This window comes from Phaseolus vulgaris, chromosome 8 (assembly GCF_051622355.1).
Source record: "Phaseolus vulgaris cultivar YP4 chromosome 8, ASM5162235v1, whole genome shotgun sequence".
Lineage (NCBI taxonomy): Eukaryota > Viridiplantae > Streptophyta > Magnoliopsida > Fabales > Fabaceae > Phaseolus > Phaseolus vulgaris.
The window spans coordinates 14999861-15071949 of NC_143505.1; the positions used below are offsets into that span (position 1 = coordinate 14999861).

General features: G+C 30.0%; 3 protein-coding genes across 3 annotated transcripts in view; 2 read left to right on the top strand and 1 right to left on the bottom strand.

The window, feature by feature from the left end:
- The first annotated feature begins 1074 nt into the window (after positions 1-1074).
- LOC137824551 (uncharacterized) lies at positions 1075-2328 on the top strand. Its single transcript, XM_068630216.2, has one exon. It carries the CDS (start codon positions 1075-1077, stop codon positions 2326-2328), a length of 1254 nt encoding a protein of 417 aa, XP_068486317.1.
- Positions 2329-23033: 20705 nt separating this feature from the next.
- LOC137823437 (putative serine/threonine-protein kinase PBL11) lies at positions 23034-26853 on the top strand. Its single transcript, XM_068628575.1, has 7 exons — positions 23034-23294; positions 23427-23491; positions 24123-24445; positions 24667-24802; positions 24964-25106; positions 25207-25330; positions 26088-26853. The coding sequence occupies exons 2-7, from the start codon at positions 23440-23442 to the stop codon at positions 26540-26542; spliced, it is 1233 nt and encodes a 410-aa protein (XP_068484676.1). The 5' UTR covers positions 23034-23294; positions 23427-23439; the 3' UTR covers positions 26543-26853.
- Positions 26854-69403: 42550 nt separating this feature from the next.
- LOC137825553 (expansin-A4) overlaps positions 69404-72089 on the bottom strand; it is a 3268-nt gene continuing 582 nt past the window's right edge. Inside the window, exons 2-3 of the mRNA XM_068631245.1 lie at positions 71450-71768; positions 69404-70130 (exon numbers count right to left, since the gene is read on the bottom strand). Of these exons, the coding sequence (XP_068487346.1) occupies positions 69821-70130; positions 71450-71768 (629 nt within the window). The 3' untranslated portion in view covers positions 69404-69820. The remainder of the gene's footprint in view (positions 70131-71449; positions 71769-72089) is intronic.

Sequence of the window (72089 nt, forward strand, 5' to 3'; positions counted from 1 at the left end):
ATAATATTTTTCTCTAAAGATGAAAATTTTAATTTTTAATTATTCTATAATTTTTATTTTATATTTTCACTTGCACTTTAGTACATTTAATTGTCCACTTTCTCAAATTTTAAATATAATAAATTTCTTTAATAGATATGGAATTAGATAAAAAGTATAAATTTTAAAAATAAAAAATAAATAATTTTATAATAATAATAAAAGTTGATGAGTTATATTATTGTTTTTAAGTTGAGGAGTTAAATAGTTCTTTTTTGGATTGCGAAATTATACAATTATAAATAATATAACTATTTTCATTAAAATTATATAATTAAAAATGAAAAAAGTAGAAAAAATTACAACTGTTGTGTAACCGTACGTATAAGGAAAACAAAATAATATGTATTTGAATAAAAAAAGTCAGTAAAATAAAGCCAAAAAGTTATTTTTTAAAAAAAAATCTTTTAAATTTTGTAAACTTATCAAAACACTTTTTCATCCGATAAAAAAACAATATTTTCCTGATGAAATTTTTAATTATTCTATAATTTTTATTATATGTTTTCATTTACATTTTAGCATATGTAATTGTGCACTTTCTCTAATTGTTAATATAATAAATTTTTTTAATAAGAATGAAATTAGATAAAAGTTGAATGGAAATTATTGATAGAACACAACTTTTATATGAAAAAGGAGTTCTTGATTTTATTGAATTTGTATTTACTAATCTTGAGGAAGGAAGGCTAAGACGTTGTCTGTCCAAGAAGTGCAACAATAATATCTTTCAGTGTAAACGAATCATATATTAGCACTTGATCATAAATGGGATACGAAGAGACTATATTATATGGGATCTTCATGGAGAAAGAGCGAAGGAAGACACCAAATATAATAACAAGCAAAATTATAATGATGAGATTCATAGTATGTTACATGATATTGGGAGTTCTATTAATGTTGAAGACACCAAATAAAGCAAGAAAACAAGATATACGACAAGTCCAAAGTATAATACAATGAATGAAAAAACATCTAAGTTCTATAAACTACTAGAGGATGTTGAACAATAATTATATAAATAAAAAGATAATGAGAACATCAGCGGGCATAACCAAGGAGGGTTGGTGGAGGCGGGAGAGGGAGGAACATCGGAGAAGAGAGGACCAATACAAACACAAGAAGTCATTGGAAAAGAACTCATCAACGTTCTTCTTCTCTAACTTTCCTGATAGTCATGGGGAGTACGAAATGTTTAGGATTTTCCAAAAATGGGCAAGAGTGAGAGAAGTGTTCATCTCTAGGCGTCCAAACAGGTGGGGAAGACGTTTCGGATTCGTGAGATTTTACCCTGTTCCGAACGAACTACAGTTAGAACAACAGCTAGACCAAATCCGTATTGGAAACCTTAAGTTATTTGTAAACCTCCCTAAATATAGGAGAGCTGAGGCCATACAGAAGAACGTAGGGCATAGAAAAGATAATAGCATGGCAAAGTCAGCTTCGGCTAGACTGACGGAGAAGGAGGTGTGGCGAGAAAAAACAGGCCATGTTGTTCGAAAGGGTAACAACTCAAACGACACGTACGCTGAGGTAGTCCGCAAAACCCTCCAAGGCACCTGGAAAGGCCCTATTTTTGAAACTACGCCAAATGCTCCGGCATGGCTGTCCTATAGTGCTGTAGGATGGATGTCCCCTGATCTCACTTTTGAGTCGCTGCGTGAAGAGTTCATCAAAGGAGGTATGAGTAGGATCAAACTGCGTTATATGGGAGACAACTTAGTTCTCTTAACCCCCAGAGAATGTGAAAGGATGGATGAAATCATTAAGCTGAACAATGAATGGTTCGTTTCCATCTTTGAGGATATTGAGCCCTGGTCCGAGTCATACGTAGCAGGGCATAAAATTGTCTGGGTTAGATGCTACGGGTTGCCGCTAACCCTGTGGAACAAAGATTGCTTCACAAAAGTGGTTGGTGAAGTAGCATCGTTGGTAGATATTGATGCATCTACTCGGTCGTGGGAAAACCTGGAGTTTGCACGCTTGCAGCTGCGTTTGATCAAGTCTGGTACAACGGAGTTGACGAAGGGGTTCAAAATCAATGGGCGAGTCTATAATATCTCCATTGTAGAGGAGAGGCCTAGTCAAGGGAAAGGAGAATGCCTATGTCCAGAGTATCACCTTTCATCCTCGGATAGTATATCGTCATCAGAAACTATAGTGGAGGAAACGTTCTTTTCTGGCATATCCGGTGGTGACGGAGATGATGCCGATGTCGGCGTCAAGAGGTGGAGTGGGATACCCGAGGAGGAAGGGAAACAATACTCCCATTCCTTGGTAGAATAAAAAAGGAAGCTTTTTGAGAAAAAAGCGCAGAGTGATTTGGGATGTCAGAGTAAAGGTGGATTTTCATTCCTAAATGAAGTAAAACGTGTGCAAGGTGTGTCTGAGGGAGGGGCAGGTAGGTCTGTAACAAAGCAGGTCAACGATGCATGCAAACACATACAACAATCGCTAGCTAACCTAGTTGAAGGGATCCAATTTTTTTAATGCAATCTCTCTTGGGCCTACGGAGGCGGAGGCCCAAATAGGAAGAAGGGGTGCGCTCAGAAAAGAAGGAAGCTTGGATGGGCCAGAGGGAGGGTGTAAGAAGGGGGGTGAAACCGAAGACAGAGGCAGGGAGGGATCGACAGCATCGCCGTCGCCTCCGGTCACCATTATTCGCTCGAAGAAGGAAGATAATTATGTCCACCATGGAGCGACGATAGCGCAAGGGAGCGACACTGGTATCCACCCCTGCCATGCGACTCGCCAGTACAGTGCAGGAGCGGGCTCCTCCATGGGAAGTTCAGACTCCCACCACAGTGGTAGCACTTGTTCCCGTAAGGAGGGGATCAAGGAAGGGTTCGAGGAAGGTGCGGAGAAGAGTATGCCTGGTGCGGATGAGAAGGAGGAGACTGGCAAAATTCCTCTGGAAGTTCGGAGGTTGTGGGAGCTAAGGCAAACGGAAGCGTCAACCGCCCATCCAAAGTGGAGATCAAAAGGTGGAGTTGGGAACCTACACCATGGAGTAACTTCCTCTTCTAGGTTAAGCAAATGCTCTTTTGCGGAATCTGTTAATGATATTGTGCAGTGTAACAATCGTTTGAAGCTTGAAGATGATACAGCTGAATCCGTTAGAATATGGGAGTTTGGTCAAAATTTGGGGATGGAGTGCTTAGGAGATGAAGGAAGTGTGGCTGGAGAATTGGGGCATATGGAGATTAGGGACAACGAAGTTAACAAGGTGTCTCGGGGGGGGGGAGGAGAAAAGGTGTTCCATGATTGTGGTCAACCTCAATATCAGAGGTTTGGGGGGGGGGGACGAAAAAACGTTATCTGAACCATCTGGTGGTAAAGGAAGGTGCCGAATTCATGTGTTTGCAGGAGACTAAATCGTCCTCACTAACAGATGCCAAATGTTTCTCTTTGTGGGGCAACAACAACATTGGCTGGGTTCATTACGAGGGGCTCAATGGGGCAGGTAGCCTAGTAACAATGTGGCGTAAAACAGCTTTCTCCTATGATAATCACGTTGTGGGAGCGGGCTATATTGCGGTCATGGGTCAACATCTCAAAACAGGCAGCCAGTGTGTCGTGGTGAACATTTACGCCCCGTGTAGTTTAAATGCTAAGGTTGGCCTATGGGAAGTGTTGACAACACTCAAACAACAACACCAAAATCAAGCTTGGGTTTTCTGTGGAGATTTTAATGCTGTGAGAAGGGAGGACGAAAGAAAAGGTTTAAGAGGTTACTCAAGCCAAAAGAAGGAGATCGAAGACTTTAATCACTTTATTGAAAATAATGGGTTATTGGACATTCCCGCTGTGGGTAAGAAGTACACATGGTTCAAAACCAATGGCACAGCTAAGAGCAAACTAGACAGATGTATGGTGTCAGATGAATGGCTCCAAATTTGGCCCGCGTCTAAGCAATATGTACAACCGAGAACGGTCTCGGATCATTGTGCCCTAGTGCTGAAGGCGTGGGAAAAAGACTGGGACCCCAAACTGTTCAGATCCTTTGACGTGTGGCTTATGGAGCCGGATTTCAAGCTGATGGTAAAGAGTAAATGGGATTCATATCACGTGCAAGGTGATAGTATGTCCATCCTCAAAGACAAAATGAAGTTACTGAAGGCTGACCTCAAAGTGTGGAACAGAAATACCTTTGGCTACTTGGAAACTAGCAAGAAACGAATTGTATCGGCAATTGAGGAGCTTGATGCCAAGGATGAAAATGACGCCTTGGACGGCATTGGCAATTTGAGGAGGATGGAACTGTTTAGCCAACTGGGGTTGGTTGACAAGAAGTTGGACTCTATATATAGACAAAAAGCAAGAGTGAACTGGTCCAAATATGGGGACACCAACTCAAAGTTTTTTCACTCTGCAATTAGATGGAGAAGATTAAAAAATGAGGTTAAAGGCGTTGAGATTGACTCGCAGTGGTGTGAGGAGCCGGAGGTCGTTCGTAGGGAAGCAAAACTTTTGTTTGAGAACAGATTTAAGGCCACAAAAGACTATGGTGTTACCTTAGGATCGGTGGAGTTCAAGTCTTTGTCTATGGAGGTTAGTAGGAAAATGATAACTGACTTCACCGAGGAAGAGGTAAGGGATGCCGTATGGCAATGTGGAGGTTCAAAGAGTCCGGGTCCGGACATATTCAACTTCAATTTCATCAAGAAATGTTGGGACGTCTTAAAAACGGATCTTATGGAAGCTGTGAAATTTTTTCAGGCTACGGGGTCTTTTCCCAAGGGTTGTAATGCATCCTTCATTGCCCTTGTCCCTAAGGTAAGAGACCCATCGTCGCTTGAAAATTTCAGACCCATATCTCTTGTTGGAGCCATATACAAGGTTATTACAAAGGTCCTGTCAATTCGGATGAAGGAAGTAATGTCTATGGTCATTGATGATAGCCAGTCTGCCTTCCTTAGCGACATAGGTCTTTTGGATAGTGTGGTTATGGCTAATGAAGTTCTTGAGGAGTGTAGGAGGACCCGGAGGAGAGGTGTTTGTTTTAAGGTGGACTTCGAAAAGGCGTATGATTCTGTCAGGTGGAGCTTCCTGTTTGACATGTTACGAAGGCTGGGATTCCATGAAAAGTGGATTATGTGGGTTAAAGGGTGCCTGGTCTCGTCTTCAGTGTCTGTTTTGGTTAACGGAAGTCCTACAGAGGAGTTTAAACCATCTAGGGGTTTAAGACAGGGAGACCCTCTAGCCCCTTTTCTGTTTCTAGTGGTGGCGGAAGGGCTGGCAGGGATTGTGCGCAAAGCGTTGAGTATGAGGGAGCTTACAGGGATAAAGGTAGGAAGGAACAACACTGAGTGTTGTTTACTACAGTTTGCAGATGACACACTCTTTCTCTGCCAAGACTCCTTCAATAATATCTTCGCTATTAAAGCCATTCTTCGTTGCTTTGAAATTGCTTCAGGTTTGAAAGTCAACTTTCACAAATCAAAGCTGGTTGGAATAAGTATTGACAGCTATGTCCTGAACACCTATGCGAAAACGCTTAACTGCCATATTATGCAACTTCCTTTTCAATACTTGGGGGTAGAAGTTGGTGGTAATCCAAGAAAAAAACAGTTTTGGGAGTCGGTGGTGAAAAAACTAGAAGTTAGACTCAGTTCCTGGAAAGGCAGATCCTTATCTATGGCAGGCCGCATTTGCTTGCTGAAATCGGTATTCACCACCATCCCGCTCTTCTATCTATCCATCTATAAAGCGCCAGTAGCAGTTTGTAACAGAATTACAAGTATACAAAGAAGATTCCTCTGGGATTGGGGGAGAGAGAATAAACCCATCTCTTGGGTAAGCTGGGACAACATTTGCAAGCCTCCTGTAGAAGGCGGGTTGGGGATCAAAGAGATTAGGAGGTTTAACTCAGCTTTATTGGCTAAATGGAAATGGCGACTTGTGAATCACGAGGAAGGAAAATGGAAAGACATCCTTAAGTCCATATATGCTTTAGAACCAGGTGGTAGACAAGTTGGACTGAAATATCAATCCTGGTGGTGGAGGGACTTAGCCAAAGTGTGTGGTGAAGGTGAGGAGGAAGGATGGTTCCAGAAAGCAGTTCGATGGAAAGTAGGTGTCGGGGGGTAAAGCTAGATTCTGGGAAGACGTGTGGCTACAGGACAGCAACCTTAAATCCCTGTATCCAAGACTATACACTATGTCGCTGGACCAAGGTAAGACGGTGAGGGAGCTAGGAGGATGGGAGGAAGATAGGTGGCGATGGAGGTTAAGTTGGAGGAGGGACAAATTTGAATGGGAAGGGAATATGGAGAATGAGCTAATTTCATCGCTGTCTTTGGGAAGATTATACCAGGATGCCCAAGATTATCTTTTCTGGAAGGAAGATTCAAAAGGAATGTTCTCGGTGAAATCAGCATACTCCCTTCTAGCTCAGCATCAAACTCATGAAGTTATGGATAATGTTTTTGGCCTCTTATGGCAGTCGAAGGCCACGCCAAAAACACTTGTCACTGCTTGGAGAATCCTTCTTGACAGACTTCCTACCAATGATAACCTTATAAGGAGAGGGATACAGGTGAATTCGCCATTATGTGCTCTGTGTGGTTTGTCAGACGAATCATCTCAACATGTCTTCCTTGAGTGTGCACAGGGACAACGAGTATGGTCTCGTTGCTATCGTTGGATCGGCATTTTGGGGGCCAATAACAAGGACATAAGGAGTCACTTCGTAAACTTCTCTTTAGTCCACCTATCCAGTACACAAAACCAGGTATGGAGAGGATTATGGGCGGCAATTGTTAGAAGCATTTGGGAACAACGTAATCAGGTAGTCTTTAGAGGAGGGATCCCCGATGCGGACGAAGTTTTTCAAAATGCTCAGCTATGGTCATGGTTGTGGTTAAAACACAAGACAACTGGATTCACATATGCGTTCTCAGATTGGCTTCTGAATCCCAATCACTGTCTCTCCGCAGTTATCTGACAGGTTTAAGCTGTTATACGGCTTGTGGTGTCTGTGGTATTTGTGTTTCTGGTGCTATATATAGGTGGTATTGGTTTGCTGTTGAATGTAATAATGAGCTTGCTCTGTATGGCTCCAGTTGATCTCAGGAAGGAACACCAGTAATCGAATGTGTGAGAGGATGGCAGTGTATGTGGTTCGAAACATAGTAGGTCAAGGTGTGGTGGCGCTGACGCTGGAGTCCCTAACACAAGAATTAGAAAGAGGATTAGTGAGGCTGAGGTGGTTCAATCTATGTAAAACTGTGAATAATCTTAAGTCTGAAGTTGGAGAAGCTCTCAGCGGGCGGCATGAATGTTGTCTCGGTCTGCTGCAGTTGGTTAGGTGTGTCGGACCTAAGAGAATTTGAGAACTTTTATTGCCTTCTTCAGGTAAGGTTGAGTAATGGGATGGTGCTGTCAGATCACTTTTTCTTAGGTGAAGGGAGCTGGAATGTTGTTCTATTCAAACTGAATTCAGCACCTTGTTGTTTACCTCACCTGGAGCTGCTGTTGAATCAAAACCGAACCATTGTGGTGGTCCACTGCCACTGAAACCATGCCTAAGTAAAAAGTAGGCAAAGGGCTTTGTATGCAGTTGGGGGTGGGGAGAACGTTGATGCAGATGCAGGGGTGTTATCCAAGTCAACCCTTAACTACATGCTAATGAAGGACAAGTGAAGGGTGATGGGTCTATTGTGGATCATAGTGCAACTTGTTCAGCAAGGAAAACGAGAAAAGATTGGAGTGAAGACTGGAGGTACAATTATAAAGGTATTATGCCATAAAGGAGAAAGGAAGGAAGAAGAGGATGTTGGAGTAAGATAGGTAGCAGAAGGAGCCCAAACTTGTCTAGTAGTTGATGGGTGCTAAGGTGAAGGTGTGGCTGCTGTTAAAAGGCTGGGGTAGCTTTTGGTTCGGCAAATAAAGGGCCAATACAATAGACTTTATGGCATCGCTGCTGGTTTTTGGATGAAGCTGCTGCACCTTTTGTCTGTGTTTGTGTTTTTTTGGTTTCTGCTTTTCCTTTAAGTGTTTTTCTTTTTTCTGCTTTTGAGAATAGTGTCTTGTATACGGGTTGGGATACCCCTGAAGTATCCCGTTAATTTAATTTATTTATTGTTGATAAAAAAAAAATATCCTGGTTGAGGAAACTTCTCCAAGTTATCATTTATCGTTCAACTATTGAATATCAAATGTCTTTTTGGTTTGAGTGCAAAAGCAATTGATGCCATACCTACTTTATTAACAAAAATAAAGTTCTAGAATCGTACTTTGAGACTTGGAAAATTATTCGTGAACTTGGGCATGATTACACAAAAGTAGATGCTTGTGTGATTCATTGCATTCTTTATCGAGGTGACTATTTGAAATCAATTTCTTGTCCAACCTCAAAATTTGCTCGATATAAAGATTTGTCAGTGGAGAACATCATTGGGCAGATAAAGGAGGGTGTTTCTATACATAGTTTTATCTCAAACTTCTGCAGGCACACTGCTTTTGTCTCTCAAGTTGAACCAAATTCAATTGAAGAAGCTCTTAAAGATGAAAAATGGGTGGATGCAATGCATGAAGAGCTGAATCAGTTTGTTAGGAATGATGCGTGGTTTCTTGTTCCCAAGACAGATGAAATGAACATCATTGGATCTAAATGGGTCTTCAGAAACAAGTTAGATGAGGCTGGTGTGATTACTAGAAACAAGGCAAGGCTAGTTGCCAAATGTTACAATCAAGAAGAAGGAATTGATTATGGTGAAACCTTTGCTCCTGTTGCAACATTAGAAGTTGTAAGGCTGTTGTTGGCTTTTGCTTGTATGAGTGGATTCAAACTATTTCAAATGGACGTGAAGAGTGCTTTTCTCAATGGAATTATCAATGAAGAAGTTTATGCTGAGATACCATCGGGCTTTGAAAATCATTAACATCCCAATCGTGTTTTTAAGTTGAAAAAGGCACTGTATGGGCTTAAGCAAACTCCAAGGTAGTGGTATGAGAGGCTTAGTAACTTTCTTTTATCTCATGGCTATGAGAGAGGGATGATTGACAAAACTTTTTTCATCAAGAAAGCAAATTCTGAAATTATTTTAGTCTAAATCTATGTTGATGATATCATTTTTGGTGTTACCAAAGATAGTTTATGTGAGGAGTTTGTAGCTGCCATGCAAGGTGAGTTTGAAATGTCCATGATGGAAGAACTTTCATTCTTTCTTGGACTGCAGGTTAAGCAATCAAAGGATGAAATTTTCCTATGCCAATCAAATTATTGCAAAGAAATCCTCAAGAATTTTGAGATGGAAAGTTGCAAAGAAGCTAACACACCTATGCCTTCAAGCTGCTACATGGATGCAGATGTTGCTGGAAAAAGGGGTAGATCAAACAAAATATAGAGGTTTAATCGGTTCTTTAGTCTATCTCACAACAAGTAGACCGGATATCATGTTTGTCGTGTGTCTTTGTGCAAGGTATCAAGCAAATCCAAAGGAATCTCACCTCAAGGCTGCAAAAAGAATCCTCAAATATCTCAAAGTAACAACCAATGTTGGTTTATGGTATCCTTCTTACTCTCCTATACACTTAATTGGATATTCAGATTATGATTTTGCAGGGTGTAAGCTGGACCGAAAAAGCATGAAGTCTATTTGTGAAGACAAATAGGCGGAGAATATGGTTTTTGTGTTGTCCTACAAACTGTTATAAATATGCTATTATCTCTGTTTTAAGTTTCTACTGCATTATTGGTTTGTATGGAGCTGTTTTTTGGTTATTTTTGGCTGGTTTTTCTGCTTTTTGATTTATGCAGAAAACTAGTTGATGTATGATCATAACCTGCTATAAGAGATGCTCTGGATTGCATAGTTTTTTGTTTTGCAGGTGCTGGTTCAGATTCAATCAAGATCAACACAAGCAACCGGGGATTTGTCTTCATCAAAGAGGGGGAGATTGTTGATCAAGAGTGATCAAGTGCTTTGAAGAATCCAAATCCAAGTGTTTGATGAAAGGCTGGTGTTGTTGTTGTTTCTGGGTGGGATCTGGGTAGAATAGAATGTGATCCACTCCTTTGTTGAATCTAAAACTGATGTGACTTAAAACCTTTTTGAAATCAAGTGTTTTTCCAACTAAGTGAAAAACAACATGTTGTTTTGTCGAATCAACCGGTTGTTTTACTCTTAGGAGTTTTGAAAACGTTGAAAATTGTTTTAGTTTAGTTGACTTATCTGTCAAACCAAACAATCGGTTGTTTCGTGATTTCAACCGATTGTTTCTTTGAAAATCCTAATAGAATTCAGTTTTGAATGGTGAATCTGATTTAAATGTTTTTTCAACTGAATATGCTCCTTCATTAATTGCTTTGACCAATATTTGGAAAATATAAATGGTTTGTTTATGTTTTCAAACAGGCAAGAGAAACAGTTTTGAAAAGTTTTTTAAGATTTGAACATTCACATCAAGCTTTGGTTTTTCAAAGAGAGTGGAATAGGATTGCAATTGTACTGATTTCAGATTGTACTGTGAACAAGTGTAATCCTTTCTAAACCTACTGTATTTCTGGTGTTGTGTTGCCAAGGAGTGTTGTGTGTTCTTGAGGTGGTCAAGATCAATACTCTTTGTGTGTTTTGCCAAAGGTAGTGTGTTTCTTGAAGGGTTCAAGGTCACTACTTTGGTGGTTTGTGTTTTGTAATCTGGTTTGATTGCTTAGTGGATTACCCAGTGGTATTTTGGGGACTGCATGTAGCTCTTGGCTTAAGAGTGAATCAGTATAAATTATTGGTGTATCTCTCTCTTACTCTGAACTCATTTAATTTATGTTTTAAGCTTTGCTGATATAAACAACCGATTTTTTTGAAGAAACAACCGATTGTTTTTTTGTTGCTTTGTTGTTTTATTGCTTAAATTCTTGGCAAACTTGACTTCTGTTCTGGATTCACACAAAGAATTTTGTTAAACCTGAAAAGTTTTCAAAAACCTCTCTTAAACAATTCACCCCCTCTTGTTTAAGGCCATATATTCTAACAACAATAATTGTATTTGACATCTAATACTGCTAAAGAAATGAGGTGGCACAAAGATAGGCCTTTTGGGTAAGATAGGAAAATGAGACATTCGACTGATTCTATAGCTTGAAAGATTTTTGACTCACAATATCCATCTTTTACGACAAATTCACGTAATGTTAGACTTGGTCTAGCAAGTGATGCTTTTAATCCATTTAGAAATATGAGTACTACATATAGTGTGTGGCTAGTAGTTTTAATTCCTTACAATTTGCCACCTTGGATGTGCATAAGATCCTTATTTCATAATGTCAACACTTATTCCAGGTCTTAGAGCTCCAGGAAATGACATTGATGTCTATTTACAACCTTTGATTGATGAATTGAAAGAACTATGGGAGAACAGTGTAGAGATATATGATGCATCAATGAAAGAAACGTTTCAATCATATGCATCTATTTTGTGGACTATTAATGATTTTCCTGCATATGAAAATCTATCATGATGGAGTACCAAAGGAAAGTTAACATGTCCTTGTTGTAACGAGGATACATGGTCCTTTAAGTTTACCAAATGAAAAAAAAAATGTTATATGGGAAGTCGTCAATTTTTGCCACTTGATCATTCTTGAAGACATAATGTCAAAGCCTTCAATGGTACTAAAGAAAATCGTTTGGCTCATAAACAATTATCTGAAGATGATATAGTGCAACAATATCAACAATTTGATCAGATTAGTGGTATTATTTGTTTATCCTTTAAACATTGAGTTATAGGTTTAAATATGAGCATTATTATTTCTATCTTATTTATTTTAAATTTAAACATTAATAGTGTAGTTGTCTTGTAATCTTTCTTCATACATTAACTAATTATTTCATTTACATATTTTTTTACTAGTATCTATATATTCGTATTTTTATTAATGATAAGTATATGCATGCGACATTTGGTAAGTTTGTTAGGAAAAGAAAGCGAAGAAACATTCAAGTATCTAAGAATTGGAAGAAAAAAAGCATTTTCTTTGAGTTGTCTTACTAAAGATGTCTAAAATTACGTCACAATCTAGATGTTATGCATATTAAAAAAAATGTTTGTGACAACATAGTAGGAACATTATTGGATATTGAAAAAAAAAAGACAAAAGACAACATCAACTCTTTATTTGATCTTTGCCCATATGGGTATATGTTCAGAGCAGCATTCAACCATGATCGAAGAAGGAAAATACACATTTCCATATGCATGTTATACCATGCCATCTCAATAAAAACATGTATTTTGTGAATTTCTATTTCATTTAAAGGTTTCAGACGATTATTCATCCAATATTTCTCGATGTATAGATGTCCAAGGGGGAAAAATATATGGGGTGAAATGTCATGATTGTCATGTATTTCTACATCGTTTTCTCCCTCTTTCAATTCGTGGTGTTCTTCAAAAGGAAGTTTGTGAGGCCCTAATTGAACTTAGTTCTTTTTTAGAGAGTTATGCTCTAAAACATTAAGTCTAGACACTTTACATTTGCTAGAAAAAAGTATAGTTTTGACCTTGCGTAAGTTGGAGAAAATATTCCCTCCTTCATTTTATGACATAATGGTCCATTTATCCATTCACTTGGTAGATGAGGCAAAGATTGGTGGTCCAGTGCAATATCGTTGGATGTATCCAATTGAAAGATACCTTCGTAGACTCAAATCATATGTAAGAAATAAGGCTCGCCCAGAAGGATGTATTGCTGAAGCTTATAATGCACAAGAATATATGCACTTTTGTTCGAGATATTTGGATGGAGTTGAGACAAGATTAAATAGATATGGAAGAAATTATGAAGGTGATGTACAATAGTTAAATAAATAAAAGTTTAAAATTTTTCTGCAAGTCGAAAAATCATTGCATGCAAAAAAAATATGTTGAGTTAAATGTAGTAGAACGAGAACAAGCAATAAATTATGTTCTCCAAAATTGCAATAAAGTCTCACCTTTTATTGAGTAAGTTATTTTCTTAAATTACACATTTATATTATTGTGATTATATATAATTTATTATAATTGTGTATTTTATGATCAGATTGCAGAAACTAGAATTGGAGAAAGCAAATTCACAAAATGTGGAACAAAGACATCAAAATGAATTTTTTCAATGGTTTAAAACATATGTAAGAATTAACTAAATCAGTTTGAAATTATATATATTAAGCATATTTATCTTATTATTTTTTCAACAGGTTTCACTTTTGAAAAGAGGAGACGGCAGAAGAATAAATGAGTCATTATTTCACTTGGCATGTGGTCAAGATTCACGTTTTTTTTATGTACAAGTTATTTGATAAATGGTTGAAGGTTTAATGTAAAGGATTGAGATACGTACTTGAAATCACAAAATAGTTAGTTAGAGGTGATGAGAACATAGGTAATTTAGATTACTTTTAGTGTCTTGACAAATATTATTGAACTAAGTTACTCTGGTGGAAATAATGTTGTTTAATTTAAATGTGATTGATGGGTTTTGTATTCCAAGGAGAAAGGATATAAAGAAGACAAATGTGGATTTATTCTTATTAATACTAAACATAAATTGAAGACTAATGAGCCATATGTCTTAACTAGTCAAGCTCAACAAGTGAATTATGTTAAAGGCACCAAAGATCCTAATTAGCTAGTAGTAGTGCAAACAAAGCCTCGAGATTGGTATGATATGCTAGATGAAGCTATAAATGAAGTGTGTCAAGAAAACGAAGATATTGGCTCAATTTCATTTGCATCTAACGCGTCAGATAATGAGCATGAGTTTTCATTGAATAGAAATGCTAAGGTCAATCCATAACTACTGGAAATCCAATGATGCCTATGGAAGTTATTGATGATGACAATGAAGAAAGTGATGATGCAAGTATCGATGTAACAGATGATGAAGAAAACAATGTTATTGATGAAGATGATAATGATGATAATTGATGTTTTTATATCATTTTGTAAAATAAACTTTGTTACTAGTTATGTTTATTCTTTTTAATGATAAATATTTAAATGAATCATATATATATATATATATATATGAGAGAGAATAATTTAGACGATTTAAATTTTATATGCTAAATTTAAATTTGAAGTGAATTTCATAATAAAAAGTATAAATGTATAAAAGCATGAATATATGAATAAAAGTATCAAAATAAGTATTGCAATTGTAAAGTGGCACAATGAAAATAAAATTGTTTCTTGAATAAAGGATCATGTTCAAATTTCAAGTAAAAAAAATAATGTTTTTTTTAACAATTACCAATGAAATATTAATAATGAAAATTAATATTATATGATCCTCGTTACTTTAGAAGCATTAAAAAAAATATTAATTATATTCTAATAAAAAAATAAAAAATTTATCATATGATATTTTATATTAATGAATAATTATTTGTGACATGCATATTTTGTCATTTTTAATAAGACAACTTTGACAAATTAAAGATAGTGGCAATTAATATATAAACACTGACAAATTAAAATATACTCACAACTAATTTTTGAAATTTTATATATATATATATATATATATATATCACTATTAATTACATTATCACAAAATAAAAATAAGGTTTACTTATAAAAAGGAAGATCATAAATTCAAATATAAAATAATATAAATTTCTAAAGTGGTATAGTATAATGAGAGTATTAAAGTTACCTTTTTACCTCATTAAAGAGTCCTAAGTTCAAACCTAAAGTAGAACAATTATATTTTACTACTAATATAACACTACAAGAAAATCATGAAATAGAAACCAATTTTAGAAACAAAAAACAATTAGTTGCTATAGTAACTAAATTAGAGACCATTTTAGAGACTAAATTTTTTTTGGTTTCTAAATTAGTTTTTATTATTGTTAAATGGTTTCTAAATTGGTATCTAATTAACAACTAAGGTTTTTGCTACCAAATTTAGAATTTAAATAATTGGTAGTTAAAACTTTCGTAGCTAATTAAAATTTAGAGACTATTTAACAATAATATAAACTAATTTAGAAACCAATTTTTTTTAGTTTATAAAATGGTCTCTAATTTAGTTACTATTGCAACTAATTATTTTGGTTGTAACAACGTGCTTTTTTTTTTAAACCAACTGAAACATTCTTCCCACCACAGTACCATTTTTCTTCTTTCTCTCTCTCTCTCCATATTCTCTTCTCTCCCTCTCTCCTAATTTTCTCTCTCAAACTTCTTCTATTTTAGAATCTGATCATACCACGCTGTAGCTGAGGAGTTAAGGAACATTTCTACCCGATTAGATTTTTAAACAGAGTAAGTTGATTTTTACTCTAAATATCCTTTGTTCTCTGTTTTTCCTTAGGATTTAATCATCAATCTTGGTGGGGTCAGTTGAGAAGTTTAATCCTCTCAACTTATTCTATTATACACTGAATTTTTGTTCTGTTTGGATAACTTGCATTAGGCCCGTAAATCTTGAAGCTTATCCAGACTGTGGGAAATAAAATTCTAGAAGTTGCTTGGAAAGCAAGCAATTAAGGTAATGGAAGCTAAATTTAATTTTTAATAGAACCTTAGGCTAGAAGATCTGGATATGGAAGGGACGTGGTCCCAATATTCAATTTCTCTTGCAGGGATGTTGTGTGTTGATATATATATATATTGATTTGTTTGTTTATATATTATTTAAATTTGTGAAAATATTGGGTTTTGATGATTTAGTATTAAAGTGTTATTTTTTTATGTCAAATAGACTTTTGAATATTGTGGATCACTTTTTGAATGATATTGTATGACGGAATGGTATGGAATTGAATGCATACATTTGGGATAATGTATGGACTGATGTTTGCTGTGTATTAAGTATTGATGCCTATATGGTAACAGAGATCTTCGAGCTTCACTAATGATCTAAGTCACATAGACTAAGATATCAGGTGGTGAGAAGCTGATGGGGGAGTTCATGCACACCGTGACATATGAGATGCACGGCTTGGATTGTATTGAACTTACCCTGATCCTTTCTGTTGGATTCGCTGGTAATCTTTGGATCAGGTGTTAGTCTCTGGTAGGACTTACTTAATACGGGTCTTCCGGAAGACGTTGTTTGTTGAATATTCTGGATGTGTAGATCCATGTGAGATCTATGTGATTGTTTATTGTTGAGATTTGAAGAAATTTGAATAATTTGAAAAATTGATCATGTAATTTGGTTTTCTCTTTTGATTTAATTGTGTATATTATAAAATTCTATTTTCACTAGCTTACCCTTGCTTTTCTTACTGTGTTTGAATTGCGATGAATGTTCTATGTACACGAGCAGATGACCATACAGGTGCAGGAGAGCTTTAGAGGTTTCAGAGTCCTATTTTGAGTTGTGGATATGTAAATATTTGTATTTCTATAAATCCTAATCATGTATTAGGAATGTTTTGAAAAACTCCAAGTTTGTATAGAAACTGGTAGAACTTTTATTGTAATAGTTATATGTAAATTATGGGGTGTTACATTGGTCTCTAAAATTGGTTTCTATTTGATGATTTTCTTGTAGTGTAGATTTATCTAATTATAATTTTGTTTTATTAAATATATAAAAATAAATTTATGACATATTTTAACAAACTAATAATTAATAGTTTGTAATTCATAATAAATAATTGTTAATTTTTATAAATATTTAATAACTTTTATATTAACTATATTTTTATTTTAAGAAAAATAATTTTAGTATATCACTTTTTAGTAATTATTTATGTGTTTTTAATTTTTTAATATACTTATTGTGATATTTTTTTTAATTTTTTTATTATTATAAACAATATTAGTGACATAGAAAAAAATAGTTATAAATAATATAAATAATGACAAATTTTATTTTTATTACTAACTATTTCACTAAAACTAATTTTTCTAGAAGTGTTTGTATGCTTTAGTTTTCGAAGTTGTAAAAGTCTTGGTCTTCTCAGCACAATCTGTTGACTTTTGGGTCTCTTTTCTTCCATCATAGTTTTGATTAGGTTTACTGTTTTCTTCTATAAAAAATAAAAATGATAAAGATAAAAATTAATTCTCTTAAAATGATTTTTATTGTAATTTGACTTCTATTCAGTGTATTTATATTTATCTATCATTTATTTCTTTCACTCACTATATATATATATATATATATATATATATATATATATATATATATGATACTCAAGGTGTCTCTAAATGATTATCAGCTTATTAGTAAATACTTTAGAATATGTTGGATAATTATTTTTATAAGTTTGTTTTAAAAGAAAATATAAAAATAGAATTGATTTTTATATTTAAATTTATGTATAAACTAATCTTAATTTATGATTGTTTTTTTAAAGAGTTTTTGAATAAGCATGCACATACTTACAAGTGTGTCATACTTGTTGTACTACTCTCTTTATTTTCTGACACATATCATACAAAGAAAATATTTTTATTTGTGAAACATGATACCTTGATGATGATGATGAGTGATTATCAATTTCTTTGAAGTCGTGGAGAAGTTGCTGCCAAATTTCACACTATTTTGAATCTTCATTTTCATTTTTTATTCTTGCTCTTTTCTCTTACTTGTTGTTCATCAATTGTTCAGTTGACTTGAACAATATCTATATGCAATGAAACTTCTCAATGCTTAAAATTTCTAATTCTCCAAATTTATTTTATTCTCTGAAAAAGTGTTGTTTGTTTGAAATATTTTATTCCAACACCAAAATTATTCAATAACTTGCACAACTTATTTCTAATAAATAATTAATATTAAGTTTAAATTTTTCTTTAGTTTGTTAATTAATCTTTTAATACAACATGATAAAATTTCTTATAAATTTTTTTGTGGTATTTTTTTAGTTTTAGAATTTTTTTATTTTGTATTTCATTCCTATGTTTACATTAGTTTTTTTTATAAAATTTGATAGATGACTTTTAGTTAAAAACATTTTATATCATCATACTTCTTCATATAGTCGAATATAAACATTACTAGGTTTATATGATGTAGTGATTATATTTAAGTATATATATTCTTATGTTATTTTAAGAAAAAATTTGTTATAATATCCATCACTTATCTCATTTTATATAGTACAATATAAATCATACAATGTTAAATTTTATAACAAGAAAACATAAGAAAATTATCAACAATTAATGTTGGTAGGTGGTCGATCCAATAATTAATATCAAAGGTTTGATAAGGTGTTACAAGTTCAATTCTCAATGTGACAATGTTAATGTTAATCTGCATTATTTATCTCTATTTAAAGTCGAATTATAAAACAAGTTACCCTAATTCGTGATCTATTTCATACTTGTTGTGCAACTACTCATTTCATATTACTCCAATTTCAAGATGTCACATTTCTATTCATCACAATTAAAAGAATATGATTGACATAAGATCAATTCATCCGCAAAGATTATATGTAGGTCCTTCAAAGACAGACGTCTCAAACTCACTTAGAATTTGAGTTCATCGGAAATAACAACCACCTACCGTGTGTGTGTATATATATATATATATATATATATATATATATATATATATAAAATAATACACTAAAAAAATGTTGGTGTACAACTATTAGCTGAAAAGACCGCTTTAAAACTTGCAACCAAACACTTACACTGATTAAATTTATTTTCCTAAAATAAACATGTGTTCAATATCAACTTCACATAATATAGAAATAATCATCCCAAAACATATATATAAAAAAAAGTATACTCTACTTTTAGAATTAAGATAGAAAATAATCTTGATTTAGTCATCAGTGTGCACCCTCATCACTTTATCAAGACTCTTTTCATTCTTAATACTTTAATCTTTATTCATAAAGACCAGTTTGACTCAAACACAAAATATTTCAAGCAACAACTTTGTTAAGCATCCTATTGGAAACTTTTAACTAAGTCTTGACGCTAGACTTAAACAAAAATCTACATTCAAGAGAAACACAATAAACTCACTACCCTCAGGTTATCCTAAGATGAACCGCTTCGATAACATTAAATGTAACACCTTGAAAATACATCTAACTATTACAATATTTCTATACAAACTTAAATTTTTCAAAATATTTCTATTACAAGATTATGACTTATAGAAATATAAATATTAACAATATAAAGTTCAAAACAACATCCCAAAGCCCTCCAGACACTCCGACACCTGTATGATCATCTGCTCGTGTACGTAGTCCAGTCATCACAGTTCACAACACAACAATAAAAGCAAGGGTAAGCTAATGAAAAGAAATTTTATAACATATTAACATATTTAATTCATACAAAAAGAACCAATCAAACTAATTATTTATAAACATTTCTTTTAAATATTCTCCTATAAAATTTCAATATTAATTTCATCATTCATATAGACCACACATGGATCTATTTTCAATCACAATCATTGAATTTCATTTCAATCCCACTTCGTCTTTTGGAAGACCCGTATTAAGTAAGTTCTACCAGAGACTAACATCTGATCCAAAAATTACCAGTGAATCCAATAGAAAGGATCAGGGTAAGTTCAATACAACCCAAGTCGTGTATCTCATATGTCACGGTGTTCATGAACTCCTCCATCAGCTTTTCATCACCTGATATCTTAGTCTATGTGACTTAGATCATTACTGAAGCTCGGAGATCTTTGTTACCACATAGGCATCAATACTAAATACATAAAGAAACATCAGTCCATACATTATCCCAACTATATGAATTCAATTCCATACTATTTTCATCATACAATGTCATTCAAAACGCGATCCACAACATTCAAAAGTCTATTTATCATAAAAAAAACAACACTTAAATACTAAACCATCAAAATCTAATATTTTTACAAGTTTAAATAATATATAAACAAACACACAATATATAAATGTATATCCAGATCCAGATCCCCTCTAAATGTAGATCTTTTAGCCTAGGGTGCTATTAAAAATTAAAGTTAGCTTCCCTTACCTGTAATTTCTTATCCCAAGGAAATTCCGATTCAAGCAGGGGAATCACTCTAAAATCTAGGGACCTAAAGCAAGTTATCTAAACATTACCAAATTTTAGGATAAACTTAATCAAGTTGAGAGAAACACTTTTACCAATTGGCTTCACTAGTATTGATGACTAAGTCATAGAGAAAAACAGAGAATAAAGAAACTTTAGAATAAAAATGAACTTAAATGTACCTTGACTCCTTAGTTACAACATGGCGTAATTAGATTTCGAAACAAATGAGGTAGGAGAGAGAAAATAAAGAAAAAAAGAGAGGAAAAAAGAAGTGAGAGAGAAAAAAATGAAAGGAAAGACTTTTATACAATAAAATAGAAAAAAAAAATTTCAAGTAGTTTTCTTTTTTTTGTTATTTTTTTAAGTTATCACTCTATATCAATAGGTAAAAATAAATATTTTCAGACATGAAATATTTCACAGTAAAAAAAATTATAACCACCAAAGTACATTTAAAAAAATTTTGAAAGAAAAAATAAAATAAAAATTTATTAAAGACTAAAATATTTAATCATCTTATATTTATTTGTTTATTTATAAATATAGTCTTCTTTTGTTTCTGAATGTACTACTTCTACAAGAACTACTACTAGTAATAATAATCTTCCTTGGAACATTGAATGACGTTAATTAATTCAGTTACAAAATAAATATTATAATAGTGTAAATACACACATGTGTTCCGAAATTAGTAAGAATACACATTATTAGATTGCAGTCAACTACCAATTTCTAAACTGCAGAATTATTTGCCAAGATTCTTGCTAATCTTTGTCACAAATCTTACAATTCTTTTTTAATCATTTCAATCTTCACTCAACATTCATCTTTCCATCAACATCATCATAATTCAATCATCATCAATTTTCCAAGATCAAATCTCTCACCAAATTACTTTTCTAAATTACTCACTTTTTCTTCTTCTTTCTATTCTATTTAACTACCATAATTGGATAATTATTACTCTTCCATTATCAAAGCATAAATCGTGACGAAATCGTTTTCAAAATCTGTAACTCTCTACTACAGAAATGTAATGAAGAAAAGAGATAGTACTTGTAAAATATATTCTATCACTCAAATTAATAATTTTTTGTTACATTAAGTTAATGATATTTATAATAGTTCGAAATGGTTTAACTTTAAACTCCTTGAATTATGACTAAAACTTTATAAGTTAATCTATATTATTATTAAATACAAATTATATTTTTTAAAATAGTTATTATAAATAATATTTTATAAATTAAAAATGATTGGTATTTAAAGTAATTTTTATTTTATAAAAAACTATAAATTAATTTTTAAATCGTATTAATTTTAGAATTTGAAGTAATTAGTAGCTAAACTTACTTTTGATAACTAGTTAATTACTAATTTATAAAGTAGTTTATAATTTTTTTATTAATAATAGAAATTATTTTAAATATTAATAATTTTTTTAGTTTATAAAATAATATCTAATTTAGTTAATATAGTAATTAATTATATTTTGTTTATATAGTTTTATGTAGTGATTTTTTTTAATATTTAATTATTTAATTTATTATATATTAAGTATTATGTAAAAAGTTTGAAAACTTAGAATTGATGAAAAAGATATAAAATATAAGATGAGTCAAATTAGGTATTTATAAGAAGAGTAAAAAGATAGAATAAATACAAACCATGGGCTGTCATTTTGATATGCATACTACTAACCTAAACTTTCTTTAATAGTTTCTTATTATCATTTAAGTTAAAATATGAAAACAGATATCATATTCATACAATTAACTTAAGATTTCTTTAATAGTTTTTATTGTCATACATACAAGTCGAAAAATAAAAGGAAGATATTTTTAGCAAAAAGATGGATATTTAAATAGAAGTAAACTATATTTTTATTGTAAAATAAGAAGTATTCTGATAATTTTTCAAAATAAAATATAATATGAATACTAGAAAAAACATACGCTTGCACTGGTGAATTCACATTTTTTATTTTATTATTTATATATAATTATATTTAATATTAAAAATTAAATAAAAAAGTTATATATATTTATTATGTATTTATTAAAATTTAAAAGTAAACAATATATTTTATTAAAATTAAATTCATAATTAAATATACAAATAAAAATAATATTTTAATAACTTTAGTGTCATTAATAGTTTAGTGTCACTATTAATTAACATTCTAACAAATACAAATATAAGAAACATCATATCTATAATAATAATCTATTTCAAAGAGTTAATGAAAAAAATAAGAAAAATGTTTAAAATAACAAAAAAACTTCTTATTGTATATTTTTTAAATAATAAAATAAAATATTTGTATAAAAATAAAATAAAAAAAGTAAATATATGCAGCAAAAAACTATTATAAAGAGAATCTCTTTATATAAGTATAAATATTATGATAAATTGTATTTTAAATAGCGTTGGAAATAATGGATAGTATTTTAAATAACATTGAATATAGAAAATGGAAATCTTATATTACCATATAATTAAGACAAACATATCAAATAAGTAATAATCTAATAATTGTAAAATACGTAATAATCTAATAATTGTTAAATACGTAATAATCTAATAATTGTAAAATAAGTGTACAGAAATCATTAAATAACAGTGGGGACAAAGTCTCATAAGAAGACAAGAATCCTTGACTGACAAAAACGTGATGATGGTGTAAAATTAAAAACCTTTTTTTTTCTTTGACGGAAGTGGAAAATTAAACTTCAAACTAGAAAACTTAAACGATAATTACAAACTATTTCATCATAATCATCATAGTTTCACATCAGATGAAATCACCCCACAAACCATTTTAACCTTCTTTGACCAATTTTATGAACAATTTTTTGAATTATTGTAACAATATTATACATTTATATTTTTAATACTTTGTGGAGGCACTAAAACTCTTAAGTTTCAAGGTTTTAACTAATGTGTTTAACTTTTTTATGTTTAGATAATTATAGTAACATGTTATATTCCCTTAATTAATGTTGGGTGGAAAAAAGACAAAAAGAGAAAGAAGGTGGTGAAAGGTGAAGTCAACCTTCTATTCTACTTTCTCTGGTTTGCTAAAAGGGTCCAAAAAAGGCTACAATATTATCATTTACAAAAGCCACCATCAACAAAGTGATCAAAGTTCCTGTTTTGACCCTTCCTGCTTCCTTCCACGACCCTTCTCATCAAACCCCTAATCATAAAAGGTCGAAAAAGGCTTCTGAAATCAGCTACTGAGTGCGTAATCACTGAGATCTGCCTTCATCCTGGTGGGTTCAACAGTGTTTCATTCTGGGTTTTGTTGCCCCTTTTTTACTCATTTCTGCAAATTTGCATTTTCACCCTTTAAAGTTTAGTTTTTTGCTTGCATCTGAAAGACCCAACCTTTGATTTGGTCACAGGGGTGGTTTGTTGATGGGTGCTTGCTGGAGTAATAGGATTAAGGCTGTGAGTCCTTCCAATACAGGTCAGTTTTTTTTGGCTTGAATCTTCATTTCCTTCTATCTCAATTATTAAAATGGGCTAATTTTTCTTCCGGGGTTGGAAATGAACATGAGATAGGCTTAAAGCTGATAACTTTATGGATAGTTTTGCTGTCTTGTTCATGTTTCCTAGTATGTAATACATGATTAAGATCCTTGAAAGGCTGCTATGCTTTTTCCGATATGGTGATCTGTGCCTGAGGAAAAAAGAGGGTTTGGTTTCAGAGATCCATAGGATGGGTGGGTAGACTTTGGATTTGGGTATTCATTTGAATTGTAGCTTTTCCACCCGCTTAAAAGTTCTTTTCAGGCTTGGTTTGCCATGGGAGTAAAAATGGGGTTGGAAAGTCTTTGAGCGGTTTTGCACTACAATTCACTAGCAAAACTAGTTTATGAGCTTTCACCTTTTTTTTTAATCCCTCGGGAACTAAGGTTTTCTGCTAGGTAATTTTTCTGGAGAAAACTGTTATCTCAGTCCGATGGAAATTGTTGTTAAGACAACAGAAGAATAGGTTGGCGGGTTATGGGATTCCATGTGATTTTGTTTTATAAGTGATGAGTTGTTTGTTTTAAGGCCAGTCTTTGTGAAATTGTTTTTCTTTTGTATTCGTGTAGGGATAACCTCGAGAAGTGTCAGCAGGAGTGGCCATGACATCAGCTCAACTAGCAGGAACTCATCAGCCTCTGTATCCGTCACTTCTCGGAGTGAAGGTGAAATCTTGCAATCGTCCAATTTGAAAAGCTTCAGCTATAGTGAGCTAAGGGTGGCCACAAGAAATTTCCGCCCAGATAGTGTCTTGGGGGAGGGTGGTTTTGGTTCAGTTTTTAAGGGCTGGATTGATGAACATTCACTTACTGCTACCAAACCGGGAATAGGCATGATTGTTGCTGTGAAGAGGCTTAACCAAGAGGGTTTCCAGGGTCACAGAGAATGGCTGGTTAGTATCAATTGAATTATTTGCTTGATACTTTTTGTTTTAAATTTCATGTATATTAACAAAATTCCAGGCAACTGCAAGCATTTTTGGATACTCTTTCATTTTGACTATGATTCTGTGTGGGAGATTTTTAGTAGAACTTGACCATGACACTGAACTTCTACCAATTCCCGAGTTGGATAGTTGTTGATGTTCTCTTCTTTTTGTATTATTTGACTCAGGCTGAAATCAACTATCTTGGGCAACTGCAGCATCCTAACCTCGTCAAGTTAATAGGATACTGCTTTGAGGATGAGCATCGGCTTTTGGTTTATGAATTCATGCCTAAGGGTAGCATGGAAAATCATCTTTTTAGAAGTTAGTACCTTCTACTTTAGTTGAATGTATAATTCTTTATTCCTTTTTGTTTGTACCCCTTTTAAAGAAATTTTCATTTTCCTGAATAGTTATTAATTAATAAAGTAAAATTTAATCCTGAGTTCTAATACTAATGTTGCTCGAAATCATCATAAATGCAGGAGGTTCTTACTTTCAGCCTTTCTCGTGGAGTTTGCGAATGAAAATAGCTCTTGGGGCTGCGAAGGGCCTTGCTTTTCTTCACAGTACAGAGCCTAAAGTCATATACCGTGACTTTAAAACTTCAAATATCCTACTTGATACAGTATGTGCATAATTGAAATTTGAGCATGTCCTGTTATGGTTGAAAATTTGGTGGATTTAAAGTTGATTACTGAGTTGATTCGTTGCATGTTGCTTTGCAGCATTATAACGCCAAACTTTCTGATTTTGGGTTGGCCAGAGATGGTCCAACTGGTGATAAAAGCCATGTCTCTACTAGGGTCATGGGAACCCGAGGATATGCGGCTCCAGAGTATTTAGCAACAGGTAACAACTATAGTGTTTCTCAAATTAGACTATATTATTACATAAATAAGATTTTCTGACTACTTTCTTAGTCTAGTTACTAAATTTTCCAAAGCGGTCTTTACACTTTATTCTATCAGTAGAATTTTTGCATTTTTTAGGATCCATTTTCTAGGTGTGGGACATGAACCCTGTATTGGTATCATGGAATTCTAGCGTAGGGTTTATTAGGTAGGTCTTGTGGTGTGGTTCTTCCATGATTTTTATCAACTGGTATGTGTTAAGAAGAGCCTTCTGCCATGGCTCTCAGCTGCAAATGATGGCAGCTATGGTAATGTTGACATTGCAGTGTTTGTGAGAGTCTAGTCAAAGGGCTTGTGCACAGCCAGCATGTGTGGGCACTGGGGCTGTGGAATGTGGTGGAATGCTAGGATCGTATTGCAAGATAGGACTTGAGTTCCCCATTGGGAGTATGAGAGTCTAGTGTGGTGTTTATAAATCCTTGGGCTCTTCAACTACTATATCTAACTTTTGTGGTGTGATCTTCCAAAGGTTCCTTTCATTTTAATTTACACTAGTAGTGAGTACCCTGAATCTGTGTTTTTTCAGATTGCCAATTACCATGGTTTTCTCCAGTATCACTTTTCTTCAAATTTGTTGAAAGTTTCTTATATTTTCAATTATCAGTTACAATGTTTAGCTTTTAGTTTTTTCATATTAATATGCATACCTGAAAGTAATACCTATTATGATGTGATCGAAATTTTTGTTTTGGTAGGTCATCTCACTGCCAAGAGTGACGTATATAGTTTTGGAGTAGTTCTTCTGGAAATGATATCGGGAAGACGAGCTATAGACAAGAACCAGCCATCTGGGGAGCATAACCTTGTTGACTGGGCCAAGCCTTACCTGTCTAATAAACGAAGAGTTTTCCGTGTAATGGATCCACGTTTGGAAGGTCAATATTCTCATAGTCGAGCTCAAGCAGCAGCTGCACTTGCTATGCAATGTCTTTCTGTAGAGTCCAAGTGCAGGCCAAATATGGAGGAGGTGGTAAAAGCATTGGAGCAGGTTCAGGAATCAAAGGACATGCAGAGAAAAGGTGCTGATCATAAACATCATCATCTACGCAATTCCGGCCAAGGCCGTTCCAACGGCATCCATGGTGGTGCAGATGTGCCTAGAATGCCTTCTACTTATCCCAGACCTACAGCTTCTCTCCTTGGCGGTTGATAGTATTTTGTGATTCTACAAATAGGAAGCAGAAAACACAAGATTCAGAGGTTTAGGTGTGACATGAACCATATTTATGTAAGAAATGTATAGTTTGCATTATTTCTGTTATATTTTGTGCTATATATAGAATTTTTGTTGTTGTTGTGGTCCTGATTGTTAGACATGCAAGAGTCTAATGTGGATCCTTAAGATTATGGTGTTCACTAATTTTGAACCCTGTAAAAATCTGCAACACTACCCATGTGGTTGATGCACTACATATTTATCTTTTGATTTAAATATGTGAAAAAGTCGTCAATGTTTAACTACCTGACCCCCCCAACCACCAAGCCATGTCTCTGCTTTTCATCTGTTTCCAATAATCCTTAGTTCAACCAATTTTCTTTATCTTTTGAAACTTTTAAGTCAAATGCCCCAGACTTGACGTTTGTTGTAGTAACATGTGTCTGGGAGAATCATTTTAGATATTTCTTGAAAATATAAAAGTATAAAACCAATGAAGTTTCTTTTGTTATCATGCTCTCTTATATATAGTATAGTGCTTGTTTATTCCGCAGTCTGCACATTCAGCAGATATCTATTTATTTATTCATCCGAGTGTGTACACATTACACACCAAAGAAAAATGTTTTGAAATGTTGAGATTCACTCCAACCAAATCAGGTTCAATATATTAATATTTTATGAGATTAATACGTTGGTATCTGGTTTATAATGGAATAAAAAACTTGTAACTACTTGATCAAGACATATACTGACAATTTGTCTGCGTGTAGAGTTGTGTTTTAGGACTCAAAGTCCATCTATCCACCTGTCTCATGAACAGTACAAAGATGTGATTCCTTTCTGTACTGTAGTGTTCCTGACTCAAGTGTCCCAAAAGACCATATTTCTTAAGGCCTTAATCTTTGGTAGCATATCCATTTTGGTTTCGAGTGATTTACTCATCACATGAAGCCTTGTAGAAGGAAAACCAAATATGATGATGACTGCATAAATTTGTGAAAAGAGAAAGAAAAGAAAGTGTCAGTGATGTAATGAGAAAGGAAGAGAAAGATAATACAGAAAAAAGATCATAAGAAAGTAACTGTGTTTTTATGTTAATTATATTATAATTATGCTTCTTATGAAAAAAAGTTGCAGTATTTATATTTATATTATAATGATGTTTCTCATGAAAAAAAAAAACTTACAAAAATAACGGTCTCAAAAGTAAAAAATGTAATAACAATTGAAGAGTTTTATGGTTATGTATGATGAGTGTAAAATGTCAATTAATTAGAAATAGCTGTGAAAACGATTTTTAAATTAGTTATTATAAAGTTCAATATCTTTGTCTTTTAAATTAGTTTTAAATTAGGGGTGAGGAGGTTAGTGACATCAGCTCTTTGTTTTTTAGAAGGGGATTGGAAATATCTCTTCCCTTTTTCTCTGCTGTGAATGCAATGGTGACAGCTCCTCCAATGGAGGTGGCCATCATAGGGTCTTCCCAAGGGTGCAAGGGAAGCACTTTTGACCAAGAAGATGTTAAGATAATTGGGTCAAACTTGGTTGAGGGTAAACAAAATGATAAGTTTCTCCCAATTGAGAAAGTTTTTTTTTGTATGCATTTGAGTATATCTCAAGGGATTTCATTGAAGAATTAAATAAGATGGAGGTGACTTTAAAGATCAAAATCACCAAACTACCTTATGCAAGCATCAAAATTGGAAGGGCTTCAATAAGGTCATGCACCAATTTGTACTATTTAGTCCTAATGTTAATGTTGACAATTTAGGGTGTGTTTAATGTTAATGTTGACAATTTAGGGTGTGTTTAGATGAGATGTGTGAGGATTTGAGAAAGTAAATGTTTGAGGATGTGAAATGAAAGTGTGAAGAAAATGATGGTGTTTGGATTTGAATATGTTAGAGTAGATGTGTAAAGAAAGTTTATGGGAGTTTGTGAGTGATTTGATGGTTGTGAGAGAATTTTAATTTTTTTTAAAGATGTAAAATGTTATTTACAAATTTACCCTTGCATATTAAAAAAATATAATAATAAAATAAGATTTTTTCTAAAATATATTCATAAATTTAAAAATTATAATTAAAAAAAATAAATATGTATTAAATGTAAATAGGTATAATTTAAAAATTATACTTAAAAGAAAAAAAAAACATGTATTCAACAAATTAAATAAAAACAGGAACTTTACGTAGTTTCTTTAAATATTAAACATGTATTATAAAATTTAAAAATAAATCAAATATTATATAAATAAATAAAAAATGTTTTTTTGATATTAGGTAATTTAACAATAAATAAATAAATAAAAAATACTATAAAAAATATAAGGTAATTTAACAATAGAAAATACTTTCATAAAAAAATTATAATTAAATAAATTATAACTCATAAACATAATAATTATACATAAAAATATATTAACATAAACACAACAACAAATTAAATAAAAACAGAAATTCAAGTAATTTCTTAAAATATTAAACATATGTTATAACATTAGAAAATAAATCACATTTTATATAAATAAAAAAATACTATTTTTTAATATTAAAAAATCCTACAGTAATAGAAAATTAAAAAAAAAATATTATAATAGTAGAATAAATGAGGGTAAATTCGGAAATAATACATGCTGATGTGATTTTTTCCTCTACATCCTTTCATTTTGAGGGGAGAAGATATTTGTTGTTCATAGGTATATCCTCTCTTTCTCTTCTCCACAAAATCTTGGATTCAAATAACTGATATCTCCTCACTTCTTTGTCTGTGAACCGTACATCCATATAAGTAAACCAACCCTTAGATTGTTTAAAGATGTTATCGATAATGAGATGACTGAATTTTGTAACTTTGTATGGAATAATATGATTTTTTTTTACTCAATTTGTTTCCTTTTGTTTTAGTTGAACATTTCTATTTTGTTTACCCGACTTTTTTTTATTTAATTTGTTCATTTTTTTGTTGTTGATTTTCATAACTTATCTATGTTGAAAACTATGATATAACATTTGCAATGTACTCGAACGATTTTGTAATATTTATATAATTTTAGGTTGAAAACTATTATCTAACCTTAAAATATACTGAAAAAGACCCAACCTTGTAATTTAGTTGAGCATTTTGATCCAACTTAAGCAAATTTTATTTAAATAACATATGCTTGATATTTTTTTTACCAAATACTCTTATTTAATTTGTTTGGTTTCTTTGAAACCTTTTGTTCGACCTTTAAATTGTATGAAATCTTTTATTTAATATAAACATATTGTTATATATATTAGTAGGAAATTTTTATTTGGCGTTTGCTAATTTAAATATAAAGCAAATATATACCTCTAATGTATCATTGAAAAATATTTAGAAGCAAATTTTTTATGAGAATATGTCTCATTGAAACATTCTCAGGAAAAACACTCGTAGGAATAAACTTTTAAATGTGTTGTATTCCAAATTCTTGGTATGAACTTTTTAGTTAGATCTTTGAGCTTGTATGCTCTGTTTTATGTTTTTGAAGGGAATCGACAATTTGGGGCATGAGTCATCTCAATTCGGTGCAAACTTTTCTTCCCTATTAAGTTACCTTTATGAAAAATTCATTCTCTTACCTATGTGTTATAACATTGAATTGCTCTACTTTCAATGGGTTCTTCTTTTACTTTTGTCTCATATCTCTAGTTTTGTTAATTAAATCGAATCCTACCCTTAGACTATCATTATTGTTGCTTTCATAAAAAAAAGTGTCTTTGCTAATATGTCTCTCCAAATTTAATAGGAATCATAAAGTTCGATTTGTATACGATTCAAAAAGAATTTTTCTTCGTAAATGATTGATGGTATAATGATAACCCCAAAGAATGCTTGATGTCTCTTTAACCACAAACTCTTTGCTTGTTTGAGCTTATTTTTAAGTTTCTTTAGAATGATTTTGTTGCCTATTTTTACTTTATCATTGATTTGTGGATGCTCAATTGATGACACTGAGTGCTTTTATCTTAAGTTATTGTGGAAACTACACAAAGTCTATATCTATAAATTGACGGTTGTTGTCACTAATGAGTGAATAAGGAAAGTCATATCTACGATCAATATTCTTTCAATTTTTTTTTTTGTATTTGATGAGCTGTTATTGTGGTCTTGGATTCGACCTCCATATATTTGATAAATTAATCGATAATTAGTGTTAAATATGTATTTTTTTTTTCTCGGCTAAAGAAATAAACTCGAGGATATCATTTTCCTATTTTGTAAAGAGTCATGGGTAGCTATTAGTAAAAAGTTTGTGAAGATAATAGAATTTTTGACATTTTTTGCTTGTCTCAATGAAAATTCAATCATTTTTTAAAGATAAAACAATGAGAGATAAAAAGTTTCAAAATGATCAATATCTCAAATATAATAATTAATTCTAACAAAACTATTTAACAAAATTTAAATCAAAATACATGTATTTAAATTAGAACAAGTAAATCATTCTTCTTTTAATTAAATTCCTAATAGATTGAAATAATTAATAGATTTTTTTTTATCTAATCTCTTATTATCAAAAATAATTTTTTTCCATCCAACCAATTTCTCACCCTAAGTTGGATTACTCCAATATAGAAAGATAATTGCTGTAAAAAAATTAACTATCTTTTTATGGTGAAGATAAAACTTTAAATAGTTATTTATACTTTTCCATATTATCATTTTGTGATATAGAATTGATTTTTGTGAGACATATCCAGAGAAACACACTACTGATTATTCTGTATCCTTGTTAGAGAATATTTAAATGGAACGTTTGAAAAATTCCTATATAAATAAAAAAAGACTCCATTTGATATAGTCCATGGTGTAACCAGATTCATGAACCAAAGGACCCACGTTATCTAAATACCACACATACAATTCCACATGTCATGCCTTAAATTGGTGTTCTTACACAACTGATAGTTACTTCATTCATTTTCATTAATCCAAGTAAAAGCTACGGAATGTATTTGTCATACGTGTATAATACAAATTGACTTGACATTGATTTGTCTGATTATATATTCTCATTTTAATTTTAAAGAGTTGAAATATAATTGTCAGAGTTAATCACTATTTTGTTATCATAAAAAGTGTCTTAATAGGTTAAAGATGGAAATATATTTAAAATATTCTTATTCTCAACTCTTAAATGATATGATGTGAAATAACTCGACGTACCACATCTTAGGTATTGTCGATTTTGAAACTCAGAATCTCATCATGGTTTAATCCTTAAAATATATTTTAGAGGGATTTAGGAAGAAAAAAATATATAAACTATCATTAGATTCGACTCCTAAGTTATAGAGAGTATGAGACATACGAAAGATTAAACATCACATTTATTTTTAGTTTACTCTCTTATTTATTTTTAATTGGTTTTCGTACGCAATTTTTTCTAAAATATATCCTTATATGAAAAAAAATTGAATTTTATCTTAAAAGGTAGAATGGAATAAGGTTATACACCTCATATTTACCTTCTGATTAAGCTTTGTGATGCAAATATTTAACTAATTACATTTACTTATCCTGGAAATAATTAATGATGCATTCAGGTCTTTTATTCTTTGATGTGGTCATGACTCATATCAAACATCAATGAAAGGAAATACGTGGACCAAAATAGATCATTAAGGTTAGTTGACGGTTTTTGGCGTGTCTTACAAGAAGGTTGACTGTGAGAATTAAAACATGTTAGAAGGTGTATTTATGGTGGAATTGACACTTCCTTGACGTGGTTCTAGAACAAGAAAAGGAGTTGTTAAGAGGGATTTTGTTGATACTACTGTCAATAATCTCATTCTATGGAGTTTAATAGAGAATGGAGGTATGAAGTTTTGTACATTTAGCAACTAATTAATGGAAGAGTTTATTTTAAAATGGGTATGCTCAAAGTTTTGTAACTGGACAGAGGTTGAAATTTCCACTTTTCTAAATAATTCATGTAGGGGAAGAAGTGTATCTCTTTGAAATAAGATACAAGATTTTACACAAAGTTAATATACTTAAAAAGTTATTAGATGATATTGGACAATTTAAGGAGAAAAATATTAGAATGATATTTACTAGTGGATTATAAATTAACAATCTCAATGAGATGAGACCACTTCAGCTAAAATTAATCGTGCTATTTTGAAGTGTAAACGAAATTGTAACACGTTGATACGATTTTTTATATCCGTAATTTTTTTAAATATAATTCAATTTTGATAAAAAAAGAGAAAAATTATTGCATTTTAGTAAAAAAAAAATCACTTGTAAGATAACACCAATCAAAGTCTCTTGATTTTTAATAATCTTTCCTTGGAAAAGGAATCCATTCTATTTTGATAATTTTTTAACAAATGAAATTATTTTTTAATTATAAGTGTCTCAATAATATCTGAGAGATTTTAAATTCACACTAAGAAGATTTTTAGATATAAGAGATTCACTAGTTTTATATTCATTATTTAGTTTATATATTACTTCTAGTAAGTTGATTAATAAATTCTAAGATGAATCATATCTTCTAATATTATTTGTTAAATAATCTAGGAAGAGAAATAATGGATGAATATTTCTCCTATTAAATTATTCAATATATTTTTTTCTGTAATCATAGTTGTTTGTCTTTCAATTATTTAGGAGTGTCTATCTTTGTTGGTGTTCCAAAGTATTGATTTTTCAATCTTTGGTTGATAAAGTCAAATTGAACCTAACATCTTGGAAATATAAAATCTCTTAGCATGATGGGTCGAATTCAGTTGATCAATCTCGGAAAGATAAATCTCTTATGGGATTTTTAGCTTATAACTTTAATATGTATAAATGACTCGCTTCACTTTTTAAGCAAGTTGAGCAGTGGTGTCGAAATTTTATTTGGACTCGTGATACTATGAAAAAAGGCATAGTTACCATTAATTGAGATACGATTTGTTCTCCTATTGAGAATGGAGGTTTGAAGATTAATAATCTTTGTCATGAAAATAATGCATATCTTCTCAAGCTTGCTTGGAACTTTGCTTATAGCAACAAGCCTTGGTCTTTTCTATTGAAAGTTAGGGTTCTTAAATCAAAATACGAGTTTAGAATGGTTTATAGATCCTCATCTCTTTGGCCAGAAATTAAGCAGTTTTATTCTACTATACTTGATTATACTTCTTGGACTGTTGGTACATGTACTTTTATTAATTTCTGGAATGATAAATGGTGTTCTACTACTTCTTTAGCAAATATTGCAGGGTTATCTGATGGTGCTAGCATTCCATATATAGTCTTTCAGTTTTGGACAGATTGTGATTGGAATATTCCCTTGTCTTTACAAAAAATGCCTCATTTTTAATCATATCACCCGGTTAGGACTTTTTTCTTGGAACCAGAAGTTCATTGTGGTTGGGGTAAATTCATTTGGTCTTCATCTATTCCACCTTCAAAAACTCTAGTACTTTAGAAAGTTTTTCATAGGCGGCTTCCTACAAATCAACATATTCAGAATAAAGGTTTGCATTTATGTTCTATGTGTAAGCTTTGTGAAAAGCACAAGGAATCTATTCACCATTTATTTTTTGAATGTTCTAATGCTTTGGATATTTGGAGTTGAGTTTGACAAAATTTTCTTACTTATAATTTCTCTAATAAGAATGATCTTCTTTCTTTTATTAAGAGTGACGCTAGTCCTTTGGTTAAATTGATTAAGATTGTTGTATTAACTTTTTCTATTTGGATGATATGATTATTGGTATATTTACTTGTATAAATTTTTTCACTCTATTTAGATTTTTGGTATATAAATTTGTATAAATTAAAGGGATCTAAATAGTATTTGAAACTGAGACTGATAATAATAATTGTCTTTGTTCTTTCAGGGTCGCTACATTTTCATTTTTTTGTATTTCGTTGTCTAGTGTTCGGGATAAGATGACTATTTTTTTTTTACAGAAATTGGCAAGCTAATCCTCAAACAAGATGCCTTCTTTAAAAACATGAGAACAAAAAAAATGTACAAATGGGTTAATTCTAAACACTTACACCACCACAGGTTGCAAGAGACAATTTGAGCATCCTTAAAAAGCTTCAAGCAACAATTGAGAGTCACACTCCAATTATAAACAATGCTAGCCACATTGATGAGCCTATTCCAAGATAAAATACACTATAAAAAATCATTAAATAGAAACTAATTTAAAAAATAAAAAATAATTAGTTGCTATATTAAATACATTAGATACTATCTTAGAGACTTCAAAAATTTTTGGTATCTAAATTAGTTTCTATTATTGATAAATAGTTTCTAAATTGGTATTTAATCAGCTACCAATGTTTTAGATACCAATATTAAAATCTAAATAATTGGTAGTTAAAACCTAAATAGTTAATTAGATACCAATTTATGAATAATATAAACTAATTTAGATACCAATAATTAATTTACTTTCTAAAATAATATATAATTTAGTCAATATAACAACTAATTATTTCACGAAAAACATGAAATAGAAACCAATTTTAGAGACAAAAAATAATTAGTTGTTATAGTAACTAAATTAGAGACCATTTTAGAAACACACAAAAAATTGGTTTCTAAATTAGTTTCTATTATTGTTAAATTATTTCTAAATTGGTATATAATTAGCTACCAAGATTTTAACTACCAATTATTTAGTTTCTAAATTTGGTAGCAAAAATCTTGGTTGCTAATTATATACCAATTTAAAAACCATTTAACAATAATAGAAACTAATTTAAAAATTTTCTTAGTTTCTTGTAGTGTTTTTGGTCTCTAAAATTGATTTCTATTTAATGATTTTCTAGTAGTGATAACAATGAAGAGTTCAATAGTAAAAACAAAGTCAATGCCTATGTAAGATGAAAACCCACCAAAGAAATTACCTCTATTATTGTGCAAAAGAGGATACCAATACTCTTAAGGTACCAAGAGTGTCTCTGATGGTAGTTAAGTTTAAGCTTAACTCAATCCTACACAAATTTCTATTTGAGGTGGGATCTCCAACACACTTCCTCACTCTTCATGCTGATGACATCGAACATGAGAATCGAGGGGGTCTTATAACGGATGACACAATAGACCCAAATCTCTATTAGGATAGACATTTAATGCTCTGAAATTATATTAAGGTAGTGAAATTTAAGTCTAACTCAATTTCACAAAAATGGTTTAATAAGGTGAGATTTGTTTCCACTTTTATATATATGTATATTATAATTTAATCTTATCTCTAATCGATGTAAGATCTCTAACAAATATACTTTGACGTTATTAAGAAGAGGAAGATGGTGAATACAAATATGTTTTTAAGAATTCAAAATTTGAAGTTTGGTTGCCATGGGTCTATATAAAATGAAGGCATCCAACGAAGTGATGGAAGTAAAATTCCTATCCCAATGAAAAACGTGAGTGATCTAATTTTGAAAATCATGAGGTTATTTAAAAACTATAAATAGATGTTGAGAAGTTTTCTCTGAGCAACCACACATGTTATAAATGGAAACAAGAATGCAATAACTTTTATGAAGATTATCATTCATAGGCATACAATTATTTGCTAATCTTCAAGTAATGAAAAAACATGAATAAGGAATAACCGTTGACCATAAATTTTTAATCCAATACCTTTGAGGTTAATTTTAATTTAGATAGAAGAAAGCTTCCTTAAAGTTAAGAATATCACTTGAAGTTTATGCCCGTACAACCTAATCACATTGTAAGGTAAAACTAACATGAAGTGACTTTAAAAAAAATGAGAGCTACCCTCTAAAGGAATTCTAAGATCATCACAATAGAGACATCCAAGCATCAAATATTGTTCCAAAAGTTGATCTATAATCCATCCCAATAAATGATACATCATCTACTTTTAAACTATCCGTTGTTTAAACTCTAGTTTAGATAAAATAATATCTATATTAGATGAAGCATAATGTAAGTAGAGTTAAGTAGCTTAATAACACCATTATAATGTTATTTAAAATCATTATGTCTTTCAACTTTTATGGAGAAAAAAGTTTCTTTGCAAACAGGAATGATAAGATGTTGAATAAAAGACCATCAAATGATATATTTTAAGTATAAATACATGTACAAAAATATATTTCCACACTTCATATCAATCCACCATGCAATTACTAACCTTCCTTAAATGGATATTTTTATGAATTTTATACACGGGCTTTGGAAAACAAGGAATATCAAGGATTCAAATTTTGTGGTATTTAATTGTTTTCCAAAATAACATTTTATTTTATGTCACAAAATTGATGGTGTTTTGGTTGCAAATTTATTTTTCAAATAAGTAGTAAGATTGTATGGAATTTCTAAAACCAGTTCATGATAGAGATATTCTTAAATACTTTTTGAAGGAATCTTTATGGAATTTTTAACTATTTGTCATTCTTAAATGAATGATCAAACATATGTAGTTTATATAACTTTATTTCAACTACTTTTATATAAAAACTTTAAAGTGAGAAGATCGTATTCTTTGTAGAGAGTTTGCTTATAAAAAAGTAACAAATTCTACAACTTCTCATTGTTCTTTGGAGGATTATATGAATGTAGTATATTAAACATCTTGATTTTTTACCACTTCCTATCTTGACTCTTTGATATGTGATGATAGTTTTTAAAAAAAATCAATTTATAAAATAATGGCTTAATTACTCTTTTTCGTTCCTCATTTTTTTAAATGTTCATTGTGTTTCTATTTTTTTTAAATGATTCAATGTGGTCCTTTCTATTAGATTGGATTCAACGATGTTATGTGGGTGATAACTTGGCATATAAAGTGGTACACATGAAATTTCATTTGGTACGGTTGTACAATTTTATTTGGAACACGTCATATGTTGAGGTGGAAATTGTGTGTGTTTCTTGAACACCGAAGAAAAAGGAATTAGGATTGTTCTTGAAGGAATGATTGTGAAATTCGGAGAGTGATATTGTGCATTGTAGTGGTGGCAATTGCGGTGTTGTTGCCGTTGTGGACTCGTGCAATGAGTGGTTTTCTATTGAGTTTTTGTTAGATTTCGATTGTTGTGGGATTTCTTGGATTATGGGTTTATGGTAGGATTAAAATATTGTTTTTTGAGGTTTTGGTTGTTTGTATGCATTTAATTCTATAGTTTATTAATTTCATTGCACTTTGTCAATTAGTCAAGGTTTAAGCTCCCATCACGGACAATTTTTTTTCCATGGGGTCCACCATTTCCTTTTCAGTGTACTAATTGAAGGATTACTTTGTAATTTGTTTGATATTTGTGTGCATATTCATATTTGGCAGAGATAGGTTGATTTTTTGATGTATGAATGGTTTTTTTACGTTATGGTCCATAATGAAAAATTCATGGATGTGGAAGTTGATACTGAGTCTGAGAATGAAAGGAGTAAAGAATTATGTGAAGGACATGTTGAAGTTGAAATATTGTCTAATGACGGTTAAAGACAATTTAACAAAATGGACCACAATGAGTTTACAATATGCTTAGTAAATTAATAAATGAAGAAAGAAATGAAAATGCAATCTTAAATATATAATTTAGAAGATTTTTTTTAACTATCTTAAGTTGATTATTCCTAGATATCCATCTTGAAATTTATTGTTATAAATAAGGTTTACCTCACCATTTGAAATATATTATAGAATATTCTATCCGAAGATTAAAATTTAAAAATTTCCGGATGATGCTTTTGAAAAAACAATTAGAGAAGGCTTTAAATTGTTTTAGTTACAGGTTGGCTGGTTAATAACACAACTCGTGCAAACTACACCATTTCTGCTATAAATTACAATTACTAAATACAATAATTACTGTGAGAAAGGAGAATAGTTGTGGCTTCAAAACAAACTGTTCGGCATAGTTTATTTTTTAATCATAAATTCTATAACATGGTTTTTCAAAATAGTTAAAATTCAATAATAGATTACAAATTCTGAAATTATTTCCAAATCTTCCTTTTGAAATGTTTGTTTACAGAATATTCAGGAACCTGTAATTTGAAGAAAATAAATCTTAGTACATTTTAGGTAATTTTTTTCTGAAAATATAAAAATTTCAAAAGATTATTTTAGAAAAAAATATGGGAAGAATTATGGTGCAATTGGTGTGTGCTTGTAACACAAGGGTTAACAAGGGCTACAGAAGCCCAAAATTCTCAAAATATATCCTATGGATTCAAAAGGCCCAATTAATCATAGCACACACTACAAGAAACACCTCTGTAATATTTCGGATTATGTAATCTGAAAATATTTTTTCAAATTCGTAATAAGCTCTTCTGAATTACATAATCTGTAATTCTTTTTTTAGATGCATGATTAACTTCCTGATTATGTAATCCAAAAGTCTTTTTTAGCTTCCAGATTACATAATCCGAAAGTCTTTTTTAACTTCCGGATTACATAATCTGAAAGTCTTTTTTCAAATACGTGTCCAAATTATATAATTTGAAAGCAACTCTATGGGGATGGTATAAGAAGGATGAACAAATATTTTTCATGAGGTGACAAAAGAACTATGGAGGTGCAAGAAGAAACAGTCTAAGAAACAACTTCTTCCTCACCCTATGGTTTCTTCATGCAACTTCATGGATGTTAAAGAAAATCTAAAGTGTTCATATACTACACAAAATAATAATTTTAAAATTAAAAAATAATTAGTTACTATATTAATTAAATTAAATATTATTTTAAAAATTAAAAAATTATTAGTATTTAAAATGATTTTTATTATTTATAAAATTTTTAAATTAATTTCTTAATAGTTAAACTTTGATAATTAATTATTTTTTATCTCTAAAATTATTTTTTATTTAATAATTTTCTTTTAGTGATAATTCAGACTTTTGGATAGTAAATTTTGAAAACATTCCAAACTATATAATCTAAATACATTTTTAAATATGATTTAGATTATGTAATATAAAAATGTATTTTGTATTATATAATTTATAATATATTTCTGTATTATACAATTTATAATAATTTTTAATTATTAATTAAATAGTCTGAGAATACATTTTTAGATTATGCAATCAACAATGGTTTTAACCATAGATAATTTGAACTTTTCCCATACTCATGGAGGTGCAGACAGGAAAAAAATATTAGGTTGAAAGAAATTGCCACTACAACATAAGACCCATTTCTATACTGGGCCGAAAGACCAACGCTGTAGTGGGCCCATGAAGATTGGAAGTCAATTTAAATTTTACAAGTAGGAATGAGTAGAGTGCAAGCTTAATATTTTTCTCATTTTAGCATTTTTTTTGTTAGACATTGGCATTTTAAACTCACACAAATGTTCAATAATATGTTAAAGGTATGTTTTATAAGAAAAGTGTGGAGAAACTTTTTTATATTTTTTTTATTAATGAGAAAGGGAAACACAACAACAGCAAGGCAATTTCTCCCTCCACCATATCAATTTCAGCATGCACCCAATCAGCTCTAGAAAATGACAAAAATATCCCTTCTAAATGACGAAAATAACCTTACACAAAAATGGGAAAATTTATTTTTGAAACTTTTATCTGAATATTTTAGATTTCAATTTTCGGAACATATTTTTGAATTCTGAAATTTTTTATCCGGAATGTATTTTTAGTATAAAGTAAGCACATATGTAATTCTCTTCCTTTTATCTTTTGTGTTCAGAATTTTTTTTCCAGCATGTATTTTTTTATTTCTCAATTATAATTATTATTTTGGATTTTTTAATTTGGAATAAGGGTAATTTTGGAAATTTAAAAAATTGATATGGTGGAGGTTAAAATTGATATGGTGCAGGAAGAATTTGCCCAGCAAAGATAAAAACAACCAATCTCTCCAGCTATTTAAATTAAGAGAGAGATATTTTTTCAAAATATGATTTTGAGAATTTATTAAAATGAATAATTTACCATATATTCCCTTTTCTTTTATAATCCAAGGACATATATGCGTTTGAATAAAAAAGTTTTAGAAAGTAATTTGTTTTTATGAAAAAAATAAAATTACGAAAAAATATATTAATACATATCTAAATCAACTTTTTATTTTTATTTTCATTGAATATTATATCAACATATTTAATATTTTTTTAAAAATTCAGTTAGAAGTAAAATTAACCTAAAGCTTCAATTGACTTAAGAATTATACTCAACTTAATTTCCTAATATATAATATCTTCAATTTATAATAATTTGTAAGCAAATAATTGTTTTAGCATGTGACACAACAATAAAGGAAGTACTCTCAACTCATATTTTATTGTACTAATTATATTTGATGTTCTTACTCACTTGAGCGTCGAAGTATTTTTGGCAGGTGGAGTCTCCTCAGAGTTTAACCCCCTGTTTGCTTCCATGGATGTACTGTTCAAGAGGAAGGATGTGAGTGAATATCCATGGTTTGGATCAAGGGATGTGCAGGGAAGTGAAGGAGAGGATATACCTGTGAACAGTAAATATCCTCTCCCCTCAAAATGAAGAGATGTAGAGGGAAAGCCATGTCAGCATCCCTTATTTCCAAATTTACCCTCATTTGAATGTATCACAATGCTTCATTTGAATGTATTAGTATTTTAAAAAATTTATTGTACAATGTTTAATATATATATATATATATATATAATATTTAAAATGAAGAAACAAATCATAATAAATTTTAAGGAAGTTTTAAGTTTGTTTATTATTTTATAAAATATTAGAAATCAGTGTAAAAAAAATATAGTTAAATAAAATCTTCCATTTATATATTAGTTATTAGAGTAGATCAGGTGATACCTATTTTTCAAGTTCTAATTAGATATTTTATTAAATGTGGTTGGATTTAGTTTTTTTTAAGAAAAGAATATATTATATCTAATTAAAATTGAAAATATTACCTGGGTTGGATCAGGGTCATCACCAAAAGGTTATACTAAACATTTTTCATTTTATTTTATACTAAATATTTAATTTATTTAATACAAAAAAAATCCCTAAAAACAATCCATCACTTAAAATAATTTTATTCTAACTTAAATTATTCATTAGAAACTGAAAATATAATTAATATATTAAAATATGTATTTATGTATTATGTTATTGTGTTATTTATCGAATTATTTAAATGATTCACAATTTTCTTCTATTTACTCATATTTAAATTTTATTAATTTGGTCTCTACGCTATAAAATTGTTCATAATAGGTTATAACTTCATAATCTATGGCATCCTCATCCACCAAGAAGCTAACCAACACATGATTTTTTTTTCTTTTAATATATTTTCACGTATTTTTACATAATTTATTAAAAAAACTACACTTTATTATAAATATTAGTTATTAAATAAATTTAACTAACACAAATATTTAATAAAATAAAATAATAATAATTAATTATTGAACTATATTGGATTATACTACTAATACGTTTTTATCCTTATTTTTTATTATAATTTTTTATGAAATCCTTTTCTATGGTTAATTAAGTTATATTTTTGTTACTGTTGTATTTTTTAGATTTCTTTATTGTGAGGTTTTTTAATATTAAAAAATAGTAATTTTTTATTTATATAAGATGCGATTTATTTTTTAATTTTATAGTATATGTTTAATATTTAAAGAAATTATTTGAAATTCTGTTTTTATTTTTATTTTTGTTATGTTTATATTAAAATATTTCTATATATAGTTATTATGTTTATGAGTTATAATTTATTTTATTATAATTTTTTATGAAATTTTTTTTATTAATTACGTTATATTTTTGTTGTTTTAGTATTTTTTTTTATTTTTCATTTCTAGAGGGTTTTTAATATTAAAAAATAATATCTTTTTATTTATATAATGTTTGATTTATTTTTCAATTTTATTATTTGAAGTTCTGTTTTTTATTTAATTTGTTTAATACATATTTTTTTTTCTAATTATAGTTTTTATATTATACATATTTACATTTAACATATATTTTTTAATTATAATTTTTAAATCTACGAAATTTGTGAAAGTTTTTCATTTTTAAACAAAAACAACTCATTTTATTATTAATTTTTTTAATAGGCAAGGGTTAATCTGTAAAGTAACATTTCACACCTTTAAAAAAAATTAAAATTCCCTCATAACCATCACATCACTCACAAACTTCCATAAACTTTCCTCACACATTCACCCTAACATACATCAATCCAAACACCCTCACTTTCTTCACACTTTTCTCACACATCCTCACATATCCACTCCCTTAAATCCTCACACATTCCCTCCATAATCCAAACAGAGCCTAACCGACCTCAACTACATGTTTTAGGTTTGAGATCGTCAATACTCTTGTATAGAACATTTGACGCCTACCGTGGGACTAGGTAAACCTTTTCCTACCTTCACAATATATATGTAAAATTCTCCTTATTCTACAAGGGAACACACCATCGAACTATTTCCCCTTGCAAACCATGCTTTGTTCATCAAAGATACGTTCCGATCACAATTTCAGCAATTCGTTTTAATAATTGTCTCGTGTTCTAAATTTTGTTTTATATTTTACTATTTTCATGATAAACTAAAGATGATCCATCGATTAATTTTCATAAAAAAGATAATCATAAATATTTGAAACATTAAAAAAAGAGTAATTGTTTTAGCATATTATCTCCTATATCACGAAGTTTTATAGTAATTTCTCATAAGCTTTGACCAAATCAATGAATATTACCCATATCACATAAAGCTACTAAAAAGAAAAAGTAGTCAAACACAAAGCTTTTGCATATATTCATCTTCCATCGTTTCTTCTTTTGGGTTTCAGTGACAATGAGAACTCAGAATAATAACCTTACAACAGAAAACTCAAGCATATTTAATACTAATTATCTTGGATAATCATAAGAATGTTCTTAGCTAGAACTTTTCTGAAGCCCTTGGAATCTTGTGTAAAGTTGGTTTGTATGAGATATTGTGTGAAGCAAAGCAATGATAAGCAAGTTGTTGAAAGGGTGAAGTATAAATGCCTCTACGATTTTCGTGCTGTTGTACTTTGTACGCTATCTTATTAGAACCAAGATAGCAGCTATCCTTTGCCTCTTCAGATAAATTCCTTGTCTATTATTACTGTCACATAAGCCATTTGAAAGAAGAAACGTGTGTAGCAGAAACCAGATTCTGCATATTTATATATATCACAAACCTTAGTGGGAGACACTTCAATGGCTAAGCTTTCTTGCCCATCATTTGCATCACCAATATTTTACGTATATGATCTTGCTTTATGTTTTATATTCTTGGAAATTTCGTTTAAACATATTCAAAATTAATATGGTTTCTAAGGTGGAGATTATCACCCTTTCTTATATTTAATATTTAATATGTCTTATAAGTTTATATGATTGGACGTATCTCATTATAATAAAAAAATCATTAAATATAAATTAAGTTTAGAGAAAAAAATAATTATTATATTGATTAAATTAAATATTATTTAAAAAATTATTGGTGTATAAAACACTACAAGAAAATCATGAAATATAAACCAATTTTTAAAAACAAAAAATAATTAGTTGCTATAAAAATAATTAGTTGCTATAGTGACTACATTAGAGACTATTTTAGAGACTAAAAAAAAAATTTTTTTAGTCTCTAAAATAGTCTCTAATCTAGTCACTATAACAACTAATTATTTTTTGTTTTTAAAAATTGGTTTCTATTTCATGATTTTCTTGCAGTGAAATAGTTTATATTGTTAATAAATAGTTTTTAAATTGGTATTTAATTAGTTATCAACTTTAAGCTCTAAATAATTGGTAGTTAAAATTTTGGTAGCTAATTAAATATCAATTTAGAAACTATTATCAATAATAAAAAATATTTTAGATATCAATAATTTTGTTAATTTCTAAAATAGTATCTAATTTAATCAATATAACAACTAATTATTTTTGTATTTAAAATTAATTTTTATTTAATGATTTTATAGTTGTGTGAGGGGTTTCATAATAATCATAATATTATTTTATAATTTGAATTTAAACAAAATTCAATTCGTACAAACCCACTTAGAAAGTTACCTTGTATATTACACATTTCTTTGTTGAATTCATCAATTATATGAGATCTCTAAAAGAATCAATTAAAAGATATGAATTTCTTAAATAAATATTTGTATTTGGAGATATTAATGTTTTATTTCTTTTGAACATATATTCATGTTATTAGAAAACAGAAAAAGAAGATTGAGGTGTTTCTTGAAAAAAGGTAATGTTTGGTTTGATGGGTTGATGAAATATATTCCGAAGTAACAAGATTATTTAACAAGAAATTAAAGTGGAATGGACATGCATGGTTTAGAATCCATTTTATAAGATTGATGAAACATGTAGTGTTTGGAGTGGTGAATGTGAGTATGGAATAAGATATAGCTCCAAACATAGCATAGAGGCCCACACAAATAGATTACGCAATAACAATCCAACATAGGACCAAGATTTTAGATATGATTCAAAATGCTATTCAACATAAAGCACATAACAAAATTCTTTGGATAGGTTTTGGAAAATATTTTTTCCTTCATTTTTGCCCTTTTTTTTCTATAAAATTATTAATAAAGTATACGCATAAAAAATAAAGGAAAAAGTGACAAATTAACATGAATAAGATTTAAAATATTTAGCTCTTTTTATTTGACTAATCTAAATTAAGATAGAACATAACTTCTTTTTATTATTATTTGTGTTTCAATTAGATTGGAATGAACTTTCAACTCATTTTGTTTGTCTTTTCTTTAATATTAAGAAGTTTATTGGTTAAGACAGATATTTATCTATATTCCATCATATTCATACAATATTTAATATTCAGATGATATGAGTATGAAACATATACTACAAGAAAGAAATATTTATGCAGGATTCCTGATACTTTTTACTGATAAAGTAAGAAAAAACCTTCAAATAAAATATTTTGATATACCTATATATATATATAATTTGTATCTTGAAACTCTAAAGAAATTTGAAGAAGTTTACGGTGCAAATTTGTAAGTTTTGAATATCTATTTATTACCATTTTCATTATGATGAGTTTATCATCACATTTTTGTTAACAACGGTCATCAGCATAACCGATGTTGATATAACTTTGTTGAAGATCATTCTTATAATAATGAATGAACGTAAACTATTTTTTTTATTTTTCATGCATTCCAATCTTTCTATTTGATATATTAATGGGAGATATAAGTTTGACTTGGTGGTAAAAGATGAAGGAAGTACATGTGCATCTGAACATGTTATTTCACTAATTAAACACCTTTATTAAATTGTTTTAAATATGAGTTTTGACTTTTTTACAATTATTTGTCAATAGTTATTAGATCTTATATGGGGTACTCTTTAAAAACTTTCAATTCCAAAAGGTAGTACTTTTTCATATCTAAATAAGTTTTTTTAACTTAACTATAGAAACACAGACAATTCTTTTTATTTTTATCATTTATATATAATTATATTTAATATTAAAATTTAAATAAACAATATTATTTAAACATTTATATTAATAATATAAATTTATAATTTATTTTGATAAATAGGAATAATACAATGAAAAAACACATAAATTTTTAGAACATAATATATTATGACATCATTGATCATGAGTATAATTTTTATTCTTTTTAGTTATTTTATTAAGTTTGTCATGTTTTTTTAATTTGGAAAGCTTCTTATTTTTATAAAAGATATCTAAATAACGTAATGAAACTTTGAATATTACTTAATTATTTTATATTTATTTTGAATCACTTAAAATTACCTTTAAGATATTACATAAGATTAGTATTTGATAATATAACATAAAATATAATAATTAAAATAAATAACATCATTAAAAATAATTGGTTTGACATAAAAAAATTTAGAAAAATCAAAATTAAAAAAACAAAATTATAAATTCAAAGATACTTACATATGGGAAAAGTAGTTTTTAAAACAAAACTAAAATAAATAAAAAAATTATATCATCATTCTTAAAATCTACTTCACATTTAACTACCAAATACCCAAAATAAAATAAATATTAGTATAAAAATAAAATAAAAAATACAATGTGACCACCAAAAGACAGAATAAAATAATGAAATGAATATTAGTATAAAAATAAAATAAAAAATAAGATGTGGCTACCAAAAAACAATTATGAAGATGAATCATTTTTATATAAGTATAAATTATCATATGTATATATTTGTATTTATTAAAATCAATTATAATTTTATATTCTTAATATAAGTATGCAAATAATAATTTCTTATTTTATTTTAAATATTATTTTACATACAATTCTTTCTTTATTAAATGATTATTAACAAACATGCTCAGTACTATAATCCAAATTATGTAAATTTTTAAGAAAAAATTACATAGTCTAACCATTGATATTAATAAAACTAAATTTTAACATTAACATTAATAAAACTAAAATTTAAATTTCCTAATTTTATAAAAAATAAATTACATTGATGAGATATTTATGGAATTTTACTTACAACAGATTATTAAAATTCCTACTATATTTTAAAAGAATTAAAAAAATTTAAAAATAAAATAATAAAATTAATTTTCCCAATGTAACATTTTATTTATTGTTGAAAAGAGTTATAAAGTAAAAGTAAGAGAAAAAAAATAGACGTAAAACAATTATTAGTGTTTATTATTTTACATTCAGCAAAATATCAATCGAATCCTATTTCAAATTAATTTAATTTATTAAAAGTTTAATATTAAATATTGTACATATTTAATTTGATGATATATATCTTAATTAGGAAAAATATTTAAATAAATATTTGATTGATTGATTCAGATTCAAGAAAAGAAAACAAACTTGGAGAATTGAGGATGGAGAAATTAAAAGGTACCACACTTCACGAAGAAGTTGTAAAATATTAACAAAATTTATTTATCTACTATTGTTATTATTTAATAGACAAAAGATCATCATATCTAACTAGCACATTGAAATATCTAATGAAAATAAAAAAACAGAGAAAAAAAAATGAGGAGCACAAACATTGCGAATTCAAAAACTACATTAATTAATTAGAACAACAAACTTATTGGCTGGAGTAGCAGCACCTTCGACATTTGAGAGTAAAGAAAATAAAATTGAAAAAGAGAGTGTGTTTGACTAAGAGTTACTTGTCCCAATTCAACCAAGAGACCAAACTTTATGCGCTTGATGATGGCAAAGATTTTTCTCTGGATTAATCCAATACAATTATGCATTTTATGTCAAACTATTAATAAAAAACAAATTAATTGAAGATTGGTAAAAAAATAAAAAGAAAGAAGGAAATGTTTTGTCATCATTCTGGACATTTTTTGCTTATTCTAGAATTTTAGGTTTTCGAATACACATTTACTGGTTTAGGTGTTGCAATGGTGAAGTTACCCACAAATACAAAAGGAAAAAAATCTTATGACAGAGGCCAAACGATATGAATTTATGTGTCACTGCAAGTATTTTGGTGGGTTTGCAATGCAGTGAGTTTTGAGTTATCCTATTGTTGGCATAGTCGTGAGTTGATTTTCCAACCTATATAAAAAAATACCATGCATGTTGTTCCCGCCGGTTGACCGGGATCGTCTTTGTGCGTGACTTGTCCTCGCGATCTAGGGCACCTTCGTTTCGCTCCGTCTGTGAGTACCTAAAAAGAAGTGAACAAAGGGGCGCCCTCGCGGCCGTTGCACTCCGACGATCAAGTCAGCTAGCGAGAAACATCAAAGTGACACACCCTTGGGAGGTGGTCGAAGAAACTGTACTGAATGACTGAAAACTGTGTACTAGAATGGTGTTGCCCAAATTGCCTTGTGCTCACAGTGGGTGCGCCGTCAAGAACAACTAGGGTTTAGTGCTCTGTGTAACTATGAGAATTAGGTTAAAGCTTGTAAAAACCGTCCCTTACTAGGGCTCTTAGTGCCCTTTATATAGGTGGAAACTAGGGTTTACCTTTGCGCTGCTGCTCTTATCTAGGGTTCCTTGGAGAAGGTCCTTGCGCCGCTATTCCTAGGATCTGAGCGTATCTGGCACATGGACTTCCCTTATCTGGAGTGCAATGAATAACCTTGTGGCCGCTTGGGTTCTAACTTGAGCGTCGTATCTCTCGCGCCATCATACTTCGTGGGTGCCCTAATTAATCACGTGTCATGCATGTAGCCTTCCTTGGAGATCTTTAATGAGCACGTGGGCATTGTCACGTGCCCCTTTGACTTGATCGTTTATTCTGTGCGGAGGGTCCCACAGCGTCGCCACCCAACTTAGGGTTATTCCATCGTGTGGGCCCTCTTCTCTGCGAAATGCTTATGTCACGCGGGTTGACTCTTCGGGCGATGTCTTACTTGGGCGACGTCTCGCTTGGGCGACGTCTTGCTTAGGCGATGTCCTTCTCTTGGGCGATGACTCATCTTGGCGGTGACACATCTCGGCGATAACCGATTATGTATACTGCAGAACGCCGCTTCTACATACAGCGACTATGTTGACTTCTTGACCACCTACCTTTCTCTTGTCCACGTCATCACACCCGATGACCTGGTCGGTACACATGTAAAGAACATGGAACAATTAGAACAAAACCAGAAAAAATAGACAAAAAAATGAGGAAGATATTTCGTAAGTGTGTGTCTTAACGAGAAAAGAATGTAAGAAAAGGGAGAGTGAGCCTTGAGATGAGTTAATATCATAACTGATAAGTTTAAGGAACCGCAAATAAGAGAGAGAAGTGAGAAGTTTTGATAGAGAAGAAATTGGGAAGTTTTTAAGAAAGTTACTTTTGATTTTTAGAGAAAAAAATAAAAGTGAATATCAAAAGAAAATGACGGAAATGTCAAGTTAAGAATAAAATGACAAAAAAAACTCTTATTATATATTTCTAAATAATAAAATAAAATACTGATATAAGGATAAAATTGAAAAGTAAATGTATATACCAAAAAAGCGATGGTGAGAATCATCTTTCTATATAGTTATAGATGATAAATTTAAAATATTCGTATTTAAATAAGATTTTTCTTAACTTAATGACAAATTTTTATCGTATCCTTCTTCAATTAACTATTTTGATGATTCAAACTTATGGATAAACAATAAAATAATAAAGATATCTCTTTTTTTTTTTGAAGAAAATTAATTAGTATCCAAAAATTTATTTGTTTGTATGTTCACACCAAAGCAATACTTTCATAGTACATATAAGACTGATAACTTAATGATAGTCTTATGAATTTATATTATTATGGGACAATTTATTATGTATATGAAGTTGACTAATTGGGATATTTAGTAGATATGGCTAAAAATTTCTTTAAAGACAACATTAGTTATTTTCTTTAATGATTTTCTCTCCTAGTCATGTATTAAAATGTTCAAACTATGTTTATTTTTTATTCTAAAAATTGCCATCTAGAATACACCATGCTTAAAGCTAACATAACTAAGTATAATCCAACACTTTCTAATAATAAACTTTTATGATTTATTAATTGTTATGTGATAGGAGATAATGATAGGAAATTATTTTTTATGTGTTTAAACGAATTTGAAGATTGAGAAGGAGACATGAACATCATAGGAATGTATAACATATGATCAGTCTTTTTTTTAGACATAACTCTCCTTTAAATAATGTGATATATTAATCTAGTTACAATAAATCTAGTACCATTGTGAGTGATACTGTCTTTAATTTGATCTCGAGGACCAAATGTTGTAAAAGAGTTGAAAATTTACTTGTAATTGACTCAAATGTTTGAGTATCAATTATTTTTTACTTGTGAACTAAATTTGAATTCAAATATTCCCTTTCTTGATTTGAAATATTTAAAAATGATACAAATAAGTTTTTACGACTAAAAATTATGTTTTGTCAACATTAAGTTTGTGTTCAAAGAATTTTTTTAATGGAATACCAAGAATCAATGATAAAAAATATTCATTAATTTGATCAATGTTCTCAATAATTGATGTCATAATAGCTCTAGATTGTAAGAAATCCTTATTTTTTTATTATTTTTGTACAAAATTAAGATATGTGTTTTTAACAATGGCAACTAGAGGATCTTCAAAGTTTGTCATTAATTTTTCTTTAGGATTCTCAAATTGTAATGTTTTCTCTTTATTGAGAATTTCTTCACTTAAGTGAAAATATGGTTGAAAACAAGTTGGAATACTAGACTATTTTTCTTGAGCAATAATTGTCTTGCTTAAGTGAAAATATAAGAAAATCAACCTCAGTAGCATAATCAAATACGTCTTCAAGGATCTTTTAAAAAACATTACAATAATACAACTTCTAAATAGTTCAAAGTGATCAATCCAAACTATGGTTTGTTTAAACATCATCCTTCAATCCTTTCAATCCAATTTAACTCATCCAAGCTCATATATTCATCAAACCATAAGTAAAAATCAGTTTAACTAACTTTATATTTTAACATGCGTAAGTTAATTACTATATTAACTTCTTATCTAGATCAACTATCCTAAGGTTCTATAAAAAAACATAAATAATTTTCATTACTCGAAAGGCTTTACTTCAAAGTAATCTCCACAAAACCTTGAGACCTAGAGCAAGTTATCCAAATATAGTTAAATTTGAGTATAAGGTTAATCAAATCGAGATTATCACTTTTTTTCAACTGACTCCACCAAAGTTCATGACAAAATTATAAGAAAAAACAGATAATATATAATCTTTAGGGTAAACATGAACTTACTCTGTTTGAATTCCTATCGGGTAAAAATGATCATTGAGATCATTGATTCCTCAGTTACTATAGGGTGTGATCAGATTTTGAAAATAGATGACATACATTAAATATATAAAAATTAGAAAGAAGGAAAGGATATTTGAGTGGAAAAAGAAAGAATAAAGAAAGTCAAACTAACATAGAGTTAAGGGATTGTATTTTTCTCTTATTTATTAGTTAAGATGTTTTTATTTAATAATAAATAAAGATAAAATAATTACTTATTTATTAGTTAAGATGTTTTTATTTTATAACAAATAAAGATAAAATAATTAAGACCACTTGGTTAAACTTAAACATGTTTTTGTTGAGTTTAACTTGAATTTAAATAAATGATCCTTTAATTTAAAAGTTTTCTAAAGAAGTTCAAATAAACAAATAGTTTTCCAACAAGATAAGTTGAATAGGATAAGGTAATATAAAAGAGGAGGGAAGCTAAGTGAATAAAAAAATTAAAAGAATGTATTATTTTATTTTATTGGAAAGAGCAAGTATTAAAAGATACATTATTTTTTAAGTGAATAAAAAATAAGAAGAATATATTATTTTCATTTGTTTTTTTATCTGCTAATTTCATTTGGTTGTAAAGATTGAGTAGGAAAAATATATTATTTTTGAATCAATAAAAAAAAAGAACGCGAGAGCAAAATTAATGTTTTCTTTAAGTAGAGGGGAAGTTCAAAGGCTATTTTTTTTTAAAAATATTACTGTATAAATCCGGATTATATAATTTTATTAGTTGCATAATTGTTTTTGTAAAAAATAATATTTTAAGTAAATAATGATACTCCGTAAATAAATATTTGATATACACAAAAATCTGAATTAAAATGAAGAAACTTTTATTGAGAAAATATAGAAAATTTATCCACCATCTCCGACAAAATTTCATTTTATTTAAAACTATGAAAATCATAAAGATCAAAATATCGGTAAAAAAAGTTATTTTTTTATTTCTTTTAAAAATCATTTTTTAAAAAATCATTTTTTTTAAAATAACAAAAAAATAACTTTTTTTACGGACTTTTAAAAAGGATTAAAGTCTAAAATAGTCCAATAATAGTGAGATGTATATATAATTATATTTTTTCATATATAGTACATAGAAATCCTATTCAGAATACAATGTAGTGAAAAACAAATAGCACTTCTTGCATGCCTATACATATTCCATGTTTCTTTTAGTTGGACCACACTAACAAAAACTTTTCAAGAAAGTAACAAAGGTTGAATAAACATATAATAAAAAAAAGCTTACAAAAACTTTTTATCACTTCAACTTTCTTTACCAACAAGTCTCATAACATAATTAACTCTAAATTAACGATTAAACTTCATTTAACCATAATTTTACCAATGGGTAATCAGAACTTCATGTGTTATTATAACATTAAAAAGCTTCAAACGACATAAAAAAAAATAAAAATGAACCGAAACAAGGACCACATAGTGAAAAAGCTAGAAACAATATTCATGAGTCATAGTATACCCAAATATTCCTCTAACTTTAACTCCCAAATATCATTCACTTGATTCTTTCTTTTGCATTTGCATCTACGTTCACCATTTTGTGACCATAAGAAGGGTGAAAAAGATGAGTGAATCAATCTCTACAAAGATGTGCAAAACGTAAGAAGCTCTTTTTTGCTGCATAAACCTTTCGGCAACAACTTTATAACTAAACTATTCTGAGATAGGTCTAAGGGTAGGTTATTCTAATATTTTTATACATTGGTACTATGTCAAATAACAAAAGAATTCGAATAAAATGCTATATTTCTCTTTTTCATATAGAAGGATTAACATAAGATAAATCTAAAATTCATAACAGTGACATTATCCTACTAATTCTTTTGATATTTTTTTGTTCTTCAACCATGCATGCATCATTACTCCCACTATATGTGTGCAATTTTCATCCACTCATTCACCCTTTATTCTATTGAGTAGGTCTAATATATATATTTGTTATTTTAAATAGAAACAGTTAGGATAGTGAAGTAAGTATGGTAAGGTATAAATATAAAAATATTATTAAATTATTTTAGATTTGTAAAGAGATTATGATATTTTATAATATATAAATGATCATAAATTTTTATAAAATTGAGTTAGATACTAAAGTCGTCAAGAGTTTATCTTTTTTTTTTATATATATAAAAGTTATCACTACAAGAAAATCATGAAATAGAAACTAATTTTAGAGATAAAAAAATAATTAGTTGTTATAGTAACTAAATTAGAGACAATTTTAAAAACTAAAAAAAAAAATAGTTTCTAAATTAGTTTTTATTATTGTTAAATAGTTTCTAAATTAGTATCTAATTAGCTACTAAAGTTTTAACTACTAATTATTTAGATTCTAAATTTGATAGCAAAAACCTTAGTTCTTAATTAGATACCAATTTAGAAACCATTTAACAATAATAGAAACTAATTTAGAAACCAATTTTTTTTAATCTATAAAATGATTTCTAATTTAGTTATTATAACAACTAATTATTTTTTTATATAAAAATAATTTTTATTTAATGATTTTCTTTTAGTGTATAAGATTTATTTAACTTATCATTATTGAGTATTTGACTGCTATTGAATCATTTATTAATATGTATATTATTACTTACAAAATGATGATACGAATGGTATGTTGAAAATCACAAATCAATTAAAAAGTTAAAAAAGTTATAATTTATATAAAAGTGAGTGGAAACTCTTTAATAAAATATGTTAATAGGAGAATTGAAAATGACACATACTAAGATTGGTAAAGTAACGTAGATCTAACGAAATGCTTCATCACTATTCTCATTCCCATGAAAAAGGGAGAAAGAAAATGTTAGTTTCCTCTAACTTCTCTCACTTGCTTTTTAACTGAAAACGCGTGGTTATACTGTGGATCATGTTTGTGGAAATGGACAACGACAACACATGAAGATCAAATATTTTGTTATTGTTCATCATTCATGACAATTTTTTGTGTTCTTCTTTTCGAAAATGGACAAACACAAATTTTATAATCGCTAAATTTCGTTCAATAAAAAATTAAACTGTCTAAGTCACATTTATCAATGTTTCCTTTCGAGGTGGAAACAAATTAGGGAAAAATATTAAAATGAGTCTTTAATGACTCATATTATATAATTCATAACACTCAGTGTTAGATTATTGGTAGAAAAAATTTAAGGAAAATTTAGTAGTCATAAGTTATGAACAAATTATATATAAGAAAACAACATTTTATATTCAATTTAAAATCTTAGAATGATGAGTTTCTGAGTGTTTTTTTTATATGTAAAAATAAATATATGAAAATGAGTCTTATGAAGCAGACATTTAAACCAAAGAAACTCACTGAGGGGAAAAGCTACAAAAACTACAGAAACTTGTCAGTAGTAATGAGAAAGTTTATCAACCGAAATTTTATTAAGTCTTCTCTGTTATATATTGTTTATATTTTTATTTTTATTTTTACTAACTCAAAGTTATACTTGAAATCCTAATGAATATATAACTAAATATTTTTATCAATTATTTCATGAATATAATATATTATTTACGTGTAGGAATCTATATTTTATTTTATTTTCACTATACTTTAATAATTTTTCATTATATACTTCTTTATTTCTTTATAGTAGATAATAATTTTTAATTTTAATTTTTTTAACGGTCATATTAACAATAAATTCAAATTCTTTATGAGAACTCAAATTTAAGAAGAAAAAATTGTAAACGACTTTATTGATGTTTTCTTTTCATATTCAGTGGTCGTCACGTGTATATATGATGGACAAATTTATTCACAAATTTTATGTAAATCGATTTCTTTCATCCTATTTTTTGCATATCAAATGCAAAATTGGGTCAATATTAAAAAAATAATAAACATTATCATCCAATATAAAAAAAAACTATATACGAAACTTTTCCCTCTATTTGCTAAAATAATATCAAAAATTAATAGTTAATTTATTTTAAAAAATAATAATTTCTTTTTACTATGTTGATGGGATGTATTTTATCTTTTTTACTTTTATTTTTGAAATATGATTGAAATTACGACTTTTTTTTATGATGTTTCTTAAAAGTCGTGATTTAGTAATGAGCTTTTTTGTGCGTATATAATTTATTTATTTAAATTAATTTCAATTTACTATGAAAATGTTTTAATATAATGTAATTTTTAATCAAAATTACCATTATATCTAAAAGTTCCCTAAATACTTAACGGATTAGAGACAATATATATATTATATCCTAATTTTTACACAATAATGTTTAATAAGATTAAAACCATATATTAATAGCAATAAAAAGGAATCACACATTAATATATTTTTTTTTGCAAAAGTCTATACAAGAATTTCTAAAAGTGCATAAAATAATTAACATAACGAAATTAAAAGCAATATTTTAAGTAGCGTTTGTGTAGCATTATAGCGTCATACTTTTAACGAAACCGCAGCCATCATTGCACGAAGATGAAAACCAACAGTTTAAAAAGCATAAAGTTATAATCACTTTTTTTCCCCTTTTCTTTTCAGCATAAAACAGTTAACTCTTTTTCTTTTTACACTTTTTTTCTTAAAAAAAGTTGTAACTAACAAGTTTGGTTCTTTGGTTTGGTAAGCAACTGAAATCTTGTAGGATAAGAATTTGACCTTGAGTTTTTAAAGATTAATTATTTGTCAGGGAAATCATATCACGTTCGAATCTCCATGATCAAATAAAAATTAAATATTTCTATCTTTATATTATATATATAATATAATATAAATCATATTTTTTTACTTTTGTGCGGAGGTGAAATTAGTTCAAACGTTATTAATAAGATCAATCACGATAATTGATATACTGAATTCTTTAGAGTTTGGAATTTTGTAATCATTTTGTTCTTAAAATGCATTAGGTTGGATTAAGAGAAAAAAATGTATTTAAAGTGTCATTTACTTGATATGGGACTAAGGAAACGAGGGTTTGTTTTTTGAATCCCCTTTCGATTTCCACAGACGACGTCAATGCTTCGACCTCAAACCGTTAAGATGACATCATTAGGATCAATCACTACATTCGAAAAATTATCCGCGTTGAAGTTCGGAGGTCCGTCATAGTTTTGTTCTTAAAATGTGTCTCGGTGGGTTAAGAGATGAAGATGTATTTAAATTTCCCTTAGTCTCGACTCCTAAACGATGTGAGACTATTCGACGTATCAGAACAAGTCTCAATCGAGGGGAATGAAATGTTTTGATCTCAAGTTCGTTGAAATGATATCACTAGGCTCAATCATCGCATTCGATGTATTGTCCGCTTTGGAACTTAAAGCTCAGTCATGGTTTTGTCTTTAAAATGTGTCTCAGTGGGTTAAGAGAGGAAAGTGTATTTAAAGTGTCTTTGACCTTGACTCTTAAGTAACGTGAGACTATTGGGCATACTGAAACAAGCGTTGGAACCACATTTCAATTTCCACAGACGACGTCAATGTTATGACCTTATGTTCATTAAGATGACATCACCAAAGTCAATCACCACATGCAAGATATTGTTTGTTTTGGAGATTAGAACTCCGTCATAGTTTTTCCTAAAAAGACACCTCAATGGATTAAGAGAGAAAGGTGTATTTAAAATGTACTTGATTTCGACTCCTAAATGATATAAAACTTTTGAACATATTGAAAGAATATTCTTCAAACTTATGAGTTTATTATATTATTTATTTATATATTATATGAGTAACAAGTATTTATGTAACCTTATAAGAATTCACATCATATATATACACAAATAAATATATACTCTGAAGTACAAAACATTACTTTACTTATTTTATCAATAGAAATATCTATCTATTTTATGTTAGGACTTCATTTTTATCATTACATTACATATACAGATTTCATCTTACACAAAAGTACCGAGTTACATTTATACTTATCAAAGTTGTAGTAACATGCTCTCATATATTTTAGGTTTTCAATCATTTCATTATAAATTATGTGCTTGTGATAAAAAAAAAAAAATAGAGTTATATTAATGATCATGTTGCTCTATTTCTTACTTGAAAGTTAAGAAAATTGTATATAAATTTTAAGTTAGACCTCAAATATATATTAATAATTTACTAAAAAAAGTAAATGTTAAACAAAAAAAATTAAGATGTTTATTTCACTACAAGAAAATCATGAAATAGAAACAAATTTTTAGAGACCAAAATAATTAGTTGCAATAGTAACTAAATTAGAGACCATTCTAGAAACTAAAAAAAAATTGGTTTCTAAATTAGTTTCTACTATTGTTAAATAGTTTCTAAATTGGTATCTAATTAGCAACCAAGGTTTTAGAAACTAAATAATTGGTAGTTAAAACCTTGGTTGCTAATTAGATACCAATTTAGAAACTATTTAACAATAATAGAAACTAATTTAGAAACCAATTTGTTATTTAGTTTCTAAAATGGTCTCTAATTTAGTTACTATTGTAACTAATTATTTTGGTCTCTAAAAATTGGTTTCTTTTTCATGATTTTCTTGTAGTGTTTTTAGAAAGAAAATATACAAATGAAATATGCACACATGTACCATAAACCCCAAAAGCTAAACACATATACAGGAAACATGTTTCATGATATAAAATGAAATATGATCTAAAGTTTTAATGAAAAATATACATTGTTTACATAATACAATAATCAATTCAACATCTATATACTATGGTAGACCATACCTTTATGTACACATGTACACAATAATACATCTTTTACACACTACTTTAGATGACAAGTCATATAGGATCTATAATACAATACATTAGATTAGTTGATACATAATTTAAGTAAGGTAACTTTATATTCATAAAATTTTATTTAATATTATTCTTTGAAGTTGTCTTTCTTGTTTTTTCAACACTTTATGACAAATAGATTATTCTAAAAAAAAAAAGTAAAGACAAGATGTTAGATTAAAGATCATCAAAATGCATTTTAAGCATAAAGGCGTGAACAAAAATATGGGTACACAAATCTTAAATATGTTTGATTGTAAATGTCCTCAATAAAAAGATCAAATACCTTTTTCTAATTCTTGGATGGTAATTGCTCGTGACACAAGATGAGAATAACTCCATGTTCTAAAGCACATATAGCTATATGAGGAAATTGTGTCTTTTGGCAGAAAAGAAAGGAAAAATGGTAGGTATATGGAAGTGTGATAAAGGGATGATGTCTAATCATGAATTAGAAATAATAGATATTTTTTTTATAAATTCCACTAAAATAATAAAAAAAGTGGAAGGAGATAAAGATGAGGAAGATTCGCCACTTTGAAATTAAAATTCAAAGATAATGTTATATCAAATTTTAATAGATCATTTTATTTGGTTTTGATTATGTGCTTAAACAATAAAGTGTAAAATGCAATTTTATAAGCATCAGGTCTCATCAGTTTCAAGTACTAGATTAGTCTAACAGTCACAAGTTGTGTGATTAAACAGACAAAACATTAGTTGTGTGCTTTGCTAATAGATGCAAGCAATATTCATCGCGTTCTTTGTTTGATAGACGCAAGCGCTTTGCTTATGCTCTTCATCTGACACATTTTTTCTTTAATAGATGCAAAGCTTGAGCATTTTATAGTACACACAAAACTTACAAATGCTTATTATACTTATAGGAAATATTTGTTTCTTCATCTCTTGTTTCAAGTGACTTAATATTCCATCACTTTGGTACTTAAAAATGGTGTCAAAGTCACTATGTTGTTGATATTATTATGTTGCAATAGCCACTAGTAAGTGTTGAAGAAAATTATTAGTATGCCTTGTGGTTGTAGTTTATTTGATCTTCTAGGTAAAGAAAAGATTTATTCTCGTTACTAAATATAAAGTGTGAAAGTAAATGTTTAGGAAATATTTAGTTAGGAAAGACTTGGTATTTAAGTATATTCGACTCACTTCTCCTTGTTAGGAATCTACCTAGCGTACTAATTCAAGGTCTACCATCATTTTTCTAATAGATAATACTATTCATAGTGGAAGTTGTATAAGCTTATTTGAGTTGAAAAAAAAAATTGGTGTAAAATCATTGCAACTGAGAGTAATTTTGCCTAGTTGAAATTAAAGATGAGGAAAATTTTAAGAAAATAAAATTGTGAAGATGTTATTGAAGGAAGACCTATGAAATTATGTATAAAAGGTGAAAAAAATAATAATTATAATGTTATCACCAATTTTCACTTAGCAAGGGCAAATGCAATTTTGTCCAACATTGTGGAAAAGAAGAATGTGAAAAATATTTGAGATACTCTCATCAAATTGTAAGTGGTTAAGTCACTTCATACAAGAAAATTCTTGAAAATAAAACTTTATGTTCTTCAAATGAGTGTGTCTGCATTGAGGACAAACTGTTAGAATATATGGCCTTAAACGAAAGGGGGAGGTGAATTGTTTAAGAGAGGTTTTTGAAATCTTTTTAAAGTTTAACAAAATTCTTTGTATGAAACCAGAACAGAAATCAGGTTAGCCAAGAATAAGAGCAATAAAATAGCAAAGCAGCAGAAAAACAATAAGTTTTTTATACCAGTAAAGCTAAAAACAGAATGTAAATGAGTTTAAGGGTAAGAGAAAGATACACCAACAATTTATACTGGTTCACTCTTAAACCAGGAGCTACATCCAGTCCCCAGAAAACCACTGGTAATCCACTAAGTAATCAAACTAGATTACAACACAATCCACCAAAGTAGTGAACTTGAACCCTTCAAGAAACACACTCACTTTGAAAAATCACACACCACGAGTATTGATCTTGACCACCTCAAAAGCACACAACACTCCTTGGCAACACAACACCAGAAATACAGAAGGTTGAGAAGAGATTACACTTGTTTACAAAACAATCTGAAATCAATACAAATGCAATCCTATTCCACTCTTTTAGAAAACCCAAAGCTTTGATGTGAATGTTCAAATCTTGAATCAACTCTTTCACAACTGAAAAACTCAAATTTGTTTTCTCTTCTTGTTTGAAAACATAAACAAACTATTTATATTCTCCAAAGATTGGTCAAAGCATTTAATGAAGGAGCGTATTCAGTTGGAAATCATTTAAAGCACATTTAACCACCAAAACAAAATTCTGTTAGGATTTTCAAAGATTGAACGTTCATTTTCAACTATGTTAAAAAAAGATTGTTGGATTCAATGTTGTCAAAATAAAAATGTGTGATGGTAATGTTCACACAATTCAAGAGTACGACATTTGAAGGGTTTGAAGAAGAATTTGTCGTCCATTGCAAAATTAAATGACATTGGGTGCAAGGTAAGGTGAGAACTTAAAAGTTATAAGAGAAAATATGGTAGCGATGAAATTAAAGAAGACCATGGCCCATCTATATGTGCTTTTGGAAGATACATGACAAGAACCATATGCATCAATTGTAACCATAAGTTGTAGACTTGATCATATGTCAGAGAAAGATCTAAAAATCTATGCGTAGTGTAATCTCTTACTTGGGCTTAAATGAATATGATTTAACTTTTTGCAAGCATTGTGTGATAAAAAGCTACATAAAATGAAAGTTTGCTTAAGTTATTACCAGAAGAAAACACATTTTGGACTTAATTCATTATGATATGTGGGAACCACCAATTTTATCCCTAGGAAGAGAAAAATATTTTGTATCGTCAATTGATTATTACTCTAGAAAAATATATACTACATCTCTTATTTTTATTCCCTCTGAACCTGTTAATTTCAAAACTTCCCTTCAATCTCCTCAACGGAATCAAGCCATGCAAGATGGATATTGTGCTTTGATCAACAATAGAACTTGGACTTTGACTCCTTTACCGTTAATAGCAAATATTGCTGGCTGCAAATGGATCTTTAAGAACAAAGTACAATGCAAATGGCACGTTTCAGCGTCACAAGGCACGACTTGTGGCCAAAGGGTACATTCAAACTGGAGGTCTTCACTATTCAGAGACGTTTAGTCTTGTAATCAAACATACTGCCATCAGAGTGGTGCTTACTCATGCAGTGTCTGCTCAATGGAACATTCACCAAATCAACGTCAATAACGCGTTTTTAAATGGTGATCTGCATAAGGATGTTTACAGGCAACTGTTGGATTTATTAGTGTCTAAGTTTAAGAGGGGGGTGAATTGAGCTTACAAGATTTTTGCAAATAATACTGTTTTAAAAAAACTTGACAAAAAGAACAGATTGATTTGAGGTAAAACAAATTTATTTTTCTTATTATACAAGCACTTTTAGGAATTTAAACAGATTGGTTTTAAATTCAATGTGTTTAATTTTCAACCTTACAATAACCTGATCAAAAGTAGATCATGGACATCTCGAATTCACTTTTCACAACCTATACAAATGTTTTACATAACTCTTCATTTGTGGAACCGAAAATGATATCATCCACATAGACCTGCACAAGTATGATGTCTTCATTCGTTTTCTTTATGATCAATGTCTTGTTAGATGTGCCACGATTGTATCCTTAAAACAACAGAAAATCACTTAATCTTCCATACCATTGTCTAGGAGCTTGGTTAAGTCCATAAAGAGCCTTTTGGAGCTTGAATACATGGTTGGGAAACTTATGATCCTCAAAGCTCGGGGGTTGTGAAACAAAAAACTTCTTCATTTAGGTACCCATTTAGGAAGACACTCTTGACATCTATTTGAAATAATTTGAATCCTTTTATGTAGGAGAAAGCAATAAGAAGTTTGACAACTTCAAGTCTTGCCACTGGTGCATAAGTCTCATTATAATCAATTCCCTCTTCCTAGTTATAGCCATTGGCAACTAGCCTTGCTTTGTTCCTTGTGATTACTCCATGCTCATCCATCTTGTTTCTGCACATCCACTTGGTTCCTATGATATTCATCTAAAATGTTTTTGGGACTAGAGACCACACTTTAATCCTTGTAAATTGATTTAGCTCTTCTTGCATGGCCAAGATCCAGGTACTGTCTTGTAGGGTTTCATTCAAATTGTTGGCTCCACTTGTGAGACAAATGCCATTATTTCACAGAGATTATTCAAAGACTTTCTGGTTGAGACCCTTTTTCAATGTTCCCTATTACATTCTCAAGTGTTAGGTCTTTAGGAGTCTTCCACTCTTTTGGTAAATCTGCATTCACAACAGGTTCTTTGACATCACATGAATCAATTATATCAAGGTCAATAGATTGATTCTTTTTAAGTATGGTTCTTAAATTATCTACTCCATGTTCATCCATAATAGGTTTATGCAGATAGTTATCAGATTCATCAAACACCATATGCATATATTCTTGCACATTAAGCAATCTTTTGTTATACACCCTGTAAGCACGTTTATTAACAACATAGCCAATATGTATTCCCTCATCAGATTTATGATCAAATTTGCCCATATTATCTTTCCCATTATTCAACCAAAGACTCTAAGATGGCTAATACTAAGTTTTCTACCTCTATAAAGTTCATAGGGAGTTTTCTTAAGAATTGGTCTAATTATTGTCATGTTTAGCACATAAGAGGTTGTTTATACTGCATCTGCCCATAAATACTTAGGTAGATTAGAGTCATTTAACATGGTTCTAGCCAACTCTTCAAGAGATCTATTTTCCTTTCAACTACACCGTTTTGTTGGGGAGTCCTAGGGGCCGAATAACTATGTACGATCCCATGTTTTTCACAAAATCTATCAAACTTAGCATTTTGAAATTCTCCTCATGATCACTACGAATAGATTTTATGCAGTAGCCATTTTCATTATGCGAAACCTTATTCAAATTCTTAAAAGCCTTATAAGCATCATTTTTAGAAACAAGAAAGAGAGTCCAAGTATATCTTGAAAAATCATCCACAATTACCAAAGCATAATAGTTTCCAGCTAAGCTAGCATTTCTAGAGGGCCCAAACAGATCCATATGTAAAACATCCAAAGGTTTACTTGTAGAAATCATGTCCTTTGATTTAAAAGAGGTTCTTGTTTTTTTACCCTTCATACATGCATCACACAATCTGTTATCTTGAAATTTAATGTTTGGTAAACTAGAAACAAGATCTTTGGATATCAGTTTGTTCAAATGATTTGTATGGATGTGGCCTAACCTCGTATGCCATAGCCAAGACTCATCATCTTTTGATAAAAGGCATTCATTTTCAGAGAAATTATGCATGATATCAAGAAGGTAGATATTATTTACCCTTTTACCTATGAACAACACCTTACCAGAGGTCTCATTTGAGATTGTGCACTTGTTGGTTTCAAAATTAATATGGTAGCCCTTGTCACACAATTGACTAATGCTTAGAAGACTATGCTTCAGTCCTTCCACATACAGTACATGCTCAATTAAGGTTGACCCTTTGGTCCCAACATTTCCCTTTCCAAGGATTCTTCCACGATTGTTGTCCCCATAGGTCACATGCCCTTCAGCTTTGAGCTTCAATTAGTGAATTGGGTACGGTCACCTGTCATATGTTTTGAGCAGCCACTGTCCAAATACCACTGATTTTTTTTTTCTGTTGCCTTTCTGCAAAAAAGCATTAAAAATATATATGGTACCCTTTAATGTTGGATCCAGTCAGATTATCACCTTTCTTTAGGAAGCCATGTGACTAGCCTTTTTAGAACAAGGTAAATTCTAAACTTGCATGTTCTTGAAGTATGACCAGATTTCATACAATAAAAACAAGAAGGAAAAGCCTTTAATTTTACACTACTGAAAGAAGAAAAACATGTTCTTGCTGGAACAAAAAGACTTGACAACTTTTTCACATTATTCTTTCTTTCAGGATTATAACTCAAACCATTTTCATTAAAGAAAACATTTTGTGATCCTAAGATAGTCTCAAGATTCTCTCTTCCCTTAGTGAAATCAGACAAGATTTTCAACAAATATTCAACCTTTTTTTTCTAGATTTTTATAGTTATCACAGGTTTTTATAGAAGCATGCAGACATGTTAATTCAAGACTGACTAACTCAATTTTAGCTTTGTGCAATTCTTCCTCATGAAACTTAACCTTTGGTTCAAGTATGTTATTTGTACTTTTCAATTGATTGCATATAATGGCTAATCTATTTGCTTCATCATGGGTTTCTATGAAAGCAATTAGTAATTGATCATAGCTTTTTGAATCAGTAGAGTAATCACTAACCAAATCAGAGCTTGAATCCTCATTGTTCACCACGAAGCACATATTTGCTTCTTCACTCTCAATTGAGGAATCACTTGATGAGGATACTTCATTGTCCTCCTAGGAGATGTATGCTCTTTTTCCTTTGCTTCTTTCACCCTTCTTGCTAACTTGTTTGTCTTTATTTTGATTGTTTGGACAATCAACTTAAATGTGACCTGGTTTACCACAACCAAAGCAAGTGTAATTATATGAATTTGATTAATTGGATTTAGAGTACCTCTTCCTTGGTTGACTTTTGTCCCTGCTTTTCCTCTTTAGGAATCTGCTGAATTTCTAGTGAGAAGACTCAAGGTTTCATCGTGTCCAGGATTTTCTTCTTCTTCACTTGTATCATTCTGCACAATGGACTTCAATGCAATACCTTTGGTTCTTTTTTACATTGTTTCTCGTTCTTATAATTTGTTGAGTTCTAATTCATGTTCCATCAACTTCCCGAACAGTGCAACAGTGGACAGGATAAATCTCTGGATTCAGAGATTGTTGTAACCTTAGGCTGCCAGCTTTTGTCAAGGCACTTTAGAATCTTGATGTTTAGTTATTCTTTATCAAATGTCTTACCAAGTCCAGTGAGATGATTCACAATGTGTGTGAATCGTTTCTCCTCTGCCTGCATTCTGAAGAGTTCATACTCCTGGATGAGAGTATGCTTTCTAGCCCGTTTAACATCATCTGTGTCCTCATATGTTACCTCTAATATTTCCTACATTTCCTTAGCTGAGCTGCACTGAGACACCCTGAAGAATTCATCCATATTCAAGGCAGAGGTGATGATGTTCTTTGCTAGAGAATCATATTGAGCTTCTTCTTTTCACTTTCACTCCATTCAGACCATGGCTTCTTCATTGTTTCATCTTTGACCACCTGCATAGGCACAAAAGGTCCATTTATCATTGCATCCCAAATACCCATGTCAATAGATTCCATGAAAATCTTCATCCTAATTTTCAGAAATGCATAATTCAATCCACCAAACATAGGAGGTCTATTAATAAACGCACCCTCAACAAAAGACAATTTAAACTCAGACATAATGAATAAAACTAACTACAAGTCCTAGCTCTCGATACAAATTGTTGGATTTATTAGTGTCTAAGTTCAAGAGGGGGGTGAATTGAGCTTATAAGATTTAATATTGTTTTAAAAAAACCTAACAAAAATAATAGATTGATTTGGGGTAAAAGAAAATTATTTTTCTTATTATATAGGCATTTTAGGAATTTAAACAAATTGCTTTTGGATTCAATGTATTTAATTTTCAACCTTACAATAACCTGATCAGAAGTAGATTTATCAACAACCATACCAGAAGAAGTAATTGACAAAGATTTAAAAACAAGAAGCCTAATCCAAATCTTTAGAGACAATATTGAAAAGAATCTGAATCTGGAAATCAATTGTTTAAATTTTTTTTATACTTGTTTCAACCTACTAGTATTCACAAATTTAGTGATTTCTTAAGCACCCAAGAATTTCATAGAATCTTGAAGAACACTGTATGAAGCAGCCCAGAAATAACAGGTTCAATTTTAAATGAACATATTTTTTTTATCACATAATAATAGTTTTATCTAGATTTAGTGCAAAGATCGAAGAGAGATATAGGCACACACGATTTGATACTGGTTCACTCAACAAGAGCTACATCTGGTTCCACCTTACACAAGGTGGTTTCCACTATATCAAAACAAAACTTTACAAAATTTCTTGGTTCTTGAACCCTCCAAGAACAAAGAACACAATGCTAAAAAACTCTATTCCAGCACCAACCACACTTCAAGAAACCCTATCAAGAAGTGTCATAACAAACACCCTTACAAAAGAAAGTTATAGGAATGAAAACACCTAATTTGCAAATGCAAGAAACCAAAACAGAACTGACTTTCTGCAGCACCACTGTGACAAAACCTGGAATCTCAAATCAAGAGTTGCTAGCACAAGAACACTTGTAGTTTTTGAGATAAACTTTCAAAAACCAAAAATGATTTCAAACTATCACTAAAAACACTTAAAACTGTATTCAAAAAGGTAATTTCTAAGTTTTTTCCGATATGAAATACACTTCTCCTTTTATAGCTTTTAGATCAAAACAATTTTTCAAAAAACAGTTAAAAGTTTTTATAAAAATAACAAATTGAAGTCTAAATAAATAGATTACTTTTTGAAAATACAGTTGGTGGTTACATAACCACTTCCATATTAGTTTATAATGGTAACAATGAGCTGAACTGATTTGGTCCCAAAATAGAATTTTGAAAAAACTTTTAAAAAGGACTTAGCAATTTTTTCACCACTACAAAAATGAATCTATTGTCAAAACAATAGATTTATTTTGTGTGCAGTACGCTAGTTTTGAAAATCTTAAAACAGCTTTTGATAAAAAATTTGTAATCAATCCTTATGCTTGACCTCATCATCTTGGTTATGAGATATAAGATAGATCACAATGCATAAGACATATTTAAACAACCTCTAACCTAATATAGATCATGAATTATATAACAACAAGCTTCAAAGCGATTTTCTACATCAAACATACTCTTTGACATGTTGTCAAGAATCTTCATCTATCTTCAACAACAACAACCACTAGGTTTTATCTCTGCCAATCCTCAGCTAGTGTGTAAGCTGAACAAAGCTATTTACGGCCTCAAACAAGCACCTTGTTCATGGTACAAAAAGCTAAGTATCACTCTTCAACGTCTTGGTTTTAATTCCACAACTAGTGATCCATCACTGTTTGTTCGTTTTACTCATTCTTCTTCTTTGTTTGTACTTATATATGCAGATGATATTATTATCATTGGATTTGTACCTACTGATATTATGGATTTTATTTCCACTCTCAATTCTGCTTTTGCTTTAAAGGATTTGGGTCCTCTGCATCACTTCCTTGGTATTGATGTATCCACTCTTCATGATGGATTTTTACATTTATCGCAACTTCACTATATTCAAATTCTTCTTCAACGAACACACATGCTTGAGTCCCATCTGTAACCTACACCCATGATTACCAATTAAAAGTTTCCACAAAATGCTTCTGCATCTTTTTCTTATCCGTCTTTATTCAGATCCATAGTGGGTGCTCTTCAAAATGTGCTCATCACACGTCGAACACTCACGTTTTCTATGAATAAAGTATCTTAGTTCATGCACAGTCCTCAAGAGAATCATTGGAAGGTAGTCAAACAGATCCTAAGGTATCTCAGAGGCACATTAGATCATAGGCTTATTATCAAACATAACACCAATACCACGATCTAGGACTTCTGTGACTCAGACTGGTCTAGTGATATAGATGACATAAAAAATCTACAACATGATACTATATGTATTTTGGCTATAATATTGTCTCATAGTCTTCTCACAAATAAAAGGTTGTCTCTAGAAACAACACTGAAGCAGAGTATTGTGGGATTGTTGTTGTCCTGACTGATATTATATGACTTCAATCTTTATTAACTGAACTTCGTATCTCCTTTACAATGCCAACAATTTTCTTTGATGACCTTGGAGCGGTTATGCTTTCAGCTAATCCTGTCATGCACACAAGGTCCAAGCACTTTGAGATAGACATTCACTTTGTCTGTGATCGCATAACGAAAGCATATTTCTCTCATTCATATACCTGCTCGTTTTCAACTTGCTGATGTATTTATAAAGCCTATTTTTGGTCTCAATTTTACTTCTATACGCAATAAACTTATGGTTTAGGAAAAACCTATCATAAGTTTACGGGAGATGTTAAACATATTACCTAAGTTGGTTATTATTCTCAGTTTATCTCTATCTTTGTTTTTCACATTTGTGTATGGGTTCATTCACTTTTCAATATATGAATTTTTACTCTTTTCTATCTATATGACTTCTGGTCATTCTCTCTCCTATTAACAATTCTAAATATATCTTAGTTAAATATTTGAATGTTTTAAAAATACTATTAAGGGGTAAAAAAACTAATATTTCATCTTTTTAATAATAACTATAATTTAAGATTTTTGTATTAGGATTAAGAAAATTAAAAAATGTATCACTTAAAGTCAATTTTCTTTATAAACGCGTTACTTATATCATATAAATACAAAGCTCAATGTATTTTATTTGGGAAAAACTAATAATATTTTAATTAAAATCGAGAATATTAATAATTTTTTAAAAATGTTAAAACTATACAGTAATGTTAGGATGAAGATAGTAAATGAATAGAAAATCAATTATTAAAAACTAATTACTTAGCAAAGTAGGGTGGCACCACAACGAAAGAGATAAGAAGCCTATAGATGTTGTAGGTGTTGAGAAAGGGTTGGTCTGAAACAAATGGGCTCAATTACAAAATATATTATAATAATGTTATGTGTATAGGAAAGGCTTTGAAGTAGGAAAAAGTTCAACTCTAGAGAAGTAATTACGTCAACCAATTTTTTTATTCCAAACTTAGGTATGAGTTTTAATTATATAAAAAATATTTATCTAATGCACATTATAATTAATTCTTGAAGATTTTCATTAATTTTTGAAATATCAATTGATAAAAATAAGATCATCCTCATAACATATAAATAAATAAAAAATAATTTTATAAAATAATTTTATAAGATTAAATTATATTTAAAATTATTTAAAATAATATGAGAATTGTTTAAAATTTATTAAAATAATCACAAAATTTAAACTCCTAAAATTATCAAGAAGCCTCACAATTCAACCTTGAACATCTACAGCTGAAGCCATTTAAGCCACAAGGAAGGATAATATGTAGTTTACATATCTGAATTTAAATGAAATCATAACTTGAAAATTGTTTATTGTACCAAAAAGAGAAAAACATTAAATAAATAAAACAGAACCCCATTTATTAAAGCAGCATTTATAGCAACTGAAATATTCTTTTATTTATATTTTTATATGATAATACATTTATGTCAATAAAGAAAGCCAGAGCTGCGGGTTACATGTTCCTCCTTGCAACCTCCTCAGCTCCCTCACACTTATAATAAACAAAACAAAGAAAAAAAAAGGAGTTGCTAATGTTGGGTAATTAATATACCAACATTGCCCATACATTAAATAATTCACATTTAATGCAAACACCCCCCACTTACATTTATATTAATTATTATTATTATTATATAAATAACCTTCCTAAAACTATATTTTAACTTTTTTTAACCTAACCCTAATCCAAAACTTTCCCAGGAAAATAGAGGAAAGTTAGAAGCAGGGAAGAAACTGAAACAAACAAACGACTCAAAAATATTAAGAGTATTGTTATTTTCCTTTTTTTTAGACTCTGAAATTCTTGCCCGTGAAGGTTTGTCCAAACTGCCAATTAGGTGGTGCCACGTTCCAAGAGGTTGAGGTGCGACGGTCACTGCCGGTAATCCTAAAAGAGAGGGTCTGGCCCACCAAAACTGCATTGGATTGCCAATTTTGCCCCCAGTTACGGCTCATGCTCAGCCACGCGGTTTTGCTTCCTTTAACACTCACGCGCACGATATCCCCTGCACCCGCGACGTTGGTGATCAGCACCAGGTTGAAGTAACGGAAACCGTTGATTGTGAATCTGATGCCCCCTGTTTTTCTGCATGCCACCCTGCACCCACAAATCAAATCATTCATTATTTTAATTTCATACTTTTCTTTCAAATTGTAAATAATTTATTTATTAAACTAATAAAATGATTTTTTTTTGTTATATTGCTGTGATTCTATTTTTGGTAAGTTTAATTTATCGGTATCGGACTTCAAACTTTAGCCCCTGATTTTCTGGAATTTAATAATTTTTTTTGGGGGTTGGTTTTACTAACATGCTCTTGAAGTAGTGAGGAATTTGCAGATTTGGTAATGGTGTCATCTTGTAGAACTGACAACACATTATTCTTACAAATAGTGTTCAAATTAAAACCTCTTTCACAAAATTAACTAAAAGTTTAATAGTTACCAATGAATCATGTATTTGATTAGTGTCAATTAAAAGCTTTTGTGACCGTTTTATGGTGTCTTCACCCACACAAAATTAGTGTTATATGTGTTTAATTTTGTGTAGATTTGATGATAACTCATGAAAGGGAACATGAATGCAACCTAACTTATAAGATGCATTGCAACTTGTTTGAAGGCACAACTGGTTTGTGTTGGTTTGTGCTGTGTAGTGGACAAAATATCTGACTGGGGATTCTGATAAAAACTGCTGTAGAGGTTCTGATAGAAGATTTTGTTTGTTTTCCCAAGAAAATGAGGGCACAAGGAAGAAAACATGAAAAGAGTTCTGAATATTTGTGTAAAGAATGCAAATTCATGGTTTTAGTAGAATTCAACTCTATGATGGGAACTTGTAGCAGTTTTAACGCTCATCTTCAACAATTGTTTCTTTTCTAATAGAAAGAGAAAATAAAACTTTAGATATTAAGTCATTAAAAAACTCCATGGTGTAAACACACATAAGAACTCAATAGCAAAAGTAAAAGTAAAAATATCACAAATATAAAATTCATTTCACGTTCATTTTTTCAATTATATTGTTTAATACGTCTGCACAGTATATTTATAAACACAAAAATAAATAACGTTATCATCTCATTATTGATTAAATTATTGCCAACTTTAAAACTCTTAAATGTTTGTTGGGATATTATTATAGAAAACATTTTATTTTACTTAGTCAAAAACTTAAAAGATTAAAAGAAAAACAATTATAAGTTTAGGTTGTAATTTTAAACATAATGTTTGAATAATTTTAAAAATATTTATGAGCTTTTCAGCGTAAACTTTTTTTTTTCTGATTTTTTAATAATTAAATATTCTCACGGTTTTCCTACATTTTCTTGGCACCCAAACGGTGAAAACACATTCAAAGGAGAAAACTTGAAAGCACCCAATTAAGGTACTCACAAGAAGGGTGGCGGGACTTACCGGCGAAAGGCGACGGGGACGATTCCGGCGCGGTACTGGGCGATCTTGAGGAACATTGGCATGGCGAGGTCGAAGTGGGGGCGAGGAGGGTTGCACCAGCCGCCATTGTCATTGGGAAGAGCGAAGTTGGGAGGGCAGAAGTTGGTGGCGGTGATCAAGATCGAAGGGTTGCCGGGGTTGCACCACCGCGGATCCTGGTCGCACTTGATCTCGAAGCACGCGCCGCAGCTCAAACCGTTGTTGAACAGTGCTGTGCTCAGTGCCGCCGTGTTCACGCCGTAGCCTTGGCTGTACAGGTTCCCGTACCCACAAGCACCACCTGAAGTAGCAAAAAGAAGAAAATCGTTTAAGGGTTGTGTTGAAAATTAAAAAAAATGAATTTTGCTGGTTGTTTGAGTTATGTTGTGGAGATTTTTAAGAAGGGTATGAGGTTTTGTTTTGTTTTTCTCACTGGAGGGTGATTGGGTTGAGATTTTACAGATTTGGGTGGGAGGAAATGGATGATTTTAGTTGTGTAAGAGGTTTTGAGTTTGAGGTAAGGTTTTAAAACACTGTATGTAACTTCAATTGTGTGTGACAGAAATATCAAGGTTTTTGTGGTTCTAACATTACAATTGTGGTTACATTAGCTGCATTCATG

Excerpts from the sequence above, each read along its gene's own strand:
- LOC137824551 (XM_068630216.2), top strand. The coding sequence starts at position 1,075 with ATGAGAACATCAGCGGGCATAACCAAGGAGGGTTGGTGGAGGCGGGAG.
- LOC137823437 (XM_068628575.1), top strand. The coding sequence starts at position 23,440 with ATGGGTGCTTGCTGGAGTAATAGGATTAAGGCTGTGAGTCCTTCCAAT. Across the intron at positions 23,492-24,122 it reads TGTGAGTCCTTCCAATACAG|GGATAACCTCGAGAAGTGTC; the intron begins GTCAGTTTTTTT and ends GTATTCGTGTAG. Across the intron at positions 24,803-24,963 it reads GGAAAATCATCTTTTTAGAA|GAGGTTCTTACTTTCAGCCT; the intron begins GTTAGTACCTTC and ends TCATAAATGCAG.